General features: G+C 34.4%; 5 protein-coding genes and 2 long non-coding RNA genes across 9 annotated transcripts in view; 4 read left to right on the forward strand and 3 right to left on the reverse strand.

The window, feature by feature from the left end:
* Positions 1-14,335: 14,335 nt before the first annotated feature.
* Positions 14,336-21,297, reverse strand: LOC129895601 (pre-mRNA cleavage factor Im 25 kDa subunit 2). Its single transcript, XM_055971329.1, has 7 exons — positions 20,981-21,297; positions 20,727-20,772; positions 17,807-17,900; positions 17,635-17,708; positions 15,770-15,856; positions 14,923-15,033; positions 14,336-14,738 (listed from the first exon to the last, which is right to left on the reverse strand). Exons 1-7 carry the CDS (start codon positions 21,097-21,099, stop codon positions 14,667-14,669), a joined length of 603 nt encoding a protein of 200 aa, XP_055827304.1. The 5' UTR covers positions 21,100-21,297; the 3' UTR covers positions 14,336-14,666.
* Positions 21,298-24,586: 3,289 nt separating this feature from the next.
* Positions 24,587-25,698, forward strand: LOC129896678 (uncharacterized). Its single transcript, XR_008768019.1, has 3 exons — positions 24,587-24,847; positions 24,931-25,364; positions 25,453-25,698. It is a non-coding gene; the product is annotated as an uncharacterized LOC129896678 (long non-coding RNA).
* Positions 25,699-28,625: 2,927 nt separating this feature from the next.
* LOC129896798 (DNA mismatch repair protein MSH3) lies at positions 28,626-51,806 on the forward strand. Of its 2 annotated transcripts, XM_055972765.1 has the most exons (14): positions 28,626-29,732; positions 34,827-35,021; positions 35,249-35,413; positions 42,084-42,182; positions 42,268-42,516; positions 42,830-43,081; positions 43,157-43,288; positions 45,353-45,613; positions 45,692-45,763; positions 48,458-48,607; positions 49,096-49,587; positions 49,874-50,193; positions 51,232-51,306; positions 51,411-51,806. In XM_055972765.1, the coding sequence occupies exons 1-13, from the start codon at positions 28,770-28,772 to the stop codon at positions 51,233-51,235; spliced, it is 3,354 nt and encodes a 1,117-aa protein (XP_055828740.1). In that variant the 5' UTR covers positions 28,626-28,769; the 3' UTR covers positions 51,236-51,306; positions 51,411-51,806. The 2 variants fall into 2 exon arrangements, with proteins under 2 accessions (XP_055828740.1, XP_055828741.1); XM_055972766.1 differs by lacking the exons at positions 51,232-51,306; positions 51,411-51,806 and having other exon boundaries at positions 49,874-50,197.
* A 556-nt stretch (positions 51,807-52,362) lies between these two features.
* On the reverse strand, positions 52,363-58,547 carry LOC129896926 (single-strand DNA endonuclease 1). Its single transcript, XM_055972916.1, has 14 exons — positions 58,319-58,547; positions 58,073-58,230; positions 57,650-57,711; positions 57,396-57,517; positions 57,031-57,082; positions 56,764-56,836; positions 56,589-56,662; positions 56,126-56,185; positions 55,835-56,000; positions 55,610-55,709; positions 55,353-55,435; positions 55,019-55,119; positions 54,000-54,130; positions 52,363-53,534 (listed from the first exon to the last, which is right to left on the reverse strand). The coding sequence occupies exons 1-14, from the start codon at positions 58,384-58,386 to the stop codon at positions 53,000-53,002; spliced, it is 1,785 nt and encodes a 594-aa protein (XP_055828891.1). The 5' UTR covers positions 58,387-58,547; the 3' UTR covers positions 52,363-52,999.
* Positions 58,548-61,027: 2,480 nt separating this feature from the next.
* On the reverse strand, positions 61,028-66,114 carry LOC129896322 (uncharacterized). The gene is made up of 2 exons (XM_055972183.1): positions 65,762-66,114; positions 61,028-61,297 (listed from the first exon to the last, which is right to left on the reverse strand). Exons 1-2 carry the CDS (start codon positions 65,930-65,932, stop codon positions 61,223-61,225), a joined length of 246 nt encoding a protein of 81 aa, XP_055828158.1. The 5' UTR covers positions 65,933-66,114; the 3' UTR covers positions 61,028-61,222.
* A 2,333-nt stretch (positions 66,115-68,447) lies between these two features.
* LOC129895274 (uncharacterized) lies at positions 68,448-70,365 on the forward strand. Its single transcript, XR_008767733.1, has 2 exons — positions 68,448-68,617; positions 70,241-70,365. It is a non-coding gene; the product is annotated as an uncharacterized LOC129895274 (long non-coding RNA).
* Positions 70,366-71,401: 1,036 nt separating this feature from the next.
* LOC129895273 (F-box/LRR-repeat protein At3g48880-like) overlaps positions 71,402-72,089 on the forward strand; it is a 6,395-nt gene continuing 5,707 nt past the window's right edge. Inside the window, exon 1 of one of the 2 annotated variants that reach the window (XM_055970960.1) lies at positions 71,402-71,615. The gene's annotated coding sequence lies outside the window, so the exon portion shown is untranslated. Of the gene's footprint in view, positions 71,616-71,803; positions 71,825-72,089 lie in introns of those variants that run through there. The other variant, XM_055970963.1, reaches the window with a different exon arrangement.

Consider the following 72,089-nt stretch of genomic DNA (forward strand, 5'->3'; position numbering starts at 1 on the left):
AAATATCACATAATTATTGATGGAGCAATTGGATATATAAAATATTTATGAAGAATACAAAGTTAATTACAAGAAAGGAGATTAGCAAAGTCATACATAATAATACGCATTACCAAACCAATATAAATAGTTGTAGTTGGAAAATCTTACGTAGCCATATATACGGCATGTGTACGTACCATATTGTTCTGATTTTGTATTTTTTTTTCATTTGGATTAGGAATTGACTAATTATAATTACACGTTTCTAATTGGAGGATATGACTTAATTAATTCTAAGTGTCAATTACACTAAACGACCTTGTAATATGACTCAAATTTCGAATATACCCACTGTATTTTAAAATCAGACACTTGCACTTCCTATACTATGAGGTATATCTAAATCTAAGTTAATTGAAATTATTAAATAATTGTGAAATGGAAAAATAAATAAACAAAATAAAATGAAATTGAGATATTCCTATACACTAATAAATTATTATAATTGATAAAATAAATTAGATAACTTACGTGTTTAAAGTGTAGAGAAAAAATTATTACTAATAGTCAACATACTGTATTAAGTAATTTGTGTTTACTTCTTATGTATAAATTCTAAAAAATATATCGCTCAAAAGTATGAGTTCTCTGTTTTAGTCAAATGTGTGAATACAATATTCAACAAAAATGTTTATCTTCATTATTAAATTTAATAAAAATAAATACATAAAAAATTCTTATTTATAATTATAATAATTATATTTTAATATATTTAATTACGAATATGTCTTACCGGGTGTGTAAATTGTAGGATTTCTATAATATATGAGATATAAGTATTTAATTTTAAAATATAGCAAATATATTTGAAATTGAATTATGTTATAAAAATATTTTATGTAATTAACCCTAATTTTGACTTATAAATACGTATCCCACGCCTTCCCTGTACCATGGGAGGGTAAACTGGTGTTCACTTTTAAACAAAATAAATACTTATCCTTATTCTGATCAATTAAAGCTATTGATCAAATGCATAAATTGAAAATGTGGATGAAAAGAATTTTTACATAATCAAATTATTTTAATTTGTTATAATATGTATTAATTTTTACTTTTAAGATTATAAATTTCATATATATATATAAGAAGATTTATATTAAAATATTTTTTGAATGATATAATAATATAAAAGTAAAATTATGTTGATGATCATTTATATAATGTAAACTTCTTTAGATAATTATTAATTATTATAAAGACTGTATCTGTATGTAAAGGTAGAGGTTGGAACAGTCCAATTTTATTGTATCGTCCAATCATACGTTAGCGTTTAAGCGTTTAAAATTTGAACATATAGTTTAATAAGTCGGCTTGGAAGTCAATGCAAAAAATTGTACATTGAATTTTTGACTTTTTTGAAGGAAAAAAAACAATACATCTGGAAACTGCATTAAAGTAATTACAATCATAATCTTTAATGTTATAAACTAATAAAATATATTTTTTTTAAAAAAAATCAAATTTTGGTTTAATTTGGTTTATTTTGTACTTCCTCTTTTATATTAGCTCTCACTTCTCACGTACTTCATAGTTTTAAAATAGACATAAATTGAACAAGCAAAAATGGACGTACATAAAAATAATAAATATAGTAGGTATTTAATTCATTATTTAAGTTCAAAACGCTAACTAATTACCTCAAGAAGGGAAATTAGTGATGCTTAAGGTTATTCGAGATACTCCATAGAATCACCTCCTATAACCATTATGAGCCCGTTTGGATGGGCTTAAAAAAAGTAACTTTTATGTATGAAGTGCTTTTAGAACTTTGAAGCGCTGAAAGTTATTTTTATAAATAAGCAGTTGAGTGTTTGGATAAAAGTGCTTAAATGAGGAAAATTATGTGAATTTTAGGGTTAAAAGAATAAAAAGGATAGTTTGGAAATTTAGTTAAAATATAAGGGATATAGAAGTAATTTATATGGTCAAAGAAAATAACTTTAAGCACTTAGAAAAAAAAATTAGGAATCCTAACTTTTCATTTTTGACTGACTTTAAGAACTTTATGGCTTAAAGTTAGCATTAGGCAAACACGTTAAAAAGCTAAAAAGAGGCTTTATCCAAACGGGCTCTATATAAACTTGAACTCAATTAGAATAGATTTATAACTTGGTTGGCTCAATTTTTAGAAGGTCAAACAGGTATTTGATCAAGGAAGAAATAAAATGATTATAGAGAGTAGCTGAAGTTGTTTTTCAGAAGCTAAAAAAAAACAATTCTTAAAATTATTTTTTGAAAAGTTATACTTTTGAAAAAAATACAGTTAGAAACACTTTTAAAAAATTTGGTTAAACACTGATTGTTGCTAAAAGTGTTTTTTTAAAAAAAAATTATATGATATTATCTATTTTTATCTATGTTACAAGAAGGTTAGATGGTGCACTTAATTAGATATTGAGTTGTTTACCTAAAAGACTATATATCATTCCCACTTATATGTATTTTTTTCTTCTTTTTTAACGGTGGTACATCCATATTCTAAAAATTCTAGCCAAACACAAACTACTTCTCGGTATTATCTATTTCTCATATACATATCCTTTTTTTTTTTGGTCATATTTCGTTTTTCGAGAGTCAATTTAATTAATTTCAAAGCTAAATTAAACTATATTAATTTAATATTTTAAAATAAAAATTTAGATAATTAAAAACTATATAAAAAGTACTATAAATTATAATTTTTTTCATATCAATAGGATGAAAAAATATATCTTTAAATGATAGTCAAAGCTCATATCATTTGATTCTCAAAAAGAAATCAGTGGCAACTAAAATAAAACGGAGAAATAATTATCTCTGTCTGTATCACTTAAAATGTCGATCAAGGAAAATAATAATCGAGATTCTGTGCACCATTCATAGTCCTTTTTAATGACTTTATTTAATTTCTCCAATTAATTAAAATCTCAAGGTATAATCCATCCCCCTCATTATTGTTGCGTAATATAATATTACTAAAAACTGAGATTCTAATGATGACGCACAAGAAAAGACAATTGTTTTCTTTTGTTGGTGGAAACCGAGTAAGATATTTAAAAATATCAATCATATTATTAATCAAATCTTGTGAGTAAGCTGCGGTGACATGTGTTAAGACTTAAATAGTTTCAATTGGGTATGTGAAGGTTTATTTAATTGTAATTCCGTTATTGTCATATATAATTTTTAATTTTGGCAAAGTCAAATTGGTATTCTTGAAAGGGAAAATTACACGAAATGAACCTTTTAAATAAATTATTTACCATTTTATACCTCACCTCAAAATAATTCCTTCTAGTATCGATTTGGTCAAATTAACTATCTCTGTATCCCCTTGAATTATTTTTAAATTCGCGTACTGATGTCAGCCTACATGATACCGAAAGTGTATCATATATCGATGGAGTATCACAGAGGATTAAACTTAGTCCTATATGATATCGATATGGTACCAATATACCGACGGAGTATCACAAATAATATATTTACTAATTAGTTTAATAAATAAAATTGTAATTTAAATAATTTTCTCTTAATTATTTTATTTTTATTTCTTAAAAAAAGAACTCAATCATATATGATACCGATAAGGTATCAATATATTGTTATGATATTATTGATGATTTTAAAAGTGTCTCATTAAGGATTTTCAATATTATGATAATATACGAATATACTATAGTAGTATCATTCATGCATGTAATATCGAAGGACCTAGAAAAACCTTTTATGATAGCATCACAGTATATATACTATGATGGTATCATTCAACATTTGTATAAAACGATCCTTAATGATTATATGAAACGATTCTTAATGATACCATGTCGGTATATGATGGTTTCATGGATATGTAGCTGAAGGATTGAAGTAGACATCAATGATATCAGGACAGTAGATAGATATGTGATGATATTATTAAGGACTGAAGCGGCCTCAATAATATTATGTCAGTATATGATGTTGCAACGGTATCTTGATCGCGAATCTCATGTTTTGGGGTTATGAATTATAAAGGAATATTTATCTGTAATTATTTTATTTTTATGAGAGCATATCCTTAGTTTTTCCTTTTTCAAAAGAGAACAACATATAGGCCCAACGTTTACAAATAAATCAAGATATTCATTATATCGACTTTTTAAAAATTCTCTGGTAAAAAATCATAAAGTGATCAAGAGAAATTATATTTTAAGATCGAATTAAAGTATTGCTGAACGTTTCATGAAAATATCAACAATCATTGAAATCATGAAAATCTGCTATGTGATTACATTATATATATATATATATATATATATATATATATATATATAGTTTGATATTTTTTCTATTTTAAAAGGAAAAGTATTGTATAGTTAATGTCATAAATTAAGTTGGTAGGTCCTTAATTCTCTTTATAAAACAAAGAAAAAAATAACTAATTTGAACTAGGAGATCAACATGTGGGTGCAAAAGTGGATTATTATTTTTTTAAAAAACAAAAAAACATAAGCGTGCAGTAATTCATAAATCATATTGCGTCTTATATATAGGACTAAGGAGGACCACATGATGACGCCATTCAGGCCACGCCATTGTTAAATTATACACTACTCCCTCTTTTGACTTGAAAATAGATTAATAAAAAAGAAGACAGTATGTTTGAAAAATTAGCAGTTTTTAGCCCAAAATTATTTAGCAAATTTTAAGCCTAAAAAAATTGGCATTACCTAGCCAAACTTTTTATCCATTTATTTTGCTTGAAAAAAAAATAGGGGAGAGAATATTGTTTTTTCCTCCTTATTTCACGTTTTTATATCCCGAAAATTAGGGATCCATTTTTTTCTTTATATTGTTGCTACATATTCATAAAAGCATTAACTTTATTATTTTATTTTTTTCTTATTTAATTACTAATCATCCTTAAAATTAGGAATTCGATTATCTTATTTTCCTAAAATTAGGTATCTATTATTTTATTTTATCCCTTTTTGATTTGCAGTAAGTATTAATTAAAATACTATTTTTAAAATATCTTCTTTTTTCCCCCTTATTTCATGTTATTGTATCCTTAAAATTAGGGATTAAAAATTTTCCCCTTATATGATTGCTAGATATAATTCAATTATTTTATTTTTTCCTTATTTTAGTTACTAGATATCTCTAAAATTAGGTATTCATTATTTTACTATTCTTTTTAACTTGCAGTAAATATTAGTTAAACTAAATTTTTTTCATACGTATACAATTTATTAGGTGAATATGGATCAATGTATATCAGCACAAATGCATAACAATTTATTAGGTAAATAAGAATCAATGTATACAAATACCAATGTATATCAATTTATTAGATGAATATGAACGAATGGATATCATGCAAAACAAATGTTATAAATTTGGTAGGTGAATATATTAGCAGATGTATACATTATATGTATGCAAGCCCAACTAAAACTCAATTAACAAAATAATCAAATATATATCAATTTATTAGATGAATAGGGATCAATGTATATCAATATAAATGTTTATTAATTTATTAGGAGAATACAAATCAATTAATATCAATGCTAACTTGTATATAAATTTTCAATGTGAATTCATTAGCAGATATATACATATTATGTATACAAATTTATATTTATCCGTAACATGGACTTTTTTTTATTCTTGTCCGATTTTTCCTACGAATCGAATATCGAGATATACTTGCATGGCAGAAATTTGAACTTATAGGTGGAGAATACATAAAATCAAAATCTCTTTTTTTTTTAAATAAATTTTATGGGTAACTTTCTTAACCATGACAATAGATACTCAAATCAATCAATACCTCATAAATTTTTCCCTACTATAAATACAACCTTCAATTCCAAAAAAATTAGGCAAAGAATTGAAAAACGTTAAGTAACTCAGAATTCTTTCATGTAAGAAGAAAAAATAAAGGGAAAAGGATCAAAAATGCCCTTAAACTATTTGAAATAAACAAAAAATGTCATCCGTTTATAGTTTGATCCAAAAATGTTCTTGTCGTCAATACTTTGGTCTAAAAATACTCTTATTATTTTTTAATGGGTCAAAAATGTCCTTTTCCAAATAAATATTTTATTTTTAAAAAAAATAACTTGTTCCTTATAAAAATGTTACTTTTAACGAACTATATTCTTGTTTTCTTTTAAGAAATTCTATTCTTGTTTTCTTTCTTTTTAAACCACTTTAAGAAATAAAAATGTAGGAAAGTATTTTTTTTTCTTTTTAATCTCATTCTATCAATTAAAATAGAATAATTTCATGTACTCTTAAGTTTTAACGGATAATATATGTCATATATATAAGATCATAATAAATCCATCATTAATTTTTATTCAAATAACGATGAAAAATAATTATAATAAAATAAAAAATATTTTTAATTTATTAATTCCTTTCTAATTGATGTAGAATAAATATTTTCTAATAAAAGAAATATTATTAGGAAAAATATGTGTTCAAATATATATATATATATATATATATATATATTTGAAAAAGGATATTTTTGACCTATATATATATATATTTGAAAAAGGATATTTTTGACCCATTAAATAATAATAAGGGCATTTTTGGATCAAAGTATTGACGGCAAGAACATTTTTGGACCAAACTATAAACGGCGGGAATTTTTGTTCATTTTAAATAGTTTAAAGGCATTTTTGACCCTTTTCCCAAGAATAAATATAAATAATCTTAACAAAGAGTCACTCATGAAAAAAACGTGTGTTGGAAATTTGAGAAGAACAAGGACAACTTCCCAATAAAACACAACTTTCAAGCAATTAAATGAATTTAAAATTACAATTCCACTTTTCAATAAAAAATAAATGTGATTCTTTTAATAAATTAGGAGTAAATTTTTAGTTACTATTAGAGAGAGAATATAAAGCAGTTACACTTTTCAAGGATATAAATTGGGATATTTAATGCTAAATATAAATATTAAAAAATCTTTTTATGCCAAAAAAAATAAAAAGTTGTTATTTCTTGCCAATTACGAATATAAGAATGTTGTGTCATTTTTTCAAAACATGTTTTTGAAAAATAAGTAAATTTATTATTTATTTTTTTAATATTTATTAAATAAGTAAAAAAAATATCTCAAAAATATTTATATATAGGTAAAATATTATAAGAGTGGGATGGGGTAGGGACTAGGGAGTGGGGGTTCAAGAGAGGTGGCGTGGAATGGTCAAGAGATGGGCGTTGGGGATGTTGGGTGGGTGGAGAGGAGACGATGAATTTGGAAGTTACTTATGAAACTTATTTTTCCTACTTTTACAGAAAAGTCATTTTCCTCATTTTTTAAAATGCTTGTTTTTCCTAGTTAGAAAAAATATTTTTCAAAATATCTTAACAAACTAAACTTGAAAAAATTAGAAAACATTTTTTGAAAATTATTTTTCTCCATACCAAACACGAAGAAAGGAAATTCACAGCTTCTAAGTGCTATAAGGGTAAAATAGGTATTTAACCGTTGGAAAGAACTCTTGAGTGCTATAATTTAAGTAGTGTTCTTTTATGTTACCAACCAAAAAAAAACAACTTTACTGGATAATTTCAGACGATTGATGAATGACTATTCGAGTAATGGACTCCTTATGTGCAAATAAAATTTTCCCCCAAAAAAATTTCATAATTGCGTGCAGCTTAAGAATTTGGTGTTAAATTAGATTTACTGACAAAGAAAGAATATCAAATCTAATAACTTGTCATTAATCAAAATAATTAGGCTTAGTTAATGAAATTCCCCCACCGTGTTAGTCAAAACTGTCGTTTTATCTATTCAAAGGCATCAAAGAACAGACATAGGTCAAGTATAAATTTATTTTAAAATTAATTGTCCAGTCAACAACTATATTTAAAGAAACAGTCGTTTTCAAATGCTAATTAACTACGAATTATTTCACTACTGTAGCATTAAAATATTTAATTTCTATTTTTTAAGTTGTGGTAATTTTAGTATTTACTTTTTTTTAAAAATCATATGCAAATTCTATTTTTTAAGAATTAAAAAAAAATCGAATTATGAACTGAAACCTCTTATTCATTCTTACTGATATATGAAGTACCGATTAGGAATCCAGGAAGTGAAAACCAAGAAGCGATCTTTTGTGCTTCTAGTCGGCTTAAAAATGTCCTTAACCTGTTGATATTTGCTCAAAAATATCCTTTTTCGAACAAAAAAATGTCGTTACTTTTGGTTTAAAAATGCTCCTAACCTATTGAATTTGGCTAAAAAATACTCTTCTTCCACTTATTAGTACTTATTAGATCTAAAATGCCCTCAAAGTTATTTTCTGACTCCAAATTAAAATGTCCTAATCTCCCATTTAAGGTATTAAAATTAGTGTGGTGATCTATTACTATTTCACTAAGACGCGTGTGTCTACTTTATTCAACTTTGAGGATGTATTTTAATCGAAACCAAGTTATAAGACAAGTTTATGTATCATATGCTTACCTATATACACACTTACATACATACTGTCTGTAGGAAAAAAGACAAAACTCTGTGGACTACGCATCTGAAAAAGAGGAAATGCCCACCTAAGACATGGATACTGACAAAGAGTGACTAACAATACCATTCATATGGAGTATTTTAGTAGCCAATGCAAATGCATGTACAACAGTAGTGTTTTTTTTCCTTCCAAAAGCATATATATATATATATAAAGTAAACATCAATTTGAGACAAGAAGGAACGTCTTCAAACCTCTTATAAATTGAGTTACAAGATACACTATTATATATATATATATATATATATCGATACCGCTTGTATAAAATCATAGGCCGATTTTGTGGCAAGTAAAGGTTTATTAACTCTTTGTGCATGTCGTCTATAGGTTTCATTAGTCAAATTCCATGTTGTTTTGGGTGTTCTTTCCCACTATATACTAATATTCACTTGCATGTACATTATTGATTGTTAAAATAGCAACAATTTTAAACGTCTGCCAGCAGTTACGTTGAACATCAAACAATTAAAAACAAAGGAAATATATACTTTAATATAGTGATTCTATTAGTGTCATGCATGCATATATATTAGATTATTTTTCTGATCCATGTGAATTGGATGGGAACAGTTGTTTTCATAACTCCAAATCCCTTACATTTCATGAAAAATAATCCAATTTTAAACATTTTTATGTTGTTGACTCAATAAACTATACAAGAGATTGCATTTTTATACTTCAATTTGCATCCACATATTGCAAGTGACAAACTTGGAGTGGGGAAGGGGAGGGGGAGGGGACCAAGTTATGAAAGGCCTTTAATTAAAACTTCGTTAGTACTCGAAAGACTCGAACGATTTACTTGATGAGTTTCTTGTGAGTGATTTCATAGATGTTTTTAAGTTGAGTGTAGCGAAGATTTTGATTTTATATGAAAAGGGTGGATGTACCTTTATAGGTTCTGTTTAATTGAACTCATAATTTTCGACACAAAGCAAAATATTATATATGAAAATTTATCGAAATTGTGATAAATAAAAAATTAAATCCATAAAATTTAAATTCTGAATCCGTCTGATTAATATTACACAAAGCTACCAAAACCTAGTAAACTACAAAATGAACTATAACAGCAAGGGGTATATACCATTGCATGCATCATCCAAACTGCAACTCCGAAAAGAACAAAAAAATTGCCCAAAAATATAATATGGTGAATAATTAGTAACTAATGCAAATTGTAACAATATTTAATGTTGATTAGTAGCCACTAAAAGCAATCCTTTGTCTGTGCTGCAAAAAACAAGAGATTTTCATGAATATATGGAACACACGTGGTTTTGATATCAGATAAAATATGATGTCCCAAGAAATAATGTTGTCAAATAATATTATTTTTCCTTCCATGTGAATTAAATATACAAGTTGTCTAATAATTTAATTGGATCGCTTAAACTAACTGATTAGTTAGAATATTAGCAACTATTTTATTCTAAACACTTGTAAGTAGTTGGAAGTAATTATAATTGTCGTGATGATCAAAGAGGCACGTAGTAAAATGACCATGTGCTTCAGTATGATCATACGTTCATTATTTATCAAAATTGACAACTTAATAAATTAATCAACAAGAAATACTCAGTGTAACCTCATAGTCAAGAGCATGGACGAATCTATGTAGAAAGGTAGCACCCAAACATTTCGATTGTATTTATGTGTGTATATGTATAAGGAATTATGTATAAATATCAAGTGTGCTCTTGTTGTCTACTTTCCAAGCCTTCAGTGTCCCGTTATGTAACTTCCTTTCTTTTGTCCGTCCACGAGGATGTAAAACGAGAGAAAGGACAGCTCCAGAGTAACAAAGGAGCCACTTAATAGTTAAAAAAGTTGTCGCTAGGCCCTAAATCCCTTCTAATTAAAAATCTTAACTACATCAAGTAGACAAGGTTTTATCTTGTGTTAAAAAGTGTTGCTGGTACCACTACTCTGGTCTGCTACTGTGCAGGATCAGTCATGTGAGGGTGGGAACAATCTCTCCTCATGTTCCCTGGTTCCCCACAATTATAACAATTGCGGTCAAGGGATGGCCTTGTGGTGGGAGAAAAAAGGCAGAATTTACGAAATTTCTTTTCTAAGAAAGAGATCAGCTGCCTGGTGTGTAAGAAGCTCCCTAACAATCCTGAGTAGGATTCTGTTGTGGAGTCCTTGAGTAACCACCCGTAGAAGTGGGCATAGTTTACTGAATTGGTCGGGCTGCAATTGTCAACCTACCTGACCTCTAGAGTAGGAGCCATTAAAATTACCTGCATTCTTAGGCTTCTTAGCCAAAGCCTTGGCCTGCCCATCCCGTCAAACTCCTTCTACCTTCTTCATAAAGTCTGTCATTTCATTAAAACTTTTTCCTACAGAGGTCATGTGGACAGACAATACATATATTTCATAATTCAATCCTTTGACGAACAAACGGATCCTCTCCTCCTCTATGGTCACCAACTGTGTAGCATATCTGGACAAGGCATGGAACTTAGCCTCATAAACGGTTATGGTCGTACCACCCTGCTCAAGAGCCATGAACTCATCCTTTTTGGGATCCCTCAAAGTCCGGGGCACATACTTCTTCAAAAACAAGGCATTGAACTAAACCAAAGTGAGTGAAGGCAAAACTGGTGATCGACATTCCACAAAGGCTCTCCACACCTGCTTAGCCTCACCTTGAAGCTGAAAAATCACAAACTCAACTCCATGGTGATATACAATGCCCAACTTATGAAGTCTCTCATAGCAATCCAGGATGAACTCAGAGGTATCCTCACTCTCAGAACCATGAAATACGGGAGGCTTCAACTTCAAAAAGTTGGTCAGCATCTCGTGCTTAGTTTAATTCATCACAGGACCCAAAAGTGGAGGAAAGAAGGCACCAGCGCCTAATGATCCATCCATCTTAGGGACTGTAGCAACAACGAGATGAGAAACTGGAGCTTGAACGGCTTGCACCGCGGAAATGGCTCCATAGCCGACCAACCCACTTAGAAAAATCAAAATTTGATGAACTATAGCTGGGTCCAAAGAGGGAAGCCCTGCAGTCCTAGCCTCTGTATCCTCCTCTAGTTCAGCATCTTCCTCAATCTCAATCTCCACATTCTCTTCCACCTCGGCCTGGGGTGCCTCTACCCCTGCCTCGGCCATGTCTTCTCACTGTTGGCTCCTCTGCTGGCTTATTGATTTGGAGCTACTGGTCTGACGTCATTGTACCGCATGTTAACTATCTGCAGACAAGAGAGTGAAAGAGGTTAGATACCAATTTGGATCACCAGATATCAATTGGAATCAAGTTATACCACGAAGGTAGAAGAAGATAGAGAGATTTCCTAAAGTCATGTCTCTCAAAGAAAAGTATAGACTTCTTCATACCACTCTGCAAGACTCTACTAGACTCGTTTTGGTACAACGAGATCAACGAACCTACGGCTCTGATATCAATTTTGTCACAATCCAAACCGGGTCATGATTGGCACCCACACTAATCCTATGATGAGAAAATCAATATTATACCCCAAACTAAACATCCTAATACAGAAACAGATATTTGAAGATATGGAAACAAGTTTTAAAAATAAGTTCTTATAAACTCAGAAAACTATCCAAACAAATATAAACTTGCGGAAGTTAACCCTTAGAATCTGAAAATGATCGTACCAAAACTCTACTAAAAATCTAGAGTAAGGGGATGCAACCCCAAAAATAATAATATAAAATAAAATCAAAAAAGTTCTAAATCCGAAGTAATTGGACTGAGGTCCCAGATGAATCCACAGCGGCCTGAAAGAACTGGCTCACTCTTGAATTGGAAAAGTCAATGATCTCCTAGCTAAGGTCTATCAGTAGCCGCCTGAAGATTTCATGTACTCAACAAAGAAAGAGCAAATGTAGTATTTGTACATACAAAAGTCTAGTGGTAGGATCATGCAGCCGTTCCAGTAAATGAAATATATACAAGTAACCACAACACAGTAAACCATACATATACAGAAATACATTATCCAGTTATCAGTTCATGATCAGTACATAATTTCACAATGTCAATAACAAATGCAACAATCAAAGATGATTCTCTCATGGAATCCATACCCAAAATGTTGGTGTACCGGCGTGGCACATGTTTCAGTATGTACCGGCGTGGTACTCAATCCAATATTCACAATCATAATTACACTCAACAATGAATAGTTCATACACTTGCACAATTAGGTAACAAATTCATTACATCCAATTGATCACAAATAATAGTTTCATTAGGTTCATTCCATCCTTTTCTATTCACAAACATACAGTCAATATTAATGATACAGTTAACGGGCATACATAACACGTATGGGAAAGTAAACCATCACCTACCTCGAACCAAGCCTAAATACTCTTAAGGAACTTGAGTTATTCCTTTTCGGAGTGTCTTGGCTTGTTCTTGGTCTAAAACAAATAAAGAACACAAGCAATCAATGAACAATGGCCTAAATTACCCGGATTACATGAAAATACCCTTGGCCAAGCTCATGATCCTATCGCCCAACTAGCATTTTTCCCACCATTAGATTCAGGCCAAGAACCCTCTTCTAAGATAATTACCGTGGATTTTAGGTTCTAAGAATCATAGGGGAGTATTTAACTTACATTTATCGCGAGAATTGGTGAAAAACTGAAAAGGATAGCCCTAGGACACCCTTTTGCTCTCCAAAAACGAAATTACAGAGAAAATAACGTTTTTGAATATTTTACCAGATAAAATTCGCGTCTGGCCCGCCATAGTGGGAGCATTCTGCCATGGCGAAAATAATCCCTCCATGGTAGGTTGCACGGAGATAGAAACTCTGAAATTGAGTGTGAAGCCCCCATTCGCAACAAACCTCAATCTTTGACGTAACTCTTTCACGCCAAGATCAATTACGGGAGTTCTACTCGCCCGAATTCGATTTTGTAAAGCCATACAAGCTCCTTAATGTCTTGGCTATCAATTCAAATGATCAAACTCATAATTTAATCCCTCATCCATTACCGGATTACATCAGACCTCACATGACTCAGATTTTGTCCAAGTCTGGCCTAGACTCAAAATTTCTAAGTTACTACTTAAAAGTTTTCTGGCCCAAACTCCTCCCCCATTGGCTTATCCATAACAACAGAAACAGATCGTTACACAATGTACAATAACAAGATGGATATAAAAGTTTTGTAATGTTATTAATGGATGGATACTTATGTGAAGCATGAAATAAAGAAAAGTTTTTACCTTCCTAGTAAATATACGGTAACAAGATGAGTGTTGTACTCATTATTTATGTTAGAAATGTTATTTAATGGATATATATTTATGGAGCATGAAATAAGTAAGAAGATTTATACTTGCAAGTAAAACTTCAACTTCAACTTTCAACTTCTGATCAATCTGATTTCAAATCATACCATGCCGCATGTCCAAAGAAGCCCTAAGCAAAAGATGGGTAATATGGAATGCCCCATTACATTAAAAGTAAATGGTAGATGTAGTACTGCTCGAACTTCAACGTCGCTGTCGTAAAATTACATTGCAACTAACAAAATTACAAGCCTCGACAAATCTGTACATGCAATTCACTTATCTTGGGCGCAGACAGAAAGATGAAGCCTTTACATGAAAAGGAAAAATGAAATTGTACAAGTCTAGTTTCATTAAAACGTGATGCTAAGACAATACAAAGGAGTCTTCAATGGAGTGATGTAAATGACCTGGATCTCATGCTGAGTATAAACTCAACTCAAAAACTCAAAAGAGCAGTGTCACTGGGAGATCAGTAAGTACAGTTCTGTCCAAGAGCTGCGTATTCCATCTATCATGTCAACATTCAAAAACAAACAAAAATACATGGCAACGTGTAACTATTGCACATTACAACAGAAAGGCAATGAAAGCTTTCAACAATACACCTATAATGTCTATCATAAAGAAGCTAGTCGAAAACAAATAAGCATCCACGAAAGTCAGTAGATATGCATATTGGAAAAGAAAGAATCACGTCAGAAAGTAGGTTTATCATTCTTAAAATATAGGACCTCAAGTAAAAATCTTATGTCTTTTGCGATTGTATGCCAGAAGGAGCTCCTGAATGTCCATAACCTAATCTACTGGTGGATCATGTTGAACTGGAATCTGGAAAGCTGTTGAGGAATCGTGGATATCACAGGTCCATATCTCTGCAATGAGTTGAGAGAGAATCAATAGAATGATAAACATGTATCAAGATGGTTTACGAAAATGGTGTGGTTACAGGCACATGAGACTGCCACCAGTCGGGACAACACTGACTGCTAAAGGACTTCTAGGCACTCTACTTGGGAAAATATCTTATGATGCAAAAGAGAAAATTAATGATTATACCTGAACATTGTCGTAAAGTTCAAACAATGGCACTGCAAGAAGCTTCAGATTTTTTGGGACAGCAAAGTACTCTCTTTCAGATAGATGAACAACGAAGAGCTTCTTACACTCCTGCATGGCCCACGATAATAATTAGAAAGAGGAACTGAGGAACTAAGGCTCTACTCAGAATACTATGATGATTTATCTTTGATATTCAGTAATAAATTTAGGGGCGGCAAAATTGCCCATAAAAACATGACCCGTCCAAGTTTGGGCGGGTCATTTATAGGCTCAGCCTTTGACCCACCCAATTCAGCTCATCTAAAAATTGGGCTGACATGTGCTCCAAATAGACCTACGAGAAACTGTCAAAATATTTTCAAAGAGACTTTTTTTGTTTGATATGTTATATATACTCATAATAAAGGGGAAAAAAGTTAATTAGGTACTTAAAAGATAATCAAAGAACAAACAAAGAAATAAATATAGAGAAAGAATTGGGGGGGGGGGGGGTTATGACCCGGTTTTAGCCCATTTTAGCCCAACCTATTTCAGCCCAAGTAACTTTTGGGCAGGTCAATTAACTCAAATCATTTTGACCCACCCAAATTCAGCCCAACCCACCCATGTGACACCCCTTATTAATCATAATATGAAGATTAAACACCCAATGCTTGGGGGTTTTGCCCTTCAATCATGCATGGTTGCATGTTCAAATATAAGTAGGGACTTGAATTCCTTCGTATTCTGAAAAATGGATATCTGTTTTCTTCTCTAACTCCAAACCAACCAACCCCCACCCTCTTTCCCCGAAAAAAAAAGAGAAGAAATCAGGCATCTTAGGAAAACATTTATAACACTCTACCTTGGGTTTTGTTATGTGTGGAGGGCAGTATGGATACATTATAGTTTCAAAATTTGGCCTCCACCAGATGGCCACACACTCACCTACCTGCATTGATAGAAGCAAGATCATAGCAAAAGGCATTAACTAATATTACAAGAGAGGAGAAATAGATAAAACACTTGAATGACTATCAATGGCTTGATAAGCAGAACCTTATAGGAGCTATCAAAGCTTGTAAAGAGATTAATAAGAATTTAAAAAAAGAATTCCCTTGCATAATGCACTTAGTCACTTACAGAGGACAATCTTTTTCAGACAAAACAGGTCAGCAACAACGGGACCACCTATTCTCCATAGAAAAAAACAAAAAAAATAGTACACGAGGAATCCCCAAGGGACAACTACCGTATGGTTTGAAACTCAGTAAATTATGCCCTGCCCATCTACGCTTCTCCACTTACATACCAGGTTTTTGCATGCGGCAGAGTTCGAACTCATGACATAGGCCTAACCCACATATCATGTGTTGCACTCTTGCCACTAAAAGTCCTGAGTGCCCTTCACCCCACCCTTTTTGCTCGTTTATCTTCCTCCCACATAGAATAGTGGGAGGAGACTTCCCGATCATGATGGGAATGCATCAAGGATCAGCTCTTATCCCGTTCTTATTTGCCTTGGTGATGAATGACCTGACACGACATATCCGAGGGGAGGTGTCATGGTGTATGTTATTTGCAAATAACATAGTATTGATTGACGAGACACGCGGCGAAGTTAATGATAAACTGGAGGTTTGGAGACAAACTCAGGAGTCCTTAAGGAGTTTAGGTTGAGCAAGAGTAAAACAAAAAATTTGGAATGCAAGTTTAGTGACATGACTCATGAAGCAGATGCGGAAATGAGGATTGATACACAAGTCATCCCCAACAAAGACAATCTCAAGTATCTTTGGTCAATAATCCAAGGAAAAGGGATTGATGATGATGCTACACATTGCATTGGAGTGGGGTAGATGAAATGGAGGCTAGCATTTGATGTGTTGTGGGATTAAGAATGTTCCACCACAACTTAAAGGTAAGTTTTATAGAGTGGTGGTTAGACTAACTATGTTGTATGGAGCGAAGTGTTGGCCAATCAAGAACTCGCATGTCGAGATGATGAGAGTAGCAGAAATGAGGATGCTGGGATGATTGTGTGGGCATACTAGGAGAGATATGATAAGAACGAGGATTTAGGACAAGGTGGGAGTGGCCTCTGGTGGACAAGAGGGAAGTGAGACTGAGGTGTTTGAGCATGTGAAGAAGAGATGCTCTGATGATTCGGCGAGAAGGTGTAAGGTGTAAGAAGGTTGGCTATGGTGGATATGAAGAGAGGTAGAAGTAGGCTGAAGAAATATTAGGGAAAGGTGATTAGACATGACATGGCTCGCCTGCAGCTTACCGAGGACATGACCTTAGATAAGAGGATATGCAGGTCAAGAATCAGGGCAGAAGGCTAATAGGTAGTCGATCATTATCTAGTTTTTCTTACCCTTGTACTATTACTACTTTTCTTTTATCTTATACTATGATTCTATAGTACCACTTGTTGTTTTCCTTTGCTTCAATTGTCATATTATTTGTTGTCACTACTGTTTTGTTCTCTATTAATTTATCATGGTTTCTTCACTACTATATGTCCTTTTCATCATCTGCTTAGAACAATTTTTCCTTGAGCCAAGGGTCTTTTGAAAACAATCTCTCTATCTTCACAAGGTAGGATCGGTCTGCGTACACACCACCCGTCCCCAGACCCCACGTGGGATTAGAGTGGATATGTTGTTGTATCTTCCTCCCACACAAAAGAAAAGACACTACCAAAAGGCGTAACGCTTATAAGCATACCTGCCAATTTGGCTGAAGGCCAGGAGAATTAGCTGCAAGTTTACTAGAGAGTTTCCTTTTCAAACCCTCAATTTCTGCACATGTAAAAATGGAAAACAGAAACGCTAGTATCCCATGTCAAAGCTTGGCAAAAAATTTATGAAATCCAGTTAAAATCAGAAACGAAACATACCGTTCTCTCCTGGTTTCAAGCGTCCACCTGGAAGTTTGCAGAATGTGTTCCCAATTTGCAAAAGAAGAATGTGAGGATGATTGTGTTCTTGTACCTGTGAATTCAAACCAGAGGAATTGCACATCATCCTAATTTACTCCATAGAATCGAACTCTAAAATTACAAAACCAACCTTATTTTTATGAAGTAAGAATGTTATTAACAAAAGGGCATTAAGTAGCCCGCATACAAAAAGTATACAAAAAGTAGAAAATCTTACACAAATACATGATTTCCTATGAAAGCTGCCCAATCATCTATACAATCAACTTCTAACTAATCGACTTGACGTTTGTGCCAAAATTAAGTCAATTAACAGGTATAAATCGCCTCTAGTATGAAAATAGAATTTGGTATCTTTTGAAACAAGTGAAAGAAGAAACAACCAACAGATGATCTTAAGTGGACGAGTACTCCTCCTTTTACAACTATAAACAGTTCGAAATAAAGTTGAAACTTAAGTTGCTTGAGACCTATTATTTTTTTCTCCCATTGAGAGAGCTTGATAGTCATTGACCAACTAGCTAAAAACAAAGTTGTAAGGAAGCAGGGATAAAGCTGACTGTTGAGGTGGGTGGTAGCTGGAATGTGATTGCGAAAACAGATTATAAAGCTCTAGTTGAAGAAGAAAACATAAGCACATATGTAGTAAGGTAATGGAAATTAGCGAGTAGCTTAAGACCAATTAATCATAACTCTATAAACCAAAGTTGCTGCGGAAAAAGATCTCCCTTAATATTAACATAACCATTTTTTTGGTAACGTTTAAAAGAAAATTGATAACCGTCCACGGGATACCTGCCCCCTCCCCTTTATATTCACATAGCCTTTTTTTTTATAAGGTTTAATATTAACATAGCCGTTACATAGCTTTTCTCTGTTTCAACAATTGACATATGTTAAAAGTTAAATCAGTTTCCCATTGCACATCTTTTGATCAGAATTAAGAGCTCAATATTCAGGCTGAACTAGGACATTTTTTAGTAACAACCTCATGAGATTCTTATTCAAGACATATAAGTTTCTGTTGTAAGAAAAGAGAGCATTTGTTCTCTTCAACGCTCTCTTCTTCTTGTAGTTGAGATCTTTCTTCTCGTCCTGCTCATCTTTTTTTGAGTTTTTCCATTACTAGCTTCTTAATGTTTAAATCCTAATTCCACGAAATTTTTTCATTTGCAAGCACCCTGACCCAGGACTAAATTTGAATATAATCCAATATCCCCTAAAGTGAACAGATCGCCAGCAATTTTAGAAGTTCTAGCTACAAATTGTAATCGACCTAAAATTAAACGTCTAGTACCTAACATTTCGTACATCTGAAACCAGGAACTGTAACACTACATAGAAATTCTATTTTCCTTTCTTTTTTACAGATAAGGAACACTATATGGAGTAGTATTCTATGTAACTTCCCTCTTATTATAAACATTTTCAGTAAATAGCTACAGATGATGAAGCAGCAAGCTATATAAGACATTAAATGGAAGCCAGCTCAATGAATGAAGTGCCATCTATTAATGGCTATAATCACTAAGAGAGATTAAGAAACAAAGGTCAATGTCCAGTAACCACTCTCCAATCCACTGAACAATGCAGAAGAACTCCTAGTGAAGCCCTATGATTCTTCTTCTCCCCATTAGCTCGTACAAAAACCAGTTTTCCTAAAAAGATCACTTTTTCCCCAATTGAATTAAACTCGTTGAGAAAGTTATATTGCTTCACTATTTACTTAACCTCTCTCCCGAAAGAACTTCTCAAGTACCTCCAAGTCCACTTAATATGATACTTGGCATTTAGGGAGTCAAACATCTTTGTCTTAGACTAAACTTTTTCGTGCATTGTCTAATTTTCAATTATATAAAGTTGTAACCTAGACTAACTTTTAATATAATTTCTTAATTTCTAAATTTTGTTTCAATAAGATTAAGAAATGGATGTTTGAATTGAAACTGAAAATTAGAAAGTTTGGTCCTGGTGCTCTAGAAACCACCACCACCCCCCCGGCCCAGATTGGAAGATGGCAAATAAAACGAGAGAGAGAGAGAGGTCTACTGAAATCAGTCTACTTCCCTTTAGCATGGTTATGTGTATAAAGATGCCAAGAGAACCTGAAGATCTGGAAAGCTACTATCCAGAAAACGAATTCTTATGATTGGTAGTTTTAGTTTGTTTTATTTGAAACTGGTAACTTTGATTGGTAGTTGTACTGATGTGATGAAAGTAACTATTCATGGATAAATACATGTAAAGATTTCTCCTATAACACAGGAAACTGATCTGAAAGTACATGATCTTTTCCAAAAAAAAGGAGCTACAAAAATGGCAGCTAATGGAAATGAAGAAATATTATAAAACAGAATGGAAATTTAGTTCCCATTCTGACTCTTGTTTTCTTAGTCAAAGAAAATCTTAGATAGATAATGGAAGAATCATATACTTCCAATACGGATATTTCCTTCGACATAAATCTCAAAAACCTTATCCAAACAATTGCATACAGAAGTTATGCAAGAGTGTTGAGAATGCTGAACGCTCCCTTTTTCTACAAGTGATGACAAGTTGACAACCATATGTCATGTCGGAGAAAAAAATTAGACTAAACTAAGACTAAAGATCTTAATATCAACTAAACTAAAAGCACAATCACTGCATCAAAGCCACTATTTGAATCAAGCAAATGTGGAGCTCATTTGTTGCAGCTTAATGACAGCTAATGAGTTTCTAGCAACTAGATGTGGCAAAAACTAACAAAAATAGTAACCATCTAGGGCAATAACTGAACAAAGGTAAGCATGTGTAGATATTAACCATAAAATGATCATTTTCCTTAGATGGAAATAGGAACATAATATAAGTTGAGATATAGAATGCAAAAGCTTACCAAGAGAATTCCTTCGACGCTAGTCCTCATGCCCTCCTTCAAGTAGCTGCAAATCACGTCATAAACAAAGTTCGTTAAATTCCAAAAAGAGAAGAAACGTTTTTGTAGCTGCTTAAGGATAATAATCGAACTACTAGAAGCGGCCAGTGTGATCCAGTTTCGTAAGAGTTTTACCTAGGGTTTAAGGATTTTTGATCTACTTACCTGGAAAAATCTATCAGAATTTCAATTATGAAAAAAAAAAGAAACTATACTTGACTTTCATACGAGCAAGGCGATCAGCGACGGAGGTGTCCTTCTCCATTTTGGGCTCCTTAGTACCAAATGTATAGCTGGAGAGCGGGTATGTGTTGACAACCGAAGACGTTACCATTTTCTTTCTCTTTTCCGTGATTCGCTATGCAAATGACGAGGTTTTTATGCTACTTTCGTCTCCGGAATTAAATGTCGCCAACGGGAGGACTGAGGTTCGGAATGCCCCCTTGCCGTTGATGGGATGGTTCTGGACTAAAGACGAAATTGCTTAGATTGTGGAACTGTCCACCGGGCCTTCACTGGATCCGAACCGGCTATTCTGGGAGCCTATTTGGACTGGCTTTCCATTTTTACTTATAAGTCAACAACAACACAACATATATTCAGTGAAATTTCACAAATAGAATTTGAAGAGGATAGAGTGTATGCAGATCTTATTGTTATTTCATTAAAATAGAGAAATTGTTTTCGAAAGACTTTCGGCTCAAAAATATCAATCCCAAGAAAGAGAGAACAACAATATATATAAATATCATAGTGGCTAAAACGAAAAGAAATGCAAATTATATAAGGAAAGAATAATACCAATAGCAAAATAATGTGATAATCAAAGGGCAATAACAATACAACTATAATGGCACGCCTAGACCTAAGACCAACCCTAAACCGTCACAGGGCAAGACAACATTCTACCCCTACTAGCCTTCTACCATAATACGCGATCTCCACTCCTTTCTATCTAAAGTCGTGTACTCGGTGATATGAAGTTGCGTCATATTCTGTCTAATCACTTCTCTCCAATACTTTTTCGGTCTATCCCTCCCTCCGCATAGCCTCCAAATCCGATTGCTTGCAACTCCTAATTAGGGCGTCGATACACCTCATTTGCACATTGTTATTTTATTGGGATTTTTGACATTGGAGAAATTGAAGGTTCTATCAACTACTTCTTGTGTTTGTGTGTTTCATTCTTGAAGAAGGTGTATGTTCTGGTTGTTTTCACTCTCTTTATTAGCATTCTGTAACTAATTTTTTTTTTTAAAGTTGCACTGATAAAGTAAGGGTTTTGGGGGGTATTTCCTTGTGTTGGGAGTCTTCTTTTTGAGCTATGAACGACTATGTATTGACATATTTTCATCATGGGGATCGTGTTATCGCAGGCCCTAACCCTACTTACAAAGGAGAAATAGATGTATTTGCCGTTGCCATTGATAAAGATCATTTTAGCCTTGTCGAGTTTCTTTCATACACTAAAGACCTTAGGTACACAAATATGAAGGTTTTTTACAGTCAAAATAAAATTAACAATGAATTTGTCCAAGTTACTTTTGATATTCAATTGTTAGACTATGTGAAAGACTTAATAGATGGTGATGACCTTCATGTCTATGTGGTCCATGAAATTGATGAGTTAGAGAAATTGCCAACTCCAGCTAGTCTTTTAGCATGGTCAGACTTTGTTGATGAATCTGTGGATGTAAATACTAATGAAAATATAGAGAATGAGACTGTTTCAAATGTGAATGAGACTGAGGTTGTTTCAGATGTAAATGAGTCTCAGGTTGAGTCAAATCTGCCTAGTAGTGACTCAGATATAAATGTCATTCCTAATGAAGATGGTTCAGATGTTAATGAAGAATTGAAATCCTTTAGAGCTGAATGGAGGAACAAAAGAAATCCTACTCCTAGGAGAAAAAAAAAGTACTTGAAGAAATACCAGTAGGTGAAGCTGGTATTGATAGTGGCTTTGAAGATATTGAAAGAAATAAGAATGATAGATATGTTAGCAGATTGTGATGAGATGAAGGGTATATTGATAGCTCAGACTGTGATAGTGATGATAGCATAAATGTGATAAATGTAGAAGCTGTTAGGGGTGTTGATCAACCAGGAAGAAGGAAGAGTAAAAAAGTCAGGTATGATGATGAATGTGAAATTGCTATTTTTGAACTTGGAATGATTTTTGAAAATGCTAAACATTAAACAATCTAGAAAGGCTTTGGCAAATTATACAATAGAATACAATTATCAGATTAAGTTAAGGCCCAATGAAGCTCATAGAGTGAGGGTTAAATGTAAATTCAAAAAAAATGCAAATTATTGTGTTATGATGCAATTGATAGAGATTCTGGTAACTTTTCGATCAAGAACTATCATCCTATAATAAGTGTTCTCCATCAAATAAGAACAAAATGTGTACAAGTAAATTTCTAGCAAACAAATTCAAGGAGTTAAATATAAATTCAAAGAAAAATGCAAATGATTGTATTATGGTGCAATTGATAGAGATTCTGGTAACTTTTTGAGCAAGAACTACCATCCTATAATAAGTGTTCTCCATCAAATAAGAACAAAATGCGTACAAATAAATTCAAGGATGAAATAACTAACAACCATCCTTAAAGATTTGAGAAATACAAAAATTGTGTAGAGAGAAGTTATGATTGTATGTGGATAGGACCATCTGATACAAGGCAAAGCTAATGATTCTTAAAGAATTTATGGGTGACTGAAATATGGAATTTGCAAGATTATGTGATTATGCTGATGTTATAAAACAGATCAATCCTGATAGTTCTGTTTGGATAAAAATGGATAAAGAAACTGCAGTAGGAAAGAATTTGTTTGTATACTTCTATGTGTGCTTTGATGCATTGAAAAAATGGTGGAAGTAAGGATGTAGGATAATAATAGTATTTGATGGATGTTTCTTAAAGGGTACTTGCAAGGGTGAGCTTCTAGTAGCAATTGGCAAGAATGGAAACAATCAGATGTTTCCTATAGCCTGGCAATTGTAGATAAAGAAACTAAGCATAGTTAGAATTTCTTTATCAATTACTTGAAAGAGGACCTGCAATTGGGTACTGGACAGGGTCTTACTGTGATAGCAGATATGCAAAAGGTAATTACCTATTACATTTGCTAAAGCTATTAAATTATCTATTTGTTTCCTTTGCAGGGTTTTCATACAACTGTTGATGATTCGCTACCAAATGCTAAAGTTAGAAGGTGTTCTAGAAATATTTGGTCTAATTGGAATCAAACCTGTAAGGGAAAGGAAAAGAGAAAACAATTCTGGAGATGTTCAAAGGCAAATTTTGAAGTGAAGTTCAAGAAAGAGCTTCATAAAATGAGCAATCTTAGTAAGGATATTTGTGCTGATTTATTGCATTATCCAAAAGTGTCATAGATTAGGGCATTCTTTCAAGAGCATTTCAAATGTGATGCAGTTGAAAATAACATGTGTGAGACCTTTAAATCATGGATCTTATTATGTAGACACAAATCTATAATAACCATGTTGGAGGAAATTAGGAGAAAGATAATGATTAGAATGTGAACATGATTAAGTTTGACAACACCTGAATATATGATATTGCACCTATGGCTAGACTTATCTTAGAGTAGAATAAGGACAAGACTAGGACATGCAAGGTGCTTTCGAATGCTGATGTTGGGTTTGAGATTGGAGAAGGAAAGTATAGGCATACAGTTAACTTGGCTGATAGAGTTTGTAGTTGTAGAACTTGACAACTGAGAGGAATTCCATGCTAACATGCTATTTCTGCTCTGTGCCACATATAATAGGAGCCTGAACCTCTTGTGGAGCATTGGTATAAGAAGAATACCTTCTTAAAGGCTTATAGTCATTTCATCCAACCAATTCCAAATATAAAGATGTGGCCTGAAACTAACAATCCAACGATTGAATCTTCTGAACCTAAATCAATGCCTGACAGACCGCAAGAAATAGAAGAAAGGGCAAAGATAAACCAAGAAAGAAGTATGGGAAAATGCCCAAACAAGGGGTGAAATAGACTTGTTCCATGTGTAAACAACAAGGTCATAACAAGAGATATTACAAGGTAACATAATTTATACTTGCTTGTGTCTTTTTTAATCACTTGTTGAATTTTAATGAACATATATTTTGTGCTTAAATATTCAGGTTACTGGTCAAAGTTCAAAAATAGCTAACAATGATTCACAATTTACTGGTCAAAGCTCACAAAAAAGTAGCCAACCTGAACCAAAAAGCTCCAGCCAACCTGAACCAACAACATTCAGCCAACCTGCATCAACGACATCAAGCAAGCATGCTTCTTCAACAACAGTTTGTGCTAATACAAGTAGAGTTGAAAGGGTGAATTAATCTGCAAGCTCTAGCCAACCACCATCATATTTAGATATAAGTATTCCTGTTACAAGAGGAATAACAAGTCAACTACTTCCGAGGAGAAAAAAGATTATTGGATAAAAGAGAAGAGGAGTTGCAACTGGAGAAGATTCTGCAAGAGGGGGCCAAAGAAGCCAACTAATGATGGATCAAGTAATGTTGAATTTGGCATCTTCACAAGTGCAAGTGAAACCCAAATACTCAATGTATGTTGTTTTGTCCTTTGGTTACATACTAATCTTTACAAGTGCAGCTTACTTACTAATTTTGGTTTCTCTTTTTTTGTAAAAACAGCCAAGGACTTCAAGTCAAAGAATTCTACCAACAGGTTCAAATTTTAAGAATGCAAGTTCAACATGCATAGACCTTGGTTTTAAGCCTAAAGGCTTGAGATGGAAAAACAGAGATGCTGTTCACTATCTCTCAGTTGCAGCAAATGGTAAACAAAAAGAAAAAGTAACAGCAGCACCAACTTTGAATACTTTTTTCTATGTAATGTAATCACCAAAAAATTGTTATTTTTGCTTTATTCTGGTACTATTAAACACTTTTGAGGGCTGTAGCCTTGTTAAACTGATCCACTGATCTTGGTATTTAGCATAATGCTAACTTTGAGCTCATTGTGAAGCACGTTTTTGAGTTACATTGTGATATTGTTATATATTTTTGGTATTAAATTATCATGAGTGTTGCTATATTTTTAAAATATTTTTGTTTATATTTTGAGTGACAACAAAATTGTGAATTGTATACAACAATAACATCAAAATACATACAAATGTGGCCAAACTAGAAATTTACAGCAACAACAACAACATGAAGTTTCATTTCATCCAAAACATGAAGTTTCCTTTTGTTTCGTTTCATTTCATTTCATTACATAAACAACTTTACAACAACAACAACATCAAAATAGTACTACACCACTACCTATACCTGAACAACACAACACAATACATTCTAACAATTAGGCTTCAATGTCATATTCCAAACATCACCAAACCAGTAGCGATGACACCAATAATAAATAGATTTCTTGCTCGATTTATTTTTTTATCAAAAACCTAGATTTTCTTCAACAAACCCCAGATTACCTTATTTGCTTGAGGAGGGTGTCGATCTTCATACCAATAAAAATAATCATAGCCACCCATTTTTTATAAAATCAATCAGAAAAAAAATTAGAAGCCCACAATTAACTATTTAATTAACTTTTAAAAAAATAAAGAATTACTTTACCTTTGAAATTATCTACGACCTGAATTTAGTTGAGTCCAAAAAATCTTTAATAGTGCTTCATTACTATATTTATAATATCGACATTCATCCAAAGAGGCCATGGAAGAGTTGGAGAAGCTCGACATGAAAGAGAGAAAAAAAGAAAAAGAGAGAAAACTGATTTTTTTTAACTTTTATAGGCCAAGTGTGATGCCACATCATATTAAAAAAGCGTTTCTACGCGCCTCAGATAGGTGCAAAACACGCGAAGTGCCAACTGTGTAAAAAATGTCAACATGACACAGCGGACCCTTACATGAGGTGTCTAAAATGAACATCTTTTGATTTAGGTGTCTAAGTGAAAGTTGGTGCCAACTTTTGAAGGCCACCAATGGGTTTTGCCTAAATATTATATAAGAACTGATTTCTAGACATGTCTCAAATAAGGAGTTGATAGTATTTATGATAGACAAATAAATACTAAAGAACTGGACCCTTATCATGTCTACTGAAAAAAATTGTATCATAAAAGTTCTATGTATAAAGTGAAGGAATTAGGTCTTTCATAGTAGATTGAAAATGAAAACAGAATTTAAGTGAAAAGAAAATTCTTGAGGAATTTTGTTTATAGTATAAACATGGAACAAGAAATAATAACTCAATAAGGAAAGCATTAACATATTTGCACAAGAGCAAATAGCTTTGAGATAAGGAAAAATTACACACAAAGGTCGAAACATTTATGGAAATCATTCCATTGGGATTGAATTTATAGATCAAGTTTTATTGAGCTTGGGAGCGAGAAGACAAAGGATTTTGACTATCACCTCTCCTATATAAAACAACATATTTGTGTTATTGAAGATAGACGCTATTCGCACAAATCAATATTTATTCTTAGCATTGCTGTTAAAGTGCTTTGTAAGAGTCAACTATCAACAAAGAGAACCAGTCCCCAAAGAAATTGTCGTCATAGTTCTCTAGTTTTTAGATTATTTGTTCGAGATATTCTAACCTTTTACTTTAATAGAAGTTATGTAACAGATGTTTGTTCCTCGAGTTATAAAGACTTTTAAGCTTAGGGTAGAATATTGAAAATAGTATCTGCAACTAGGAAGAGAAAAGGGCTAGAGTTACTCTCTTTGGTTCTAGAGTTGTAAACTGAAAGTGCTCGAGATTTTAGTGAAGATTTGAGGCATATATTTCCGGAGTAGGTTGTGATTTCTTATTCTTTTGAGTATAATTTTTTTTCCACAATAAAAATTTTCATGTTGATTTCGCACGTTACTTTTTATTTAGTTGATCGAAAAACCTGATGACAATATAAAATAACATAATATATATATATATATATATATATATATTTATATAAAAGAATGAATGAGAAAATGAATATATCGAATGGATTTTGATACAAGTTATGGGGATTGGGGCAAATGCATACTAAACCTTACCAATTTATTTTATGCATGTATAATAAAATTACGGATCGTTTGATAGAGTGTATTAAAACAATGCTAAATGGAGTGTATTAGTGATACTTGCATTTATAATGCTTGTATTAGTTATGTTTGCATTACTTATACATATAATATTTCTTATACATTGTTTGGTTTAGTGTATTAAAAATTAACATGTATTGCATAAAAAATTATTTATAAAAATATCCTCAACAATTATGATGGAAAATATGTAAAAGAGGTTTTAAGGGGTAATTGGGTCTTTAATCATAATAATGCAAACATTAAATCCCCTTACATTGCTAATACCTAGAAATCCATGGTATTAGTAATGCAAGCCTTAATGCACAAGAGAGTGCATAACTAATGCAAGCATTAATTATACATGTCATGAAAAAATGTACCAAATAAGTTACTATTAATACACCTAATTAATACACACGTTATTTTTGCTAACACACTCTACCAAACGACCCCTTACACAATAATGCCATCTTTTCAGCTTCTGTTCAATTTTTTTCCTCTAATTACTTTCTTTCAGTTCAAAATGTATCTTTTCAATTTAAAATTTAATCCTTTTCATCATAAATCCTTTTTACATGAAATAAATTGCTTTGTTTTTGAAAAATATTTTTTTATATTCAATTTTGTATTGGACAAGAAAGGAACGAAATTCATATTAGCTATTGAAGTCAAGAAAATTTAAAATTCAACGTCATTAAGGAAACATTTTCTAACTTTTTTTTAAATCAGTTTTTAAAAATGAGTAAATCAAAATATAGCAAATTTTGGGGTACTTGCCTTTTCCATCTACTTCAAAGAGTGTTTCGAGCGAAATCCACAAAGCGCGCGAAACCGCCTTTGCACTTCGTACGGTCAAAATCAAACTCGGAACCACCACCACTACGACGACGACGACCCGCCGTCGGCATAATGGGGAAGCCAAAACAACAAGTAATTTCCCGCTTCTTTGCACCAAAACCGAAGAACGAAGAAGACCCTTCAACTTCAACAACCCCCTGTATTCCACCTCCCAAAATTGCTGCCACCGTCAGCTTTTCACCTGCAAAGCGTCTTAGAACTTCCCAACTCATTTCTCCTCGGAACAAGCTGTCTTCTTCCTACGATGATCATCCTACAAAGCCCACCAAAACCCCTAAGCTATCAACCCACGTAGATAGCCCACCCCCTTCTCTTCCTAATCCCACCCTCCACCAGAAGTTCCTGGATAAACTTCTAGAACCATCTTACCACCTTTTAGAACCTTCAAAATGTTTTGAAATTGCGAATCCCAAGTACACACCATTAGAGCAACAAGTTGTGGAGCTTAAGGCCAATAACCCAGATGTTCTATTGATGATTGAAGTTGGTTACAGGTACAGATTTTTTGGTCAGGATGCAGAAAATGCTGCTAGAGTTTTGGGTATTTATGCACATATGGATCACAATTTCTTGACAGCTAGTGTACCCACGTTTCGGTTGAATGTTCATGTAAGGAGGCTGGTGAGTGCAGGGTACAAAGTTGGGGTTGTTAAACAAACGGAAACTGCTGCAATTAAGGCTCATGGCTCGAATAGATTGGGCCCTTTTGGTCGTGGGTTGTCAGCATTGTACACGAAAGCTACTCTGGAGGCTGCTGAAGATGTAGGGGGTGGAGATGAGGGGTTTGGGTCATGTAATAACTATTTGGTTTGTGTTGTCGAGAAGGGAATCGACCTTGAGGGTTGTGGGGATGATGTGAAACTTGGGGTTGTTGGGGTTGAGGTTTCAACTGGGGATGTTGTTTATGGGGAGTTCAATGATAATTTCATGCGGGCTGGGTTGGAGGCTATGATTCTGAACTTGCTGCCAGCTGAATTGCTTGTTGGCAGGCCTATATCTAAGCAGACAGAGAAGGTGATTGTTACTCATTTATATGAAAATTTATCATAGAATTAAAAGGACCCTTTGGTGTCTCACATTGATTTCCTATTTGTGGAGATACAATATTCAGTTTGTGAAGCATTAATTAGAGAATTGGAATCTCTTACTCTCTAAAAGCATAGACTTTAATAACAAGAGCTGCATACAAAAAAATCTTTATTAGTGGATTGCTTTGTTGCAGGTTCTTTGTTAATCGCATCTGCATTGATTTGGTAAAATAAATTTGCATTTTATTTCTGGATTGAAGACTGAACCAAAGAATCTTTAGAAATGGTGTTTCATTTGAGGCATGGACGGTAAAACTTAATCACCAAAACTCGAGCTGTCCATGTGTAAAATAAGGTTCATTTTTGCCATATCGCGAATAGGGCAAAAATGTACAATGTACAGGCATGTCATCCTGATTCAGGCAGTGGTAGAACAACCTCCTGTTTTGGTGAAGTAATGTCCTTTGCCGCAGCCTGTTGTAAATAAGTTGCTATTTCAGGAATGTATGACCTTTTCTAGGGAGAAAACTTGGGTAATACAAACGAGGAAGTTATTTGTAAGTAGTGCATGTTGGGAAAAAACACCGACTAATTCCCGTCCCTTTCGGACCACCTTCAGGCAGAAAATAACGGAGAAATTTAAAGAGAATAACAACACAAATATTCAACTTGGAAAACTCTCCAATTGGAGAAAAACCACGGGTCTCTCAGAAAAATATTCACCATATGGAAATTATTACACCATACAATGCACAATATTTTTTCCCACACACCCCAATTCCTTAAATACTATTCCAAAGAGATCTTCAAGAGAATTATCTCTAAACCTCTTCTCTAATATACAAGGAATTAAATTTTTGGTGGTGTGATAAACCAAGGAGCTAAGCCCCTTAGAAAAAAAACCAAACCTTTTCTAATCCTTCGATGTGGTCTTAGAAAAGAAGTTGCCATTTTTGACTTTGTTGATTTTCTTCTTTTTCAAAACTAACATTAAAAAATCTCCACCTTTTGAAGAGAAGAAAATGCAATCCGTTGGCCCTTTATAGTTGTCCAGCTACACATAATAGAATTAGTTCTCCACCTAACTTTAAACTCGGCCAACCACGTGCAACTACAACTTTCACATTGTCTGCTACTGACAATCATAATTCTAAATTAAGGAATTATCATACCCTCACTATAAAGAGTACATCCACTCAGATTGAAAAAATCAATTCAAGAATTTTCACTTGAAATCACTTCCCAATTTCAAGAATTTCAATTTCAGCTCATGTTGCAAAACTTGCTAATAACCTATGGTGCAACCCTCTTGTTGATTTCTTGAGAGTTCATTAGCCATTGACATCCTTTCCACCATATACCTTGCATCACCTATCAACCAATGCCCATGTGAAAACTTGTGGACCAGCTACCGATTAAACATCCTCTTCTATGGCAATTCTAAAGGTAGCATTCATGCCATGATGATTTTCATTTTTCTTACAAAAGAATATCATTCCCCTCGGAGACACATTGGCAGCATTTCCTTTGGAGCTTTCAGCCGAACTAGCCCCATTATTTGGACATTTACTCTTAACATGTCCCGGTTGACCACAATCCCAGCAAACGACCTTATTCTTGGAGCTTTTATTTTGCTTCCATTTTCCTTTAACAACAAAAGATGAATTTTCTTGAGTTTTTTCATCTCCATTCTTCAATCTTTTTTCCTCAAAAATTAATTTGCTCGTCATTTTCAAGAAAATCACAATTTCCTTCCCATACATTAAAATGGGTTGCATGTGCTTATAGGAAGATGGAAGAGACCAGATGAGTCGAAGTGCTTAGTCTTCATCATCAATTTTCACTCCAATAGATTCCAATTCAGAAACAATCTCATTCAAGACACTCAGATGATCAGAAATAGTTGTACCTTCATCTATTTGCAATTTATGAAATTGTTCCTTCAAATATAACCTATTTGAAATACTTTTGGTTTGGTACAATTGTTCAAGTTTCTCTCATAACTCCTTTGTTATAGACAATCCAATCACATTACCAAGAACATTTTTAGCTAAACACAAGCGAATCTGACTTGCCGCTTTCATGTTTAGCTCTTCCCATTCTTCATCACTAATTTTGGATTTTTCTGAGTCTCCACAAGCCAAAATTAATTCTCCCATCAAATTTCTCAATCTTAAATTTTGTCCCCATTTTGCTTATTAGTACTAATAAATGGACAATAGCAATGAAAAATACCCACTAAATTAGTTCCCAGTAAAGAGAGGTGGATCACAATGGATACACTTAAGTACCAAGCCTTTCCTTAGCTAGAACCTCTTTAGATTGTACTTATTCTACTATTACCAAATATACAAGTACCCTAAAACAACTTCAGAATAGCAAACTCCACTGGAATCAGACTTCACTCGCTACTCCACCAGGATAAAATTTTTGTCAGAAAACAATAATTTTAATTCAGAATTTTTTTTGATATGGAAGATTAGACAAAGCTGCAACCACAGTGCATAGTAAAATTTCAAAAAGAATTATTGAACAACTAAGACTCAATAATTCTAATTCAATTTTTTTTTGATGTGGAAGATCAGACAAAGCTGCAACCACATAGCATACTAAAATTTCAAAAGAATATTCCACACCAAAAGCTCTAATACCACTTGTTGGGAAACAACACCGACTAATTCCTTTCCCTTCCAGACCGTTTTCAAGCAGAAAATAATAGAGAAATTTAAAGAGAATAACAATACAAAGATTTAACGTGGAAAACTCCTCAATTGGAGAAAAATCACGGGTCTCTCAGAAAAATATTCACTTTATGAAAATTATTACACCATAAAATACACAATATTTTTCCCCACACACCCCAATTGCTAAAATACTATTCCCAAAGAGATCTTCAAGAGAATTATCTCTAAACCTCTCCTTAATATACAAGGAATTGAATTTTTGGTGGGAGCTAAGCTCCTTATATAAGGCAAAAACAACAACTAACCTTTTCTAATCTTTCGATGTGGGATTAGAAAAGAAGTTGCCATTTTTGACTTTGTTGATTTTCTTCTTTTTCAAAACTAACATCAACAGTGCAGACCAGCCAAACTACAAGATGTCACTCATATAACCAAACTAGCAAGAAATATGTGTATCCAGGTGAGATGAATGCAACATTTTAATACTCCAAGAATATTTAGAGTGATCACTCATGTAAATAAGACAGGAAATTGGCTTGATAATTAGTTTGAAGGTAACACATTTCTTACTTTTGTTTGCCTTGTCCAATATTTCTTGTAATATCTTCAAGAATAAGAAAATAGAATAGCATTATTTACTTTTTTATAGGGTTTTAGGGCATGAAGATACTACTTATTATTCAGTTAGAGTTGTGCTTTTAGATGTTCATTTTATGGGAAAATGTCATCATTTGGAAGCTTCTATGGAATTCGTCACAAAAAAAAATAAAATAAATTGAAGTTTGTATGAAAATGATTTCAATTGAATATCAGAGTTGTCATGATGACGTTGTTGAAAGTGGTCCAATGACTTTTATGAATGTATTTCCCCAGAATTCAGTGGTTGTACTTTGATTTATGAGGACCTTACATAAATAAATTATAGTTTGGATAATAAATTATTAGTAGATATCATTTGTCTAATTACGACACTTAGCTACAATTAGAGGGAGAATAGAGGCGAGAGAGATTAGGATAGAGGCGAGTGAGATTTGGGAGAGAGAGCAAAGATGCTAGACACAATCTCTATTCGATGAATACAGTTTGATACATATAAGCTGATACATGTTGTATTCGATATATACAAGCTATTAGAGGGAGAGAAGCGAGCGAGATTGGGAGAGAGAGGAGAGAGGCGAGCGAGAGTTGGAGGGGGGGGGGAGAGGAGAGATGTTAGATACATGTTATATTCGACGAACACGTTGTATCAATGAATACAATCTGATACATACATGTTGTTAAAGGGAGGAGAGAGGCGAGCATGATTGGGGGAGAGAGAGACGAGAGAGGTGATCAAGATTGGGAGAAAGAGGAGAGATTTTAGATACAGGCTGTTTTTGATGATAGGTTGTATCAACGAATACAATCTGATACATACAGGCTTATACAAGTTGTATTCGATACATACATTTGTCTCACTTGTATTCATTCTCTCTTGTATCACTTGTATTCATTCACTCTTATATCACTTGTATTTATACCTGCATTTAGGCCGTATCAACAGCCATTAGAGTGACACAGTTGATATATATCTTCTTCAAGATTGTATGTCTGCAGAAACTAACAGTGGTATTGTATCCAACAGTGGGAGTTCAAAATTGTATGGTGATGAAACCATTAAAGTGATGGAATTGATAAAGTTGATATAAGTATCTTCCTCTTTTCTTTTTTCGATGTATTCATAAATTTTAGGTGGATATATATGTATATATGTTTTCTCCTGTTGCGCCTTTTCTCAATGAAGTCCACACTTTATTTACGTTTTGCTCTTAAAGCCTCAACAAACCTGAGCGCTTTCGCTTTTGAGAGCAGTGTGGACTGTATCAGATACAATCCCAGCAAATCGTTATCTGTTTCAATGGTCTACTTTGAAGTCGTGAGTGACAGATATATCAGACTGTATTAGATAAAATCCCAGGCTGTACCAGATGTATCAGATGAAATCATGAGGGAGAGATGTGTCAGATACAATTCCAGCAAGTCGTTTCCTGTATCAATGTTTTTTTCAAACTTTTATCTGTGTATATCAATCGTGGAATCGATACAATATGTAGCAGTTGTAATCAGGCTGATACATATTGTATCAACTCTGCCATTGATACAATTGGATGTCGCTGCTATGGAGTCCCTCTGTTGGATACAATCTTGAAGGGTTAAAAGTAGTGGTATAACCCATGAAGAGGGAGAAAGAGGTGGGACAGAGAGATAGAGAGAGAGAGAGAGAGAGGCGGAGCGTAGAGAGGGAGAGGGACGAGAGAGGAGAGATTTTCTATAAAAGTATACCTATGTATGGTCAAGATAGTAGATATGTTTGCTTCGTTGAGAAATTTTTCCTTAATTTATTATATTCCTTTCAGCTGCTACTGGCTTATGCTGGACCTGCATCTAATGTTCGGGTGGAGGATGTATCATCAGACCGGTTCAGTGACGGTGGTGCTCTGGCTGAAGTGATGTCTCTCTATGAGGGCATGCAGGAAACTTATTTGTTAGATGTCGAAGAAAAGGAAGAGGCTGAAATGAAAATGCACGAATGCAATCAAATTGCAATCCAGGTGTAATTTCTACTCTTCACAGAGTTAGAGGCTGAACTAACTAAAATTTTTATATACCATCTACTGGAATCGAAATGTCAAAACTAATATCTCCATATCTTTCTTATGCGGACATGTTTATACTTTCTTATTTCATGTTCTTTGCTTTGTCTGTTGGGCGGGATTCACTGGATTTCCCCGTGTATTAGATATATCTTTTTCTCTCATCCTTTTATTTTGAATTGTAGGGAATTATGGCAATGCCTGATTTGGCTATACAAGCATTGGGCCTAATTGTTAGGCATCTAAAACAATTTGGTTTGGAAAGAGTTCTGTGCTTGGGAGCTTCATTTCGTCCCTTCTCTAGCAACATGGAGATGACTCTTTCAGCCAATGCACTGCAGCAACTTGAGGTGAGTGGGCTTCCCCTTCCCCCTCTAAAAGCAAATAAAATCGAAGAGAAAAAAAAAGATAATTCTTTTGGATAAATTCCATAATTGAACTCTAGTAATTGCTGGATTCCTAGGCATGAACAACACATTTTCTTATTGTTTTCATGTTTTCATTGCAAAGATTTCTTCTCAAAGCAATAATTGATTGGACTCAAAATTAAAGAGGGGTGTGATCATATTTACCTTACCAAAAGAAATAAAAAAGGAGGGAGTGACTGCAATTAATATGACCATGGAGTAAGCAAAATTAGTTGGGTTTAGGGGGAACCACCTGTAAATCTTACCCTCAGTAAACTTGAGCACGATTGACTTAACTTTTCTTTCATTATAGAATCTAAATTTACTTCCGTGACAGCATTTATGGTTCTCGGACAAGCAGACTCCATAGTGTAATGCAGATAATCATTTAAACAAGCAACTTTCAATCGTCTGATGATTGATTTAATCAAGCCAGCGAAATTGTAATATAGAGATAGTATGGATGTGGATAATGTACCTAGTTTAAAGGAAACCAATGGCTCTCTAGTACCTGAAGTGTTTGTAGGATTGGTAAAACATCACAAGTTTCTGAACTAGCAAGACAAGAGAGGATAGCCCCCTCTGTCTCAAACCTTGAGGTTGGGAATTTTTGTCACCAAAGAAGCAAAGTGAGGAACACTTTTGACTCACGGGAAGGAAGACTTGTGAGGTTACACGCATTAGAAATCAAGGCTCCAGCATATGCATTCTTTCTTTGTCTCCCCACTTTCCCACACATCGTTTCTTCCTCACTTCTCTGGTTCCTTCCTTACCTTTCTTTCTTTAGCTCACTGATTTCGCTTCCTTATATAAACTATGGCTAGATCTGTCATTTTGTACAAAGTAGATTCTACTCTGCTGAAAGTTTTAAAGATTTTGATCTTCGTTTAATCCAGCCAACTTGATGTCACACTTGTCTGAACCGAATTGCACATACAGAGTATTCAAATTTTCTTCACTAGTTTATCATTGGGCCATAGTTAGTGGATTGTTCTATTCATTAATCAGCTATTACTCTGTTTGTTCAATATTTTCGTCACTTTTTACTTTGCGAGAGTTGATAAAATCAATATATATATATTTGAAACCCGGAGAGACACAGATGCCCCAGTGTGGAGGTGTGAGAGGTTGACCATGGATGGTTTCAGAAGAGGTAGGGGTAGGTCGAAGAAATATTGGGGAGAGGTGATTAGACAGGACATGGCGCAGTTACAGCTTACCGAAGACATGACCTTAGATAGGAGAGTGTGGAGGACCCACATTAGTGTAGAAGGCTAGTACATAATTTCTTTATTCTTCCTTATTAGTAGGCGCATTAGCACATTATGATTTCTTGTGCTCTAATTTCTGTTATTATTTATTACTTTATGTACTTTGACTACTCTATTTTATCTGGAAAGCTTTCGTTATTTGCTGTCCAAATTGCTTTGAATTTGTCTCTTTTTATGCTTTTTATGCTTTTTTGATCCGAAGGTCTTTCGGAAACAACCGTCCTACCTTGGTAGGAGTAAGGTCTGCGTACACGTTACCCTCCCCAGACCCCACGTTGTGGGATTTCACTGGGTTGTTGTTGTTGTATATATTTGAAACCGGTAACAGTAAAACAACAATAACCTACCTAGTGTATCCCACAAGTGGGGTCTGGGAAGGGTAAAGTGCACGCAGACCTGACCTCTACCTCGTGGAGGTAGACATGTTGTTTCCGAAAGACCCTCGACTCAAGTGTAACAAATCAAAGTATTTACGAAAATGGAATATGACAATGAAGAAATCATGTCAATTAGTAAGGAAAGCACTACAGAGTATTCAAAGAAAAGAAACAGTAACAACAATAAAATTATAGGGTAATTGAAAAGAAAATACACGTATATGACTAATACTTCAAAAGACATTGTGCTCCCAGGCTCCCATCATGCCTAAACCCACCGAAAAACAAGTCAAAGCTCAACTACCTACTAATTTTCTACCCTAATCCGCGATCTCCATACCCTTCCATCTAAGGTCATGTTCTCTCGATAAGTTGAAGTTGCAACATGTCCTTTCTAATTACCTCTCCCTAATACTTCGTTGGCCTACCTTTCCTTATTTCCACTATATATAGCCTCTCACACCTCCTTACTGGAGCGTCTGCGTATCTCCTTTTCACATGTTAAAATCATCTCAGTCTTGCTTTACTCATCTTGTCCACCATAGAGGCTACACTCTACTTGTCCCGAATATCCTCATTCTTGATCTTATCTCTGATCTCTCCTAGTATGCCCATACATCCATCTTAGCATCCTCATTAGTCGCAACTTGTATTTTTAGAACATGGGAGTTGTTGACTGGCCAACACTCCGCCCTTACACCAAAGTTGGTCTAACCACCACTTTGTAGAATTTACCTTTAAGTTTTGGTGGTACCTTTTTATCACACAAGACTTCGGAAGCGAGCTTCCATTTCATCCACCCCACACCAATACGATGTGTGATATCATCGTTGATCTTCCCATTTCCGTGGATTGAAGACCCAAGATACTTGAAACTTACTCTCTTAGGGATGATATGTGTATCAAGCCTCACTTCCATGCCTACCTCATATGATGCATCACTAAACTTGCTCTGTTTTGGTCCTACTCAACCTGAACCCTTTAGACTCCAGGGTTTGTCTCCAAACCTCCAACCTAACATTAACCCTACCGCGAGCCTCATCAATTGGTAAAAACATATATATCATATTATACTAAAAGTGGGAAGAATGTTAGGCAAAAGTTAGATTACAGTTTTACCCCTACATTAAATTTCAAATGTTATAAACTATTTAATAAATTAAATATTAAATAATAAATCATCATATTAGTACATGAATCAACCACCATAAAGTTTCTTGAATATGTTTTCTTTGTATTAATTCCATGCTGAGTAAATTCATGAATATTTTGTTTTGTTCATCTTCCAATTGGAAATATGAATTGGTTATGTTTGGCCTTCACAAAAAGAAAAAAACAATACATATCGATATTATATCCTTTTTTAAATATATAAATATTTGTATTAATGTGAAGTACATTACATAAATTTTATTTTTACTAACTTTCCGTTATGTAAATATATGCAACTCCCACTAATAATTATATTCATTATGTTTTTTACTCCCACCTCTCATCCATGATCTCAAATGGATTAATGTCATATTCATGACAACTCTTTGTGTTCCTCAATCCTATCCTATAAATAGAGACATTTGATACAATATTGTACACACTTAAAACAATTGAAAAAATATATGAGAAAATCTCTATGCTCTCTTCTTTTGTCTCTTTTTATTTGTCTTGTTTAATGTTTATGTTTCTTGTTTGTTTTAATTGTACAGGTTTCTATTGTTTGTTTTTTATTTTTGAGAATTTACAATGGCTTGGTGCTTTGTAGACATTAGCCTAGCATGTAGTATTTTAGTATCCTCATTTGAATGTTGTATTTGTATAATAGTTAGTTATTTTTACTTTACGCATTTTTAATCAATTTTATAATTAAGGACGTATTTTTTTATTAGAAAGATATATGTACTTTCTATCGAAAAAATGATGGATTTTTTTTAGTAAATACCAATAGATTTGAAGGGGATAGAATATGGCATTTGCAATACAAAATTTATATGAAATATTTTGGATGTTGCACGTTCCCAGAACTAGTATATATATCATAATCAAAACAGGACATGTGTTTTAGTAAAACCATATATACATGAGAGCTCCCAAATTCTATTGTCCTATGGCTAAATTGAATCTAAAACACAATATCACTTAAATATATCTGTTTACAACAAAAACACAGAATCAAGAGACAGTTCAACTTGATCGTCTGCATACTATTCTCTACATTCTCAAACCATCTAAAGTTCCTCTTCCGATTTTCCACTAGATGCAAGCAAGGGCAATTCTCCATCTACTTCTGTCTTTTGCATGCAGACCTGCTTCCTCCCAGCTCTTGAGTGCCTCTGAAACCTTACCAGGCATAGTCCAAGATATACCTTTAAGGTTCAAAAATATTCCGCAAAGGGTCCTGTAATCTTGCAATGCAATGTAGATATAGATGATTAACTGTCTCTGCCTTTTCCCTAGAAGAAATTTGGAGCATAAAGGGATACCTCTTCTCATCAAATTTTCCTAGGTAAGGACTCTTCCTTAGCCAAAAGCCACACAAAGCAGGCTACTTTGTGTGGTGTTTTAGTTTTCCAAATGAGCTTCCAAGGCCAGTAGTTGAGTTGTTGATTGAAATGGTTCATCATTCCAATAGTTGCACTAACCTTGAAGGAACCATTGTTACTGCCCAACCGCCATAACACATCTTCTCCTATCTGAAGTCCAATGAATTGTTCAGTTGCGCTAAAAAATTGAACCACCCTTTGTATTTCCCAATCATTTAACTGCCTTCTAAAAGTAAAGCTCCAACCTTGAGTTATCCACAATTCTGTATTAGTCTTTTGCGGGTGTATAGCAAGGTTGTATATATCTGGAAGGAGTATTTCACGTTTGCCAGCCTCATGCCAATCATCCTTCCAGAAAAGAGTTTTTCCCCGTTTAACACTTTGATCTTAATATTGATTTTGAATTTACTCCACAAGTTTCTGATGGATCTCCACAATCTCACCCTATAGGGTGTAGTAACCTCTTTAGTCATCCATTTGTCTTCCTCCTCATATTTTGCTTTTTGTAAAGATATGGTACCTTGGCCTAACTCAATCCCAAAAGCTAGCTCTTGAGGAGAGGATTGCCCAAGTCCATATAAGAAGATTACCAGTCCATTCCCCAACCAATGTGAGACTTTTACCTACTTTAACACCCCCATTCACGCCCAGGCCTAACTAGAGCATGAATCGGGAGCTCAAACAGGGATGAACCTGGCTTTGATAGCATGTAAAGATATGACACTTAGGTCTAACTCAACCCTAAAAGTTAGCTCTTGAGGGGAGGATTGCCTAAGTCCATATAAGCAGACCACCAATCCATTCCCCAACCAATGTGGGACGTATACCCACTCTAACAACTTTAATGATTTTCCCCCACAATAACTGACTGGCACTAGTGAGCTTCCATAACCATTGTTTAAAGGGTCACATCCCGCGTTTTTACCAGCAAAAGCACAAAAAACGATTGGGTCCATGAGGCTTGAAGCAAAAAACATGAAGTTAAAAGCACACTTCTTTGCAGTGAAGTGTACAAGTAATGGAAAATTAAAAACACATGAATTTATGTAAATATATGGCAACTGAATCTAACTTAACTCCAAAAGCTAGCTCAAGAGGGGAGGATTGCCCAAGTCCATATAAGCAGATCACCAATCCATTCCGTAACCAATGTGGGATCCTAACCCACTTCAAACCCCTCTTCACGTCCAAGTCCAATTGGAGCATGGACTGGGAGCCCAAACATGGATGGACCTGACTCTATATCATGTAAAGATATGATACCTAGGCCTAACTCAACCATAAAAGCTAGCTCATGAGGGGAGGATTACCCAAATCCATATAAACATACCACTAGTTCATTCCCAAACAATCTGGGATTCTAACCCACTCTAACACTTATTATAATAATCAAATTGCATTAAAGTAACTGATTTCAGCAACCAATTTACAATTGCACATATTCAAAGAACCAATGGCTTTCCTTGGGATCACTTTGCGCATCATTGTTCGAAGTGCACACTTCTTTATAGCATATGGCTTCACCCATGAAGCGATAACCTAAGTTGCTTGGACTCTTCATTTTTGCTGCCGCACCCGTGTCGACACAAGACGGGTGCGGCATACGTGTGGGATTCGGTCAACGCACATCAGATACTTTGACTTAGAGTCTATGGACAACCCATGTCAGATACATCAGACGGGTGTGGGTGCGGGTGCGGGATATGCGTGGGATTCGGTCAACCCACATCAGATACTTTGACCAAGATGCTAAATATTCAAGCGGTTGTGTTTCGACTTTTGGTAGACAATAGCAATGATTTGTAAGGAGAGTTGGTGGAAGGTCTTGAATGACTTTCTTTTTCTTTTTTGAGGGGAAGAATATCTTTACCTTTATAACTATATTTTTATAATATTGACTATTTTAAGCCGAATCCCCCCACCTGTATCCATACTCGGATTCGTATCCCCGAATCTTAAAATTTAGATTTTGCCGAATCCAACTCTCGGATTTGCGCACCTGAGTCCGACCAACTTAGGTTATAACCCCTTGTTTCAAATCTCTTAGTCATTTTAAGCTATAAGTCAGTGGCTTTTAAAAACAGTGGGGACATCTGGAGGAATTACTGGGGTTACTTCTGTTATGGTTTTGATTAGTTATATATTTATGCAGAGAGGAGAGGAGAATGATTTAGCAATCTTTTTTCTGGCTAAGAAACATCAAAGATACCTAGCTTGTCAGAGTATCAGGAATTTTAAAGGAAAAAAAAGAAAGATAAACAGTTCTCAAGTACTTTGGTTATTATGTATGATATACAATATACAATTTGATAGAAGTTTTAAAGATCTCCTTTCCTTCTGTCTACTTTACTGCACCGGCAGTTTTTTAGCTCTCAGCAGATACAATAGGCATATTTTTTCCCCATTTGTAATTTTACCAATGATGTAGGTTTTGATGAATAACTTTGACGGATCAGAGTCCGGCTCCTTATTGCATTGTATGAATCAGACCCTTACTTTATTTGGTTCAAGGCTTCTCAGGCATTGGGTATGGAGATTTTTTGGCTGTTAGTTTGTTGGTTTTTGATAATATGAACAGATACAAGGTATGTATGTAATTTCATATTTTGCAGGTGACTCATCCTTTATGTGATAGAAACATGATAGGTGCTCGTCTTGATGCAGTTTCAGAGATAGCAGAATCTATGAAAACTCATCGAACTTCTCATACTTCTGTCTTAGAGATGGAAGATGCTGATGTCGCCAGTTCGCAACCAGAGATACATCATATAATTGTTTCAGTTTTGTCCACTATAGGAAGGTCACCAGATATCCAGCGCGGGCTTACAAGAATCTTTCACAGAAAAGCTACCGCCTCTGAGGTGAAGGGATTTTATCCTCTGATTTAATTGGTCAAGATTTTTTTAGTTTTGTACTATGCTACAGTCTCTTATCTGATGGGGAAAATCATCAAAATGCAACTTTAGATAGGTTCCGCCACATATGCAACAAGTTCTGGTAACTACAGACAGGAACCTGTGGTGGGAAATATTGTTTTTCGATTACATGTCCAATCAGCTTAATGCTTAGACAGTATATTTTTCAAACAGTCAGACAAGCATACATTGTTCCTTGAATTGATTTTGCAGCCTCAACCATCTTTTAGATGAAATTTAATAGAAATTTCTATGTCAGTTTATTGCAGTCATTCAAGCTATCTTGATTGCTGCGAAACAACTTCAGCAGCTTTGCGTTATAGAGGACAAAAGTGCGAATCTGCAAAGAGAGACCTTGCATTCTGTCCTGTTGAGAAAGCTGATATCAATTGCCTCATCTTCTACTGTTATTAATGGTGCTGCAAAGCTTTTGTCTGCTTTAAACAAGGAAGCTGCTGACAGACAGGATCTTCACAACTTATTTATCATTTCTGAGGGAAAGTTCCCAGAGGTTTGTTGTATTCTTTTTCGGGGCCATATTTCTTGCCTGCACTTGATTCATTGACCACTTTCAGTTGGTTCACAGGTTGCTGAAGGTACAAGGAGAGTTGAGTTGGCAAATGAGAAGTTAGACTCATTGATTGTTGTGCATCGCAAACAGGTTCACATCCACAAATTGGAGTATACGAGTGTAGCTGGAATCACACATTTGATAGAGGTAAATTAGTAGAAGAAGTCATCATATTCCAATCTTTCGTGTAATCTCTCTGTCATGTTTTTTTTTTCTTCAAAATATTTATGTTTTCTTGCTGTTGACAATCTGGAAATATTTTGCTGTGCGTTGCTGCTCTAGATTCTAGATCCCATTTGGCTTAGCTGAATTTAAGTAGCTTTTAAACACCAAGTGCTGGAGCTGGTTTTATATAAATACACAGTTTCGTGTTTGGATAGAAGAGTGAAAACTGAAAATAAGAGTTGATGTGTTTGAAATTGGTCGAAAAGTGCTTATCAATACTTGTACTGGTACAATGACAAAAAGATCCGTAATGTGTCAACACTATAAAGGAGTTCATTACTTAAATTCATGCTTCAGTCCACTTTCAGTTCCAAATTGATTAGGTAAGATCATTTTAAATAAATATAAATTATTTATTTGAATAGCATATAATAATTTAATAATTTGATTAAAGTGGGAACTATATATGCTTGATAAACTGTTTTGGAAAATTCTAAGAATCTTGTAACCCATAGAATTATTATCTAATTGTCAATGAACTATCTCCAAACTAAATTCTCATTAACAGATCACAGAAGAATTCACAGGGTACTTGCACTAGGGTGGGGGATATGGGCTCAAATATGAGGAATAGTTCTTAAGTCGAAACTTGGCTTTCTAGAAGGAAAACTAGTTTTTGTTTGGCATCTAGATCGCATGAGAAACTGAGTGAAAAAGGAAGCAAAGCACTTGCTTTGCAGAATAGTTAAAACACAAATTGTATGAGGTCCCAAGGAAAGCTCTCTTGCCTTTTGTTTTCATCTTTGCAAGTTTCCTCTAGGTTGTTGCCACTATCCAGAGATATTGTGGAGATGGGATAAAGAAATAAAAGAAAGATCAGAGTTAGAGCTTTCTTGGGAGCGGTATTTTGGCAATTATATAAAAATTTCATGGATAAAGGGCAGCCCGGTGCACTAAAGCTCCCGCTATGCGAAGGGTCCGGGGAAGGGCCATAAAAAAAATAAAAATTTCATGGATAATAAAGACAAATACTTTGTCAACCTAAAAAGCTTTTAAGCTGCCCAACTTGTGACTTTTGGCTTATTTTGGCTTTAGTACACTTTTTAAGTTCACCGAACACTAATATAAGTTGAAAAATGCTTAAAATCCCACCTGACCCTCTTAGTCACATGGGGTGAACTAAAACTCAAGGTTTCACAGGCATCAAACTCAACTTGGATTAATGGATCGTCCAACTATAAATAATAATCAAATGCTGGGGGTCATTAAAAGGAGTCCAAATAAGCGGATAAATATAATGCAAGTATATCACCTTACTTATTTCCCCTATGAGGGAGAAATCAAAATGTTAACACTTTTTGGAGAAAGATTTTGCTGTGTTGTTTTCTTCTACTCTGCAGTCGGCGGCAATCTAGCTTCTATTGAAACAAAACGAAGGAACTTCCGGAGTGATTAATTCATCTCATATTTACTCTAATCACCTAGATATTTATTCATTTGGTTTTATTTTTGAGTTGGTTCTTTTTATTGTTTATTTTCCATTTTTGTTTTATTTGGGGGTGGGGGTTAGGGGATGAGTAGGAAGGGGAATGTAGTTATGGATTGTCCAAGAAAGTAAGAAGCACGGTCTCCCGTGAAGAGGACACCATGTTTGGCCAGCAACAACTAGTGTTAGACATGTCTTTTTTTTAGTCCATGTTCTTCTGCCCACTACCATTTTCCTTCCATCAGGTGTGGAGCTTGTTCAACAAAGAGGTATATTTCATGCCTTTGCCCTTACTTAAATTTTCTTGGGATGCGAGTGTCTAGTAGACACTTTTGAAGGACATCACATATCAACTGTCTCTGTATCTTTTCTTGAGAAAGTTTTCTGCTTGTTGGTGCTACATAGCCAGCAAAGGTTAATCCAAGTTTTAGGCCTTTTAGGCTGTAATTGTCTCTAACACATACCTCGAACTTGTAGTTCATTGTGCGATTTTGAAACAGAGGAAGTATGCCTTTTATGCCCTACTGTCTTTATTTGACTATATGACGCTTCAACTGCAGTTGCCTCTAAACACAAAGGTGCCTCCAGATTGGGTCAAAGTGAACAGTACTAAGAAAGCAATACGTTATCATTCACCAGAAGTATTAGTGGCTTTAGATGAGTTAGCATTGGCAAATGAGCAGCTCACTGTCATTTGCCAAGCTGCATGGAATAATTTTTTGACGGGTTTTGGTGGATACTTTGCCGAGTTGCAAGCTGTTGTGCAAGCCCTGGCTTCATTGGATTGTCTAAATTCTCTTGCCATTCTTTCGAGGAATAAGGTCAAAGATTACATTTTTCCCCTTTGTTGCTTCTACTTGCTTTATTGGATGTAAATAATCCTTTATTTTTTTTTCCAGAATTATGTCCGTCCGCTCTTTGTGGAAGATGATGAGGCTGTTCAGATACATATTTTCTCTGGTCGTCATCCGGTATGTGCTAAAAACATAGTTCATGAAAGTTTCTCTATTTTAAGACTTAAGATATTGCAGTTTAACTTCTGTTGGTGAGTGAAGATAACTTCCTTAAGCTATTTAGATGACAAAGACTGCAGACTAAATCCTGGTATTTAAGTGGAGAAGGGTAGAGTGTCATAGAGGGGCTGGCCCATTATTCCACCGAGTTATGAACCATGCATCTGCCAGTCTTATGGAATTTCCTGGTCATAAAAAAATTATTTAGATGACAAAGTGTTGTTGAAGGTGCTCTTATAGCATGCTTAAGCCCTGAAACAAGGGTCAAAACATTGAGCGATTTGCGTCGCTTAATGTGCGCTTTGCTGTCATCATACTTTTCCTTGCCAATGAGCGTTTCCTGGAGAGGTTTCACTAAACAATTGATATTTTCTCTTTATTGTAATTTATTTTCAATTTCGTTGTTCATATAATTGTTATTCGTGCTTATAATTATTAGTCTTGGACTAAACATATGTATTTATATTTTTCTCCATTTCACCTTTTTTCATTAAAGCCCACACTTTATTTCGCTTTGCCCTTAAAGCTCCAACAAACCTTAGTTTTTTTCCTCTTTCCGCTTTTGATAACACTGAAGAAGGTAGCTCGAGCGGAAAGCTCCCTCCACTTCCAAATTTGAGAGGGTAGTCACTTAGGGAGCAAAGCTGGACAGTTATTCTGGTGAAAGAACAATTCCGGTATCAGTAGCTCAAACTAGCTGCTGAGGTCTTTATGTGGTCGGTGAGTACGGTCAAAATAGGCTATCTCTCTCTCTCATTTACCTCTCATGTGCTCAAGGAGCTTGTGTCTATTTTGCCGATGCACTGATAGCTATAATTCTTCTTCGATCTCTAGAGTGAAAGGATCAGGATTAAACGTGCTTCAAAGATCTCCCTGCTTACCTTTAGGGGGGATCAAAACTACTTTTTGACTACAGGTAAGGAGGGTTGGGTTGAAGTAGATGTAGGTTACCACTCAAAAAATAATGTTTTAGATTTGACTGTTTTATGTCTTATTCTGCATTAGATAACCAAGGATCGTGTTATTTACGTTCCACACCTCTTTGTTATCTGAAAGTTGAGAATTCAACTTGTTCCTGTTTCTCCATATCAAAAATGAATAGTAATTGTAATATACAGGCAGTAACCCGTTATCTGCATTTGCTTTATAGGAAGAAGTTTGTGCATCAATAGCAAGTTTTACTTTCTGATATCATGTTTTACTATGGTGTATTTTACCTACTTTAAGTTCTACTTTGGTCCTTTCGAATTTCATCAGTACGAAAGAAGGCACCCTATCCTATTTTCCAGCAAAATTATGCAATCTGAATGGAATATCTTGAGTTTTGAATTCATTGGGTTACATTAGCTAATTCACAGTAAATATCACGTATCTGTAATTAGTATATCACCTGGATTTAGGTATTGAAAGTGGATAATCTGGTAACCTTTATCATGTTAAGACAATTAGCAATTACATTTTTGTGCCACTAGGCAACTCATCCATTTCATGTTCTGCCATTCCTACAAAGAAACCCTGGGTTTTGGCATCCAAGTAAAAAAACGATCTTTCTCCTAAAATTGTCCTTTCCTTCACTTGATATCATACTTCGTCTCAATGAATACTCACTTTAGATTGCTTAGTTTATCTCATTATTAATTCATTGCTAAAACACTTTGAATATAAGAATTTTGTCAATAATTCTTGTTGTATAGGTTATCGACGTGTAACTAAATAAAATTTAAAAAATGGGCGAAATGATTTTCCTTTCAGTTGATTTTATTCCACGATTGACCAAAATATGAAAAATTAATAAATAAATAATAAAACTGAACGAAACTTTAATTCTTTTATTAATAAATTGCATGAACTTAGATCAATCAAATAATGATTTTTGTAAACATATGGAAATAATCAATTTGTCCATTTAGATTTAAAGAGAAAATGTTTCAAAAATTTTCACAATGTAAACTGATGCACTTTCTCTTAGTTTGTCAAGTAGATTAAGCTTTTGAAATCCAAGGGATACCTCTGTGGTTCTGGACTGTCTGGAAAGGAAGGAATTAGAGACCTTTTGAGAATAGAAGTAGTTCTATACAGAAGCTCAAGCTGAATTGTTTTTTTGTTGGTCTTCTTAATTTTGGTGTAAAGAGAACTATGTTGAAGATGCAGAATCACTTGTATATTTTTTTGACTCCTTGTAAGATATGAGATTCCCTTCGATATGTTATTTTTCACTTCCAGTACCACCTTGGTGTTGATTAATATAATGCTACTTTACTCAAAATTTCACTTCCAGTACCACCTTGGTGCTGATGAATACATACTCGAAAATCCAAGGGATACTAATCTACACTTCATGTAAATCCGTCTCTTCTATTGTCCTTGAAAGTAGATCTTCTTGGCATATATAATAGCAAACTACCATTAAACTAGATGTTCAGATGGCTTGCAAATATTATAGGAAATTAAATTTCTTTTTGTTGTTTGGTAGTGCTCCATAAGTATATTAGATGAACTCTTTGATGTTTGCTACCTTTGCCAGCCGAATAGAAGAATTGGGATGCTCATTTTACCCTTTTTTTCATCGGTTGTTTAAGACATTCTTATATGTTTTATGATCTCTTATTGACATATTTTGAGAAATTGAACTTTAACTGAGGGCTTTGACAGGTTTTGGACGCTGTTTTACAAGATAACTTTGTCCCAAATGATACAGATTTGCATGCAGAAAGAGAGTACTGTCAGATTGTCACTGGACCAAATATGGGGGGGAAAAGTTGCTATATTCGCCAAGTTGCTCTTATTGCTCTCATGGCTCAGGTAAAGCCATATTGATGCTTGCTTCTATGTTATATCTCTCAAATTCTTAATCTCACAATCTTTGTGTGATCTTAGGCATGAAAATATATTTTTTACAGAAGAATGTGTGTGAAGGTAGAATTGGCAGAAAAGTGTACGACACATGTCTCTGTACTGGTATTATCTAGGTGTCTCTGACAGTATGAAGAAACATTTAATAGTTGACTGGTTAAAAATAAAGACTCTTGTCAAAAGAATATTTTCCTTAACTATTTTAAAAGTTTCCTGGTAACTGCAGCTTATCATAATCTTTTAATTGTAAAGCTGGCCTCTAGTTGGAAGGTCTTTTTCATGTTCTCATGGAATTGATAATGATTGATTACTTATATCTCAAACAAGTGTAATTGGAAAGAAGTTTTAGTGATGTCTTGTTAGTGCAAATCTGCTTACTGAAGATCCACAACAGTATGGTTTGATAAAGGTATTTTTCTCCTCCTGGATTCCTCTAGGTTGGATCCTTTGTACCAGCGCGTTCTGCAAAACTACATGTACTAGATGGGATATATACTCGCATGGGCGCATCAGACAGTATTCAGCAAGGAAGGAGTACATTCTTAGAAGAATTAAGTGAGGCTTCTGATATACTGAAAAAATGCTCATCCAACTCATTGGTTATACTTGATGAGCTTGGGAGAGGCACCAGCACGCATGATGGTGTAGCAATTGCATATGCCACACTTCAATATCTCCTAGAGCACAAAAAATGCATGGTTCTATTTGTTACTCATTACCCTGAAATTGTCAGTATCAAGAATGAGTTTCCAGGCTCTGTGGGACCATACCATGTGTCATATCTGACATCCCAAAGAGATGTGAATGGGGATTTCAAGTCAAATGAGAAGATGGATCACATTAATAGCGAGGACATCACCTACCTATACAAACTTGTGCCAGGTGTTTCTGAGAGAAGTTTTGGTTTTAAAGTTGCTCAGCTTGCACAAGTGAGTTTCCCTCTTTTCATGGTTCCTCTTTGGGCTGGTCCAATAGAAGACAGTCTAAATGAAACCTGATAGTAAATATAATGTGATATTAAAAAACTTGGAACACCTGTTCAAAGAATCTAAATTTGAAAGGAGAGTCACTAGCTAAAGTTTTCAGTCATTGATGCTAGTGTCTTTTTACCGGTTACTCAATTGCCTGGGTCAATGTAAGGTGATTTCTAGTCAGATCTTTTCAATTGGTCTATTCAAACATCCATTGTTTATCTCATGTTCTTTTTTGTTTCAGCTGCCGGTCGCTTGTATTCAGCGAGCCATTGTAATAGCTGCAAAACTGGAAGCAGCAGTCTGTAACGACATGGAACAACAAATTCGAAGGAGCTGTTCTCTAAACCATAGGCAAGATGGCTGTAAAAATGAAACCACAGAGGATATCTTAGAATCAGATTCCTTGTCTGCTGGAAGAGTTGAAGGATTAGACGACATCAGTGAGCTTTACAGGGAGTTGTTTCTGAACCTAAACTTAGCATTTCTTGAAGAACATGGTGATGAAAGGAGACTCCAGTTTCTAATGCAGGCTAGAAGCCTTACAGCTCAGTTAATAAGCAGGTAAAGATTAGTTATTTTATCCAATCTTTGTTTTCTCTGTTGTCCCGTACTTCTTGTGTTCCATTTACATGACACTCTTTCCTATTGATCCATTCCAATAATATTTGACACATTCTACTTTCAGAAACTCTTTTGTTTCAACCTTTCCATTTTTCATCAGGGAAGGGGAGCTTGGAGCAACGATAAAGTTGTTGCCTTATGACCTATAGGTCACAAGTTCGATCTATGGAAGCTGCCATTAATGTTTTTAGAATAATATTTTTTGCTTATGTACCGAACACAAGAAAATAATTCTTAGAAAATACTTTTCAAGAAAACATTTTCATTCGTACTGAACACACCCTTTGTGACCAGTCAGATACTTTTATATAAAATGGAATGGATGGAAAAGGGATTTTTCACAGTGATGCTGCATAATCTTGATCTTCAATTTCATGGGATATATTTCTCATTACCTTCCAGTCAACTTTTTGTTATGTCAGTGTTTGGGCTCTCAAAATGCCTTGAAACACCTCCAACTAGCATATCTTGATCGGCAAGGTTGAGACCTCAAGGACTTATGGTCTTCCAGTTCGACTTTTCCTGGAGAGGGCTTGTTAAGAAAATTTAGCTTTACTCTTTCGTAAGGTTTTCTATATTTTTGTGTAGTCTTTTAAACAGGCGTCTTTCCCTTTCTATAATGAAAATTACTCTATAAATAATAAAAAAAGAAATTGAAAACTTACCTTGCTCTTAAAACTTACCATGAGGTAGTGGTAAGGTCTGCGTATATTTTACCCTCCCCATACCTCACTTGTGGGATTTCACAGTGTATGTGGGATTAGAGTTTACTTCTGGTTGCTTGCATTTCCAAGTCTTCCTTTTTTCACAATTTAGTGTTGTCTCCTGAAAAGGGGCAAAAGAGTATCCAGGCCCGTTTATCCTTGTTTGTAATTATAACTGCACTTCATTGCGTCTTCTCCAAGCCCCATATTCGTGCCAGTACTTTGCCTATGCCCTGTTGTTCCAAAATGAAAAAAGATCCTTTTCATTTTGCAGGTAAAGGCTGGTCGTGAAATTGCCTGCTTGCTTGTACAGTAATTTTAAAGACAGTAGGACACCACTATCATTCAGGTGAACCATCAGCTTGACTCTGTATATCATGTTGCGCTCTTATCATTGCTATCGATCCCTCTCATTGCTGCATTCTGATAATTACCTTATTTTATTGCCGACAGAGTTTAGTCTAGTGGTAAGAGCGCAATGATTTGTGGGTTAGGCGCATGTCATGGTTCGAACTCTGATGTAGACAAAAGCATGATATTTAAGTGAAGGGTAGAGGGGCTGGGCTTATTATCTTCCGGGTTTCCCCTTTTGGACAATGGTGGTGTCTGAGCTAGCTTGGAGCATTGGGCGCATCTTGACTAATCTAGCAAGCAGCTTGCTGCAGTCGGCAATCACAGCTGTCGGGTAAAATCTGCTCACAAGGATGGACCAAATAGGCTTAAACTGAGTGCTGTAGTTGGATGTAAGAATTCTGCCGCTGTCGGGTAAAATCTGCTCACAAGGATGGACCAAATAGGCTTAAACTGAGTGCTGTAGTTGGATGTAAGAATTCTGCCCCCCCCCCCCCCCCCCCCTTATTCCTCGTGTTCGAGTATATCACCAATTGGCCGTCAATTTTTGTAGTTAATACACAGGCAATCTGTCTTTGCCTAGGGAATTCACTCTTCATAGAGATTGCGCCAAGCATAAACAAATAGTTCAGTATCATGATGTGTAACGAGTCGCCCTTTTCTGAGTGTGTCATCATTTTCATTAGTTAAGGGTTGTTTATTATCTGATGAATGGACATACAATTGTTGGCTTGGATGCATGTGAAGGTTCTCCCTCTGATTTTTTTTTTCCATGGTTATTCTAACTATGATTTTGCTGGTAAATATAAGTGGTGACCAATCTGCAATATGCAAAGATGGGGAGTTTTAAAAGCTGTAACATGCCCTTCCCTACCACATATTAGGCTAATTAATCGAAAAGGATTGTCAAGCTAAATCAAGGAGATAATAGGCCTCCATAACAAGGTGTAAGTTTTAAAAAGAAAAAGAATTGAATTAAATCAGTAAATTGGAACTTCCAAAACAAAATCGGTTGCTTGCCTCATCAGAAGCGACTAGTGAGGCGTCTGCATCTCTTCAGCATTGAAGGGCTATCTACCTGATCTTGGCAGGTGTTCCATCTTGAAAAAAGAAAAGCATGGTTGAATCTGTTAATGTAGTTTGTCCATTTTGTCAAAGCACCTGATATGCAAATTGCGTTGCCAAAAGAGGAAACAGCAGTTTCATTTCATTTCCTACTACAAAGTGTGTAATCTTAAATTCTGCAATCATTGCGGAGGTAATATGATCCCCTTTGAACATGTTAACTACCACCAGGCTTGGAATCTAGTTCAAGAACTACATTGGCAAATCCTTGAAATGCCTGAAAAACAAGTCTTCAAACGAGTTAGGATTGAACTGCTAAAAACGAGGAAAATGTAAGAAGAAGATAACTCTAGTATTTATTCTCTGGATAACTTAAAAGCCTGGAAAACAAGTCCCAACCAAAAGGATAAAGAGGGAAAAGGTTTTTTGTTTTCTTTTTTGATTTTAAAAGAATGAGAGGGAGAGTACATTCAACATGTTAGTCCTCATTTGAAGATAGCTGGCTACTATTCTAATCAAGAAAAAGACATTTCATCACAAGTTGACATCGTGCAAGCAATTGCCAGAGATGGGCAACTGATGATAAACATACGAATAAATATGTATATATACTCGTTACACTGAATTCAGTAGGTGTTCTTAATTCCCGCAATGAACATTCTCAGTTCTCTGGCTCTCCTTGTATGTTCAGGGGAGAACATATCATTTTCTGAATCACTAAGCTCAATCAAATCAATGCGTTGAACGTTGTCCTCTAGGTGTTTGGAGTTCCCAGAAGCATGCTGCAGTGGTGGAGGACTCGTGAGATCAATTACTTCATCTTCAGAATTGTTGTGCTCTTGGCAACTGGCGCTCCCATAAGAAAAATCATCCTTCTTCACACAGTTGCTATTCCATGTATAATGGGACCGTATACCTGGATCTACCAACTGAATTTGAGCAATGCCTTCATCATCCTCTGATACTGATCCACACAAAAAAGTGGTATCATCGGTAGTAGAGGTTTCTCCATCAATCTCAAGCAAGAGGTCTTGGAGTTTTTGATCTATTTGACCCAAGAGCTGTGTTTTTTCTAGTTTCCTTGGTCTTGATCTAGCATTGTTTCTTTTCTTTCCTTGAGCTCGTCTTTCTTGGAACTCCAAAATCCTTTCCGGACAAGCCCTGTTGTAAAGAAGAAATAAAAGATTCAATAACATGGATCAAACAGCGTTTTTGTGAACAATTATGAGGCTTGTATTTTATCCGAATGGATCTCCAATCAGAGCACATAATCAGTAAGCAACTGCTATGCCTGGAATTCATATATTTGTGTCAACGTTACCCAAAAATCCTGAGGTGGCTGGCAAATACTACATATTTTTGCCAACTTGCATACCTCAGCAAGTGGGCCAACTTGGAAAAACTTTTATTAATAATATAACCAAAAATATTAATTCAGTGATTTTCACAACAATGGAATTTGACCTCCTAACCATCTGAAAACCAGTTTCAAAATGGTTCAGGCAAATAGTTATTTTCCTGTTGCTTTTGATGATGTATAAAAATTGACCCTACCGATCATTTTGTACCTTAGTAGCCCCTTAATTCATTAGAATATATCAATGTATCAATTTGTTGTTGACATACCTCTCAATGAGATCAGCTGGTACTATAGAGGTTCCGAGTCCATCCATTTCTTCCCAAGACACCTCAAAGCAGTCCACTCCTTGAACTTTTCTCGTCTTGATAATTTGAGATAAAGGACACTTCATTGGCATCTGTGCATGTTAAGATCTTAGAAATCATTTCCAGAAACACACTTGATAAAATGAACTATAATGCAGTAGAAATCTTTTAAGAGGAAACAACAATAACTCTGATAGAAAAAAAATTCAGGCGAAATGCATCATTGCACGTGCACCCTTGCAGCACGGCAAACTTCCTTCTCACGGAAAAAGCAGGCATCACGAGATGTTCACACATTTAAGACATCTAATTTTTCTCTGACATGATTGTCAGGCCCCTAGACTTATGAGGCCATTAAATAGCTGTCATATTTTTTTGTCTTTGGTTTATACAATCTCCTCTTAATAAGATGGTGAAGGATTTTCTGGAATCATACTACTTTCATTTCTCCATTTTAGTAATATTGCATTACATTCAACTCCGTTCAATGTGCAACTCTAAGACCTTGAAATGGATGACAGCATGTCATCCAAAATCATGTATTTCATTGCATATTCTCCATTTTAGTCGTCATGTCTTGAAGTAGCAAACTTATCCAGAATGCTAGAGCAAGAAAAACTTAGTACATGTTCCCTGAATCACTGGTCTGATCAAGCATACAGAACTTTACAACATCTCTCATTTAGTAACCAGAACCCCAACTAATTTGGGTTAGTTAATAGGGACAGAGAACAATTTGGATAAGCAATAAAGAAGTGACATTATCATCTCCGAATGCAAAATTCAGTCGAAGTTCTGCAGATGCTGCTATCATCATGGGAGGATCATTCTCAAGTAGACATAAGGGCATAACTGCGAAAATGATCTTGATAATAAATTACTGTATGGAAGCAAAGTTGGTTTCAGAGTCCATTGAGTTTGAAGCACAAAAAGTTGCTTCAAGTAGAACTGAGCATTCATTGCAGTAGAATGAGCATTACCTCATTTAGGGGAAGTTGGACTCCCAGTTGTGATGCACTGGACCGCAAGTTGGCAAATCTCCGCAGTTCCCTTTCAGCAATCTTAGGAAGGATATACTCATCTGAGCCACAAAGAACAGAAAGTTTTTAGAGAAGACAAGCTTCTCCTTGATTGTACCAACATATGCGTACATAACTTTTCTAACTAGTAAGAAAAATGAAACTATCGATTTCAAAAAGACAGACAGCTGAGCAGCCGTAGTTGGAATTATACATAATAGATGCTGAACCAAAAGAAACAGGTCGGACTAATCAGTGCATGAAATAGAACCAAGATTTGGTTCAGCGAAAACACCTGTCTTCTCAGGAGGCCAACCAAAAGTTTCCATGCATATTTGCTGAAGCTGGCTGCGGCTATATGGATACAATGCAAGAATCCTGCAACAAATATCCTACTTTTCAGACTTCTTGGTTCTTCACAAACATGTCACATACTTAGAATCAGCACAGTGTAATGATGTAAAACTTTAACCAAAAACGCAAAAGGGGAAGGAAAAAGAAAGAAGAAAGAAGTATAACTTTGTATAAATGTTGTATCAAATAAGAATCTACCTTTGAACAGCATTAGAGTCCGCCGAATGGCACTTTGGTCTCAGATATGCATCTAATACTTGCAACACCTGACTTTTCATTTGTGAAGGGCATTTGCTTCCTAATAATGCAAAAAGGAAAAATAGCACGGGTTAAACATACATATGATTATTAAATACTAGTCACAAGTTCCAGAAACTTTTTCCTTCACTCTGTCCCCCACCCCCGCCCCTCCGTGGGACTCACCATCAAGATTTTTATGCTCTGCAGCATTTTCTTTACCATTGCATTTGTCATCTTCAGTCTGTCTCTTAGAACCTTTTTTCTTCTTTACAAAGGAAAATCCTTCTGATGCAATCCATTGAAGAACAGCTTTATCGCCAATTGATTTAACAATCTGACAAGCTGACTCCTACGAATGCAAAAGCATGTTATACGATAAGCATCGAATTTTAAGCCGTCTCAGATCATATACATGTTAAATTGAGAGGAAAAGAACGCCTGCCAGATAGAAGAATCAGAATTTCGAAGACTTACCCGACCAAGCCCATAAACTCCTTCAGAGTAATCACCACCAAGAATAACAGCCAGTGTTATCTGGAAACAATCATTTCCAAAAAACAAGCCCCAACAAATACATCAGAAATTTAAACAATGAGTTGCAATTGCTGGGCTGTTCCAGACAAAAGCAAGGTCAATGAAATTCTGAAACCATCAGATTTCATGGTAAGAATCAGAAAGATTCATAGTTTCTCCAGGAACATCATTTATCAGGACATAATACTTGCAAGTTGATCATATCATTATATTCTGAAGTGAATCGAATAAAATTAAGAAACGAAAAAACTTTTCTCTCCCCACGAAATAGATTGAAAGTGTTTTCCCTTAGCCCGATATGGTTTTACACTTCATTTTATTTGGATGCCAAGTACCTTGCCTGACAACAATATCCTCTCCATTGTAATCAATAGTGCTAGAAGCAAAAAGAGAAAAGAATTACCAAGGAGTTCCTTCCGAGTCCAAGCTTTCTTTCAATATCATCCATTTCATAGCAAACTAGATACCCGCCATCCCCTGAGTCTCACAAACTAGAAGTATGAGTACATCAAAATCAATTAAAAGACACTACTGAGAGTCAAAAGGAAAGAACAGAGAAATATTAACTCAATTCTCACCAAGGCAAATATCTCTATACACTGTCCTTGCTCCAAATAGGAAGGCATCAGAATCTGATGTGAAACATCCATCCTGATAATGATAATCAGTAATGTGTGGAATGTTATGAGGTTGCTCCAGTGAAAACAAACAATGATTGTTATGGTAATAAGTTTCTTAAGAACAGAGTCTTAGTCTTTTAGAACGACAATTATATCAGGAAAAAACTAGCTTAATCCTCTGAAATGAAGCATTACTAGCATGACGGATCAGTGACTTCCACTCACACAGAATGATTCAGAATTTAGTAATGCGCATTGAGCTTCACCCTCCTCAATCCTGAAAGGTTTTTCCAGCAGTCAACAGCTATAAGCATTATATCACACAACTCATTAAAGCACTGTCAATTCACAATTCATGGTACAGTAATCAGATGGAATGACTTGGTCTCTGACAACGTTTATTCTTCCAAATATAGATACCTAAGCAAGTTGAGATGTAAAACTAACGAATGATAATATCACATAGAACACTTGGAGAAGAATGACAGTTGTCTCAAAAGGTAGTAGAGTTCCTTTTATCAATTACATGAATATTTGCATTCTGATAGATCAATAGCATGTGAAATACTAGTGCATAGGTAAAGACTTACCCGTCTAAGCACGGAATTCCAAGTGCATTTCCAAGGACTTTAGCCTCTTTTATCATGCGTGAAAATTCAGATCCTGTGTTTCTTCGTATTGATGACGGTTTAATCGCCACATCTTGAGTGAGCTACATTATAAAAAGCCAGTAAGTAATGAGCAGAGTAACTAGAATGCAGGTAAACAAACAATTGAAAAGGGGCATGGCAGGAGGTTTTGGACGGGGAGATAAGGGAAAACAGGAAGTAATAAGTAATCCTACCACATTTCCAGGATTTAATCGCCTTCTATAAGTAGATGATTTGATAGCAGGAATGGCTCCATCTGGAAAAGTAAAAAAAATGCCACTGAAATGTGTATCAACTATCATGTATTAACTACTGTGATTTCCCAATATGCATATTCCAGACTTATTTAGATATGTAAAGACAATTTCTTTATCATCAGCTGCTAAACTGTGTGAAGCAACAATACTAGTCTGGAACCAAACTCAAATCTTAAAATTTTCTTGAGTACTACAATTGAGAATCTTCAAGAAAAACACCCACTTACACAGCAAACTAATTATGAATACAACAACAAAAAAAGCAAAGAATTTGTTAGGAAAAGAGTAAAGTTTACATTTTTTTAAAATTTTGTAAAACCCCATTATAGATTTGCTCAGAGAAAAAAGAAATAAAATTACCAGTGACAAAGATGAGGCTACAATTCAAAGCAATGAGAGCTCTGAGGCGGTGAAATAGGCCCCTGAGATAAAGCTTCTCCTTCATAGCACAGTGGGATTTGTTGACATTGTGAAGTTGAACAATCCAGCAAGAAAGATCTATGCATACCCTCTTGTTCCTATTACATGGAATTAAGTAGAAGAACAGTAAATCCCAATTCCCAACAAGAGAAAAGATGTAAAAAGTGAAGTGGGAAAAGACTAAACTGGAGATGATGAAGAGGAAGAGTTTTCTTGCAAGATTCCAAGATGTCCCAAAGATTCTTTACACCCATTTCAGTCGATCCCTATACAGTTCTTGACATCTGGGGGGTCAGCAATTTCTTAGAAAAATGAACATGGTACAAGATTTTTACAGGATTTATTGGAGGAGATAACCGTTATTTTTGAATTTTGATTTGGACTATTTCGACTCCTTCCACAATTTAGAGGGGTTGTTTTTAATAGCTACTAATACTCGAAGGGTAAGTAGCAACAAGTGAGATAATTATCATTCTAAGCCTCTTAACTGCATGCTGTCTCCCTTGTTACCCCCCACCCCCACCCCCAAGTTTTCATTTTTGAGAAAATGACACTTTTAATTCATCAATTATTGAAATACTCATTCCGTTCATTTTTAATTGTCATGATAAAACTTGGCATAATTTTCAAAATAACCTTATTTTAGAAGCTTGGCCAAACAACTACAGTAAAATCTCTATAAATGCATATACTTGGAACTGAAAAAAAATATTCATTTATTGAGATTATTAGTTTAATATTTATTATTTTAGAGAGTATTTTGCAGTATATGTCATAAGAAAGAAAAAAAATATTTGAATTAAGAATTTCAAAAGTTTAAATCTAGGAAACTAAAAAGTGTAGTCTTTGCATATTTATTATTTAAATCTAGGAAAGCTAAACTAATTTAGTGAAGTTTAATGTTTCTAATTGTATTCATGTATATAGAATATGAAGAGATTTTATGTTAACTATAAAAGCAAAAAGCTAGATGTATTCCAGTAATTATCACTTTATATTTTTTCTGGGCCTTTAATACTTTATTTTTAATTATTATCTAATGCATTTAGCGAGAATATTACTTTAATATAACTGGCTCAAGTCGAAATCAAAAAAAAATATTCATTTAGCGAGATTATTACTTTATCGAATATTACTTTATCGAGGTTTTCTCTATAAGCACAAGGACTATAATGAAATGTGCTTGTTCATTTTAGTTGAAATGACTCTTCAATTACTTGAAATGTGTCTTTTTAATCCCTTCACTTACTTAAAAAAAGATTTAAAAAATCCCTTATGAATATTCATAAATTCTTAGAATTATTAATCATTTCATTATTTAATTACCACGTGGTCATTTGTGATGTTAAACTTGTATTATTACTTCATACATGATAATATACTTTTAAAAATATAACTCAAACATAATTTATTTCTTACACGAAAAATCTACTAAATTTTGTTGAATCCTGTATCACAAGAGTTACAATCAAAATTTACAATAACTGAGGAACCAAAAATCTTACTACTATCTTTTCATTTAGTTTGCCAACAAATTAGTTCTCACATTATCAATGTCAGAAGTGCCCCTTCTTTTGATGATTTAAAAAAGACATAATACATAAATATGATTCTAAACTTGAGTTCAACTGACAATAATGACCTCTAACTTTGCTAGTGCACAAGGAGACACTTTAACTATCCAAAACTTGAATAAATATACGCATTCGTCCTACATAGCAATTTTGTGTCCTACGTGGCGTTCTACATGTATTGTGCCGCGTAGAGCACTTGTTCAATTTTATGCAAGTTTAAATACCTACGGCTACTTGTATACACCCAAAGTTGGAGGGCATAAATATGAAATAAGGTCAAATTAAAAGGCATATTTATGTATTATGCCTTTAAAGAATTTCACTCAACTAGGCTTACGAAAACTCCTATATTTCATTGATCTACTTGAGGATGAGTTGAGTTGCCAGATAACATCATGCTTAGATTTGCAGATAACAAGTTGAACCTGCTCTTGGCATTTTGAGCTCAAGTAGTCGAGCTAATAAGAAGAAAGATTATGTTGCATAAGGAAGTTGCATAATTCACGCAAGTGAAGGGGAAAATACTTTTAACAAACACATATTCATCTCGATAAGTTGTCTAAATCTTAACCTATGTCCAATTAGAGACAAAACTAAAGTTCAATTTTATTAGTTCCAAATTTTAGAATAGCGGCTTCAAGTGTTTAATGACTGGATTTTAAATTTAATAAATGAATATATTTATTAACACCAAAAAACTGTTTGAACAAAAGCTACTAAGTTCAGTCAAATCTGTATCTATAGCTTCTACGTCCACCCCTGTGCCCAATAATGCAAAAAAAAAAAATTAAAAAAAATCTGCTGATAACAGTAGTGTCTTTATCGGGCTGCGTACACACCGTAACTAATATTGAGTTACCCTAATCATCAGTTACAACGTCTCACCAATACCGGCATCATACACACCAAATGTAAGGCAAATGATAACAATTCACTTATTCTGCCTCTTAGGTGAGCAATACTTCAAAGATGATCAACAGCGTGCTAGGATGCATTATCTGTAGCTATGGGCACAAGGTGGAAGTAAAACACAAATCATGTCCAATTTATACAGATAGTCAAGAGGCCTTGGTCACTTGGTTTGTGAACAATTCACATTGTATAAGCTAGCAGAACACATGCCTGTACTCCTTTCCGGTATATTGGTGCAGACTGACAAAGAAAATCCATTGGTGAGGAGACATAATTTTAAGATCCCCCGGGCACACGAGAGAGAGAGAGAGAGAGAGAGAGAGAGAGAGAGAGAGAGAGAGAGAGAAGCACTATCTTTTACATTTCATGATGTACAAAAGATAAGGAAAAATGGAAACCATCATGAAAATTTGTTTTGGCAGGCTTAAACATTTCTTGAAAAACACGCAGTAAATGTCATGTTTATTTAACTGAACATTGTCATTATAATGTCACACTGTTTCGAATAAAAAGTAACCATGAAATGCACTTCAGAATCCAAATATAGAAGGCAAGGTGATCATCTTCCCCACAGCAAGCTACTATTGCTGCTTTACTAACAAGTTTAGTAGTCTTTCGTTCCAAAATTCTTGCACCAGAGCTGAGAAGGAATGGGGCGGACTGGAAGATGTGGCCTTTGCTGCAAAATTGAAAAGCTTGTTATTCCATGAATATCAAATATCACCCAAGTACAAAAACAGAGTCAGCTTCCATACATCTCTGAGTCAGTGGAAAGCAAGAAATGCAAGGAAAACAAGAGAGCAGGCTGTTAATAAAAAATAAAAAGGTAGATCGAGAAGAGGAAGGCACACTTAACATTATTCTAGAAAGACACTAAAAGTTGTCACCAACTGCCAATTAGACACACTTCCTTGTAACAAGTTAAGACACCTCAATGGCATAAATGTGTCTTTTGGACGCCCAGTTCTAAGCCACATGTGTGATATCATTACTGACATGTCAGCCAATCAAATAACAACATGCGTAATTTATTTTAGAAAAATTTGTACCTATGAGTTTTTTGAGATCCAATAATTAAAAAAACTACCATCTCACCCCACACCACCCCCTCATTTAATGCAAACCTCCAAGCCAGAAAAAATGGGTTCTTAGATGATCTGATAAAAACAGACAGCTCTCACAACCCCAAACACTTTCACAGCTCCTTCTCCTTAAAATTTCATCCCTCAATTCCATTTACACATTCACACTTCCTCTCCCCATAGAGATGTTTCCACCATTAGTCACACTACCCAACACTGCAGAGCCAACAACTGAGTCTGAGACCATAACTTTGGTTTAAAGAAACTGGCATTTCAAGCACCATGAGGCATGAGCTTCGCTCCAACAAATTTCTTGGTGACGTATTCTGAATCAATGGAAATCATTGTTTGGAGAACCCCTCTGATTTGAGTTTGTTCGAGTTCTTGCCCACTTATGTTGAAAATAATTTTTTTGGGCAAGTTTCCATTAACTCAAAAAGGCAACATCAGCCACCATATTTTTACCAATGTGACTCCTCCTCCATTTTTTTTAGAATGGTAACAAAGCTCCTCCATTTTCTTAATAATCCTCCACCTTTGAACCATAAACCACCACAACACCATAGAAGAATTTCCAGAAACTCCATTTTGAAACCATCATCATAACAACTCCCTCACTAAGGATTTTTTTGTGGCATGACAACAAGGAAAGGAGAGGTTTTCATCTTGTCAAGCAGAAAACAAGGCAGGGAAGCCAAGGTAAACTGAATCTGAGGAAATAAAATTGAAGTCTTCTTATAAAATGGCTATGGAGATACCCTATGAAGATCACTCCCTTCGGAAGAAAGTAATCAAGGATAAACAAGGAGAGGAGTGCTTCTTGCAAAGAAAAGGAGGTGACCACTGCTTATGGTGTTCGGGGTCAGATGGTTGTTGGTTGGAGCTAATGCATGGATTAGTTTTTTATGTATTACTAATCCATGTATTAGTTATTCCATCTTCTGCTCCGCATAAAACAATACATAAATTGACTCATAACTTAAACATGTTATATTTATGTGAAATTGAAAAATGATAATTGATAACCAAACACCATACATGGTTTGCTGAATTTTATACAAAGCAACTAAAACCTAGCAAACATGATCTTTCCCTTCCTAACTAGCAACCAAACGACCCCTTGGTGTTTGGAAGTCTATCAGAGCTCTTTGGAAAATTTTTAGAATCAGCTACAGAATTGGAAAGTGGCAAAACACGTCTTCTTGGGAAGACAACTGATTTGGCACTCTCAAGCTATTACTCTTTGATATCTACAGTCTGAACCAGCAACAGAAGGCCACCACTAATGAAGTATGAACTGCACAGGGGTGGAATCTCAGTTTTAAATTTTAAGAGACCAATGAATGATTGGGAGATTGATAGATTCACTGAGTTTCAACACACTCAATCAGTTCACAGGGGTGACCAGAATCAAGATAAATTATGGTGGCTAGGGCATAACTCAGAAGCTTCTTTGTAAAATCATCTGAACCACACCAACAATCAAACTGAATTGTGGTGGAAGGTTAAAATCCCGGAAAAAATGGCTTGCTTTGTTTGATTGGTAGAAAAGGAGGCACATTTAACTTGAGAGAACCTTAAAAGGAGGGGAACACAACTCTGTTCTATTTTCCATCTATGTGGGGAAAATGCATAAACAAATAGCTAAATGTTTCTACATTGTAAAGTGACTACACATTTATTGGGCATCTTCTGGTTATGGCAGGTTTGAGTTCGACAATGTCAGAAAAAACTCTGGGACTGCTGTCAAGCTGGCAAAGTGAAGGATCAGAAAAGAAGATGGAGCACAATCCCATCTTGCATATGGTGGGTCATATGTAAGGAGAGGATCTATTTAATTCAGAAAATAAATTGAATTGTATCATGTTGTTCCATTTCTGGTGCAAACAGGAATATATATAATACTGAGTCTCTATTAGAATTACTAGAATCTTTGTAAGAAAGAACCCTTCCCCCTCACAATTTTGCCTAGCATGATCAATGGTTCCCCATTTGAGATACCCAAACTGTAGAGTGGGAGGTTACAGTGTGAGGGACCATTTCTAAAATCTATATGTTCAGAGAATCACTAGATTATCTTTTTTTCCTTTTTGTTAACTAAGAAAACACTAGGGACCATGACACATGGGTCGAACTTGGTGGATAATGGGCATGCCCATTACACTTCTCTACTTAAATACCAAACTTTTGTCTGTGTTGGAACTCGAAAGAGCATTATTAGGGCATCCAAAATAATTCTTGTACAAGTAATATCTTTTTCAAAAAGTTATACATTTAATTAGATAGTAACATAGACAATCACTTTTAAGAGTGATACCTCCTTAGTAAGACGATAAAAAAAATGGACACTACCGTAGAATTTTAAGAAGGAAATAAATATTGAACACCCAGCAATCATTTATTAATTATGTTTGATGTGAGTCCCACATCAACAGAGTGGAAGAGCTGCAGCTTCTTATTGTCTTTACTGAAGAAGACGAACTCTGAGCAGCTTCTCACAAATTCCAAGCTTGGATCCACGTGTGGACCTAAATCCTTCTCATATGAGGTTTTCTCTGAAACAGAATGCTTTTCACACCAAAAGTTTTGAGTGTGAGAATTCAGTAACCAGGATCCAATCTTGTCCTGTTGAGTTCACATACTACAATTGTATTCAGCCTATGTCCTTATTGTCCGAAGCTTCATGACCTTGATAGATTAATCAGGCATCCTACGGAAGGATCACACAAGGGGGAAGACTGAAAGAGTGTGCCGGCACAAAGCTAACACTTATTATCAACGTTTCACTATGAACATGTCAAGTTTTGTTTAATTTGACTTTCTAGTTTAGACCTTGTTTTGTCCATTTAACAGAATGAAATTACTGAGCAATTCCTAATTAGAAGCAAAATCAGACCCTCAAACAAAAGACAAGTACAATACTTATTTTAGCCAACATGATATTTTCTAAGAAGAAGACCCAAAGAGAATCTTGGATAGAATCATAGGATGTAATCCCAGCACCATCAGTTTCTATTTTGATGCCATTTTTTGTAATTTCTCATGTTTTTTGGGAAATCATAATCAGCATGATCTAGAACCAAGTTTATTTGCTGCATTTATCTTGATTACATGTATAATCTGTGAAACCAGATACAACTACACACACTTTGTCTTTTCTTTCTTTTTTTGGGTAACGGTGGTGTCCAGGTTAGATTGTGCACACCTCTCGACTATTCCACCAGGTACCCGCTACCTCCTATTTGTCCAGTAAAAATCAACACATAACACTTTGTTCATCATTGCGTAGGCAGCTGGGAATAAATCACCCAATATTTTTCATCTTTACTGGGATTTGAGTCTCCAAAAAGTTCAGTCCCTTGGATGCCACAGTCCTACACACTTCTCAGAGGCTTCTAAAGATAAGCCTAAGGATAAGAAGGGGGTTTTGAAATTGAAATAGGTACCCTATTTAGTCACTGGAGTTGCACCAAATTATATAAAGCTAGTATTAGAATGACCAAAAGGGTAAAATAAAGGTGCTTCCCGTCCGGAGTTTGACTGATCCGTCAGACAACAATGTGAGTTTAATATCGCTGACTCTGAGGTTGAGCATTCAAACTGTGATGGTCTTGTCCTGCATTACTATTTCCTGCCAGCACCTGACCACCCAATACTGTTCCCTATAACAGCATTCTGAATCCTCCGAGAAATCTAAATCATCCCACGTTTCCACATGACTATAAGAACTTAAATTTTGGTTTATATACCGATTTCATGTAGACCGCAGTTCCAAAGCATAAAACATAACACTTGATTTCTTCGCTAAAAACTAAAGCTAAAAGTTAACATGAGATTGTGTTTTACTTCCCCGAGACCAAGCAGAAATATGCGAGTCAATTACATCTAATCAAATTAATGAAAGTTAACATATATCAATCCACACGGCAAAGAAAAGCCCTTAGCATGAAATCAACAAGATCACATATTTTACCAAAATTACAGCAAACTATTCCATCTCCAACCACCTATCAATACATTTCAGATCAGATTGGAGAAGGGGGGGGGATGGCGGTACTGACCTCGAGCTCGGCGGATTTCAAGGCGACAGGAATGCAAACGAGTACGATTCCGACGAGGGCAATAGCGGTATTGCGCTTCCAATGTACAGGCCTACAGTACGGCCCACCACTCATACTCCAGACCTTAGTCCTGAAATCTCCACCATGAGAGTGGTCTCCTCCGCCGGCCATTTTTCAGTCTACCGCTGATGAAAAGCAAAGAGTCTTCAGAAGTATCAGATGAAAAGATCAAGATCAATTGGGCGTTCCACAACTCGCTTCGAAGAATTTCGTATTATCGTATCGTAAATCCCTAAGACCCGTGTTACTGAATTGATCCGGAAAGAGTCACTTGGACCCGACTGTAATGAGGTTCAGGTTTTTTCTCTAGGCCCGTTTAAATTGGCTTGTAAGTTACTACTTATAAACTGTTTTCAGCTTTTTAAGTGTTTAATTGACTAATTTAAAATAAATCTTAATAAATAATTGGATTTGTTTGGCTAAACTTATTTTAAGCAGCTTATAAGTTGAAAACAGTTTATAAGTCAAAAAAAATAAGTTGGTTGCGCCTATTTTTTTTTAACTTATAAGCAGTTTTTAACTTATAAATTACTTAAAATAAGTCCATCCAAACGGGTTCTTAGACGTTGTTTGGGTGGCATAAAAAGGAAGGGAAATAGAGAAAAGGCCAAACACATACATAACCCTTTTAATTTGTCCCTAAATTTTATTTTAGCACTACAACTCAATCTTATTTCACTTTAATCCTCCAATTCCATTTTCAATATATCATTTAAACGCAAAATGTTGATTGGACGGATTAATGAAATTATTCACCTTTCAAAACACATGAGAAATCCTTTTTAATGTTAAAATCGACATTTTTATAGCAAACAACCTTCTCCCCAATTCATTTTCTCTACTTTCTCTTCAACCCTTTTTTTATTCCTAAATCTACTTTACTTATTCATTTATTTTCTTCATTTAAAATCCTTTTCTATTTAACTCTCTCTCCCTTTATGCTAAAGATAATATTTTTTTATTTTAATTTATATAATTCATTTTGTTTATATAAAATTTTAAAATATCAATTATATTCTATAGTTATATACATTTTTTATCCGAACATGCTCTCAAAAGTCACTTTCACAAGTAGTAACAGTTTTGTATACAAATCAATGACATTTCCTTTTTGTTTTATTCATCGTTTTTCAAATTCATATTAATTGTGTTAGTTGTCATGAATTTTCACAGAAATGTTCATTATAAAAAGATGATATAAATTTATGAATATTTTTAATAATTTTAAAACTTATAGGTGTTGACCATCCACAATGTTAATTAGTTATTGTAAATATTAAAATTATATTGGATTTAAATTCTTAAATTAATTTGGACTATACTAAATTCAAGAAAATAGTCCAAACGATGTGGTAATCCAAGTCAAATAAATGATCCACTAAAAGCACACCATGTGTCAAAGTTATGTGGCAATTCAAATCAAATTAAATGAGCTACTAACATCACACCACGTGTCAAAGTTATATGGCAATCTAAGTCAAATTAAATGAGTCATTAGAATCACGTCATGTGTCAAAATTATGTGGCAATTCAAGTCAAATTAAATAAGCTACTAAAATCATGTCACGTATCGAAGTTATGTGGCAATCTAAGTCAAATTAAATGAGCCACTAGAATAATGTCACATGTATATGTGACATGTTCTGACCAATCAAATTAAAGCTCTTCACCAAAGAAATCTAATTGGTCAGTTCAAACCAACCAATCAAATCACACCCTAATATCACTCCCTACAACTATAAACAGAGGTCCTTATTATTCTCAGAGGAGGAGTTTTTTAAGAACAAGAAGCAAGAAAAGAGCCCATGGATCAAAGACCATAAATTTTCTACAAATCTATAAAGTTCAAGTAATCAAATTTAAGCTCAAGTTCAAGATCAAGAATGGAGGAAAATATCAAGAAGTTCAAGATCAAGTTAGTTGTTCATATTTATTATTCGTCAAAACCATACAAGTGTTCGTGACGAATAATTCAAATCCAAATTTGAAGAATAAGATTCAAGATCAAGTTATTCAAGCTCTTGACTCTAAATCAAATTCAAGTTAAGCATATTACATATTATTTGAAGAATTAGAGGATTATCATAGAGATTGTAACACACACTACATTTTGAAATCAAATATTACACTTTGTTACTCCAATTTTTTGGTCTTGATTATTTATTTTGATCGGCTCAAAAATTTGTTGTTTACAGTTATCGAGCTTCTTCAATTTTTAAACAATTTAAAATTATTACTTTTAATAAAATTATATATATATTCAAGTTATTTTTATGTAATTTTTTAATTTTTTGTAATTTTTGAATGATATATATTTTTTTTAGTTATTTTTTATTATTATTACCTCTTATGATTATTCGAAAATCGTCTCAAAAAGTTTTTATTTTTTTAACTAAATATTTTTTTAGTACGGTTTAATCAATAGTTAATTATTGTAAAATTAAGTTAATTATTTTACTTTGTCAAGATTAAGAAGCTCGTTGATTAAATAATATTAATTCATCCTATTTAATTACTAGCCAAAATAATTAAATTAAATCGATTTTACTATCTCTTTAAGTTAATTGACTATAATTGAAATTTAAATGGTCAAATTCCCAAAATTAAGTTTTTATTCCCACAACCTTACATAAATATTCTCACTACCACAATTCCCCAACCCATACTCTTACAGCAACAAACATACACCTTCAACATACAATATTCTCCCACATCATCTCCCTTTTGCCTGCGAAGATCCCCCAAAATTCGGTAAAATTTGTGTTCATCCATCTCCTTCAATCAGTCTAGGAGTAGGTAATCTCTAATCCCTTTGTCATCTTTTTCTTTCTACTTTTCTTAATCTTTGAAAGACTTTAAGAATTCAAAGATGATCTTGGAGAAGATTTTCCTTTTCCCCTCTTAAACGGCTTCAATTAGAAATTCAAATTTGCTATTTTCTACTATAAATTGAGCACTTGTCTCAGTTGAAAAGGGAGAGATTTTTGGGAGGCTAAGAAAAGAACACCCTGTTGTTTGGGAGTCTTAATTTTTCTAGAAAGTTTTCCTCTCCCTCGGTTGTCCTAGTTACGTTTTGGTGGTGGAATCGTCTCCGAGAGCTCGAGTTTCAATTCGCTGCCCATAATCGGATAATCCTTCTCCCTTTCTTTGCTATTTTCTTAATCTATTGTTCTGTTAGTTCTTAGCTCGAATTCTGGCTTATCGTCTTTGTTTATAGACTGCTTGAGTCTTAATTTGTTATTATGATCTGAATAGCTACAACTTTGTTTCCTTTTCTGTTCTTTGTAATAGTTCTTTCAATTGCCATTAATTTAGAGTTTGCTCCTCCTTACCAAATGTTGAATCATATGTTTTAGTTAATATTCTTATGGCAATCACTTTTATAAAAAGTGTTCTGATTTTGAACTTGCCTTTGACACCGTTGGTATGAATAATCTTTAGGTGTTCATATGTTGCGATTAACTGCTAGTTCTTTCGCTTGTATTAATCTTAGCCTTACTTATTTGCCAGTTTATGTAGATCCCTTCAAGTATTGTGCTTAAACTAGATACTAGATATGTGATTCAACTCTTTTCCCAGTTCTTTCAAATCTGTGAAGTATGAATTCATAGTCTTTTTTCTAGTCGGCTCTTTATCGAAATCCTTAAGCATGAAGTTTTGTTAACCTGTTCTTTCCTAAATTCCTTATTATTGGGTGACCTGATGCATATTTTATCTTTTTTTTAAACATTGTTTTCGGCTCGTGTTTCACTGTCCAGCATGGCATGATTTGATCAAGTCCAGGTCATCATTTTACCTAAAATTTTAATTAAAAGTTGCTTTAAGTTCTCTACCAGTTGTAATTTAGGTTCTCTGTCTTAAATTCAAGTAACTTCCAAGTCTACTCTCAGAATATAGTCTTTTTCAAAGTCTTTATTTATTTCAAGTTACTGCATGTTTCCCTTTAGGTTCTCTGTCTTAAATTCTTTATGTTAAATAGGTGGTTTTAATATTGGCTAATATTCTAGTAACAAAATACGAGGCAGATGTTTTTAGTATGTTAAGCTGCTGCCATGTTAAATGTCGATTCTCGGTGTCTAATGAAGTCGGTCTATCTTACTCGCTGTAGTATAAGCAATTTATGTGTGTTCATCAAAAAAATAAATTATTGGTTTAGTTGCTAAAACGAATTGCTATCTATGTGTTTGCTCCTGGGAAGAGAAAACTTTTTCATTCTATTTAATTGTTTATGAATGTTTTGTTAAGCAGGAGAATATAAGGTGGTTATTCTAGTCTTTCTTGTAAGCCATAATTTTAAACTTTCTAATGTAGTAATGTGTCGTTTCATAATATTTTGTTGTAATCAATTGGTAACTTTTATATTTATATAAGGATGGATGCTAATCTATACTCCTCGTTTTACTCTCGCATGTAACCTAGTCCACATGGACTCCTCCCTTCATCCTTGCATTTTGAATTAGGTCAATCCCAACTTCCGAGTCTACCTCGTCAAGATGAAATGGAAGCTAAAATACTGGTTCAAAGGAAGCTCGATTACACGGCTTTAATAATAAAAATGGGCTAAAGCCCATATGATTGAAGTTCGGTAGTAGGAGTTTGTAAAAAATGGATTGTAGAGTCCAAAACAGCAGCTGCCCGAGGAGTACATCTGGACCCAATGATTCATAGTGAACTTGAGCAAAAATAGGCTCAAAGTTCACGTTTTGGACAACAAAGAATTTAGGCCCAAAGGGTCCGAGTTCGTTCTACTCCTTGTTTAATTATTTTATTGTATTTGTTGTTTAAATTTGGTTCACTCTAACTCTAATTAACTTAGATAAATCCTCAAATGGAAAAATTAGAAATTTTCAAAAATTTTATTTTTATTTCACTCTCTTATTTACTCGAATTAATTATGTATGTCAATTTGTCTTTTTTTTTAAGACGAACTTTGGGATTTTGTAAGTATGACTTAAGGATTTTCTATATCCTTTCATAGTTGTTGAACAAAGTTCTTTTAATCCACGTTTATGAGTTTGAACTAATTGTTTAGTTCAAAAGCTTAACTATAGATGAAATTGTTAAATTAGAATTATTTTGAGACTTTAAAAGTGTCAAAAGAATTTTAGTTATTTCTAAAATAATTTTTTTTCAAGTGACTCAAGTTTCTTTAACATTAGCCAAAAAAATTTAATTAGCTAGTTAACCGCATGTTAGCGGATTCTTTAAGGTGCCCAAAATCTTCCTTAGAGGATTGTTTGAACCCTTACCCGACTTTGATTTATTTAAAGATTTTTTTTCAAAATTCTTTTTTAAATGATTTCTTAATTTTCCTAAAATTAAGTGGCGACTCACTTTTCTTTATTTTCAAAAATAATAAATAGCCAAGTTATGAGATATTTTTAACTAAGTTTAAAAGTGAATCATAACAATATAAATCATAATTTTTTAAAAAGTCAAATATTTCTCTCAAAATATAGAATCAAACACATAAGGAAATTTCATTAAAAAAATAACTTAACAAAAATATTTAAAAATTTATAGCGAATGGCTAACTTATGAGTTTAAAATACCAACAGATCAAAAAGGGTAGGAGGTGAAGCTCTGACTAGGATTAGCATTTCGACAACCGGGCGCACCTGTCCATGCGTGGGGTTATTATCGTTATTTTCCCTGGTATCCGAATCTCACTCCTCATCACAGCTACACTATCATCCCGCATTTTTCACCCAATTTTTTTTTTGTACACACTATGAAGTGAAACAAAGATCCAACCTTTGTTTGCCATTTGCGACAATTTACCTATGTTCTTAAGGCATGTCGTAAATCTCTCTCTCTCTCTTGCTGTCTTTCTTTTTCCATTCTTTTAAGGTTGTTTTTTTTTGGATTAATTTTTGATTCGAGTTGGATCTTGATTCCAAAAGTTGTTCTGGGTATGTTGTATACCTTATGAAGCTTTTTTTTGGCATATTCTGGAATTTAATTGCAGGAAAAAATGATTTTTGAATTTCAATTACTAGTGCGGTATGATCAAATGCGGATTTATTTTGTTCTTTTAAGTTTAAATCTTTGTAGAGGTTGGTTTTAATTTACTTGCGATTTACTATCATTTTGGAAAATTATTACAGCATTTTTTTTTACCTGGGTATGCTAAATGCAAATGGTGCTTTGGTTATTCCGTCTTCTTTTTACAAAGAGAAAATGGGGTTTCGGGGGCATCTAACCTATAAACTCTGTATATACATGTTAGTAGTTTGAGAGATTGATGGGATTTTTTTTTAAAATGAAG

This window comes from Solanum dulcamara, chromosome 7 (genome assembly GCF_947179165.1).
Source record: "Solanum dulcamara chromosome 7, daSolDulc1.2, whole genome shotgun sequence".
NCBI lineage: Eukaryota > Viridiplantae > Streptophyta > Magnoliopsida > Solanales > Solanaceae > Solanum > Solanum dulcamara.

Bases quoted from the DNA above. Each gene is read 5' to 3' on its own strand.
- LOC129895601 (XM_055971329.1), bottom strand. From the start codon at position 21,099: ATGGTAACGTCTTCGGTTGTCAACACATACCCGCTCTCCAGCTATACA. The intron at 20,773-20,980 runs GTATAGTTTCTT...CGTGATTTGCAG, and splicing joins CTTGCTCGTATGAAAGTCAA to CTACTTGAAGGAGGGCATGA. The intron at 17,901-20,726 runs GTAAGCTTTTGC...TTGAATTCACAG, and splicing joins GCGTCGAAGGAATTCTCTTG to GTACAAGAACACAATCATCC.
- LOC129896798 (XM_055972765.1), top strand. From the start codon at position 28,770: ATGGGGAAGCCAAAACAACAAGTAATTTCCCGCTTCTTTGCACCAAAA. The intron at 35,022-35,248 runs GTGTAATTTCTA...TTTGAATTGTAG, and splicing joins GCAATCAAATTGCAATCCAG to GGAATTATGGCAATGCCTGA. The intron at 45,614-45,691 runs GTCAAAGATTAC...TTTTTTTTCCAG, and splicing joins CCATTCTTTCGAGGAATAAG to AATTATGTCCGTCCGCTCTT.
- LOC129896926 (XM_055972916.1), bottom strand. From the start codon at position 58,386: ATGGGTGTAAAGAATCTTTGGGACATCTTGGAATCTTGCAAGAAAACT. The intron at 58,231-58,318 runs GTTTAGTCTTTT...TCCATGTAATAG, and splicing joins CTTCCTCTTCATCATCTCCA to GAACAAGAGGGTATGCATAG. The intron at 57,518-57,649 runs GTAGGATTACTT...TTTATAATGTAG, and splicing joins GATTAAATCCTGGAAATGTG to CTCACTCAAGATGTGGCGAT.
- LOC129896322 (XM_055972183.1), bottom strand. From the start codon at position 65,932: ATGGCCGGCGGAGGAGACCACTCTCATGGTGGAGATTTCAGGACTAAG. The intron at 61,298-65,761 runs GTCAGTACCGCC...TCAATTTTGCAG, and splicing joins TGAAATCCGCCGAGCTCGAG to CAAAGGCCACATCTTCCAGT.